The 59,714-nt window shown below is 32.5% G+C and overlaps 7 protein-coding genes and 1 long non-coding RNA gene across 15 annotated transcripts in view; 2 read left to right on the top strand and 6 right to left on the bottom strand.

Annotated features, from left to right (window-relative positions):
* Positions 1-12,196: 12,196 nt before the first annotated feature.
* On the top strand, positions 12,197-17,791 carry LOC110807732 (DNAse I-like superfamily protein). Of its 2 annotated transcripts, none has more exons than XM_022032948.2 (11): positions 12,197-12,558; positions 13,381-13,428; positions 13,515-13,599; positions 13,681-13,749; positions 14,102-14,186; positions 14,544-14,648; positions 15,125-15,491; positions 15,578-15,762; positions 15,863-15,971; positions 16,057-16,205; positions 16,965-17,791. In XM_022032948.2, the coding sequence occupies exons 2-11, from the start codon at positions 13,399-13,401 to the stop codon at positions 17,179-17,181; spliced, it is 1,401 nt and encodes a 466-aa protein (XP_021888640.2). In that variant the 5' UTR covers positions 12,197-12,558; positions 13,381-13,398; the 3' UTR covers positions 17,182-17,791. The 2 variants fall into 2 exon arrangements, with proteins under 2 accessions (XP_021888640.2, XP_021888639.2); XM_022032947.2 differs by having other exon boundaries at positions 14,099-14,186.
* Positions 17,792-20,171: 2,380 nt separating this feature from the next.
* LOC110807723 (uncharacterized) lies at positions 20,172-24,135 on the top strand. Of its 4 annotated transcripts, none has more exons than XM_022032929.2 (6): positions 20,172-20,356; positions 20,839-20,899; positions 21,730-22,971; positions 23,047-23,115; positions 23,190-23,388; positions 23,554-24,135. In XM_022032929.2, the coding sequence occupies exons 2-6, from the start codon at positions 20,897-20,899 to the stop codon at positions 23,622-23,624; spliced, it is 1,584 nt and encodes a 527-aa protein (XP_021888621.1). In that variant the 5' UTR covers positions 20,172-20,356; positions 20,839-20,896; the 3' UTR covers positions 23,625-24,135. The 4 variants fall into 4 exon arrangements, with proteins under 4 accessions (XP_021888621.1, XP_021888622.1, XP_021888620.1 ...); XM_022032930.2 differs by having other exon boundaries at positions 20,777-20,899; positions 23,050-23,115; XM_022032928.2 differs by having other exon boundaries at positions 20,777-20,899.
* A 535-nt stretch (positions 24,136-24,670) lies between these two features.
* Positions 24,671-26,403, bottom strand: LOC148240408 (uncharacterized). Its single transcript, XR_015814038.1, has 2 exons — positions 25,180-26,403; positions 24,671-25,065 (listed from the first exon to the last, which is right to left on the bottom strand). It is a non-coding gene; the product is annotated as an uncharacterized LOC148240408 (long non-coding RNA).
* Positions 26,404-26,507: 104 nt separating this feature from the next.
* LOC110807717 (WAT1-related protein At2g37460) lies at positions 26,508-28,851 on the bottom strand. The gene is made up of 7 exons (XM_022032922.2): positions 28,493-28,851; positions 28,331-28,393; positions 28,115-28,231; positions 27,627-27,867; positions 27,205-27,366; positions 26,917-27,068; positions 26,508-26,837 (listed from the first exon to the last, which is right to left on the bottom strand). The coding sequence occupies exons 1-7, from the start codon at positions 28,672-28,674 to the stop codon at positions 26,675-26,677; spliced, it is 1,080 nt and encodes a 359-aa protein (XP_021888614.1). The 5' UTR covers positions 28,675-28,851; the 3' UTR covers positions 26,508-26,674.
* Positions 28,852-31,167: 2,316 nt separating this feature from the next.
* On the bottom strand, positions 31,168-42,291 carry RAB8 (RAB GTPase homolog 8). Its single transcript, XM_022032925.2, has 9 exons — positions 42,099-42,291; positions 41,851-41,961; positions 40,358-40,430; positions 40,172-40,272; positions 34,065-34,130; positions 32,715-32,812; positions 32,573-32,635; positions 32,007-32,099; positions 31,168-31,491 (listed from the first exon to the last, which is right to left on the bottom strand). The coding sequence occupies exons 2-9, from the start codon at positions 41,921-41,923 to the stop codon at positions 31,408-31,410; spliced, it is 651 nt and encodes a 216-aa protein (XP_021888617.1). The 5' UTR covers positions 41,924-41,961; positions 42,099-42,291; the 3' UTR covers positions 31,168-31,407.
* Positions 42,292-43,398: 1,107 nt separating this feature from the next.
* On the bottom strand, positions 43,399-44,299 carry LOC110807727 (zinc finger protein ZAT11-like). Its single transcript, XM_022032936.2, has one exon. The coding sequence runs from the start codon at positions 44,145-44,147 to the stop codon at positions 43,578-43,580; it is 570 nt and encodes a 189-aa protein (XP_021888628.2). The 5' UTR covers positions 44,148-44,299; the 3' UTR covers positions 43,399-43,577.
* Positions 44,300-50,620: 6,321 nt separating this feature from the next.
* Positions 50,621-58,872, bottom strand: LOC110825515 (ATP binding microtubule motor family protein). Of its 4 annotated transcripts, none has more exons than XM_088210115.1 (24): positions 58,574-58,872; positions 58,100-58,290; positions 57,860-57,989; positions 57,608-57,763; positions 56,960-57,297; positions 56,735-56,873; positions 56,409-56,506; positions 56,148-56,304; positions 55,990-56,059; positions 55,821-55,897; positions 54,822-54,875; positions 54,664-54,744; positions 54,411-54,522; positions 54,227-54,313; positions 53,540-53,715; positions 53,293-53,454; positions 53,095-53,202; positions 52,851-53,009; positions 52,687-52,770; positions 52,387-52,592; positions 51,743-51,844; positions 51,554-51,663; positions 51,318-51,469; positions 50,621-51,116 (listed from the first exon to the last, which is right to left on the bottom strand). In XM_088210115.1, the coding sequence occupies exons 2-24, from the start codon at positions 58,267-58,269 to the stop codon at positions 50,901-50,903; spliced, it is 3,144 nt and encodes a 1,047-aa protein (XP_088066241.1). In that variant the 5' UTR covers positions 58,270-58,290; positions 58,574-58,872; the 3' UTR covers positions 50,621-50,900. The 4 variants fall into 4 exon arrangements, with proteins under 4 accessions (XP_088066241.1, XP_088066242.1, XP_088066240.1 ...); XM_088210116.1 differs by having other exon boundaries at positions 58,585-58,872; XM_088210114.1 differs by having other exon boundaries at positions 58,657-58,871.
* An 811-nt stretch (positions 58,873-59,683) lies between these two features.
* LOC110825513 (diaminopimelate epimerase family protein) overlaps positions 59,684-59,714 on the bottom strand; it is a 4,643-nt gene continuing 4,612 nt past the window's right edge. Inside the window, exon 9 of the mRNA XM_088210118.1 lies at positions 59,684-59,714. This exon is cut by the window's right edge and continues 442 nt beyond it. The gene's annotated coding sequence lies outside the window, so the exon portion shown is untranslated.

The raw sequence follows: 59,714 nt of genomic DNA, 5'->3' as shown, positions 1-59,714 counted from the left end.
TTTTTCAAAAAACAATTCGGGCATAGGTTTGAATCCTATACAGTGTATCTTGTGTGCCTAAAATTAACAAGTATGTTAATTAATTAATAAAATATGTAAGTTTTTATTAAAAAATGATTAATTTATGCAAACATATACTCTATATATATATATATATTGTATTGTATTTAATGTTAAAATATGGTTTGTTGAAGTAGTAGTTCACCAATGATGTATTGACATTCGTAAATAATTAAAGTGATTAGTGCTTAATCAGGAGTTAGTTAATAATTGAATCAACTTAATTAGTCACACGGTACTGCTGCGTGAATCATGTGGTGCAATTGCAAAAATGCGGACAAGGGTGAATCGTCATTGCTTACCAAATAATCATGTAATCGACTTTACAACCACTCAAAGAAAAGAAAGTTAGGAAGAAAATTATTGGAAAGAATTTTGGCAGTTTAATTAATGTAGTTGGCCCATATAATACTTAGCGAAACTTTAAATATAGATGCAAGTGATTAATCCAAATATCTCGAGATATCTTGATAACAATTTTTGAGAATCTCATTCGAAGTCAAACATAACATAAATCTACCAACATACAATGATTTTTAAATTATTCTTAAACTAGTAAGATAATTAAATGAATATAGTGGTTATGGAATAGTTATACAAGATCAGATCAAGTACTGTCTGCATTCTATGGTCGGATTATAAGGTATAGATCGCCGTATCTGCTCGAACTGTTGGGGTGCCGTCGAGCTCTGCAACTTATAGTGCAAAACTTTCAAAGACCAGAAATTGTAAAAGTTGATGCCCAGTAAAGTCTAGAGAGCGTTGACAGCTAGAGAGCAGAATCGTTCAGAATTCGATTTCATTGTTACAGATTATCGTATTTTGTTAGAAGAGAAACAAGATATATCAATTAAATGGGTTAGGAGACAATGTAATGTAATGACTCGTAAAATAGAGAAACATCACTTTTTTCAAACTTTGTAGATATCACTTTTATCGACAAAATTTTATTATGAAGAACAATAACATTTCTTGGTAGACTCAAGATCCTTTACTTTCTTTTACTATTGTTGACAGGAGCAAGCAAATAAATCTTTCATCTTATTAAAATTCACTTCAAACACATGTTAAAAATGTATTACTTTTATCTATTTATTTATTATATATATATATATATATATTGACTTCTTAAAGAAGTAAAGATAGTAGTTTGATAATGGAAGATGTAACCACTCCAATAACAAGTGAAGCTACGTAGGACTGTATGCATGGCCATGGCCATCACAAGTTCACATTCTTTAGCTTCTCTTATGTTTTTCAATTAGTTATACGTATATGTTCTTCAAATACCATAATTTTGTCCGAATAATTTTTTTTAATTTTTGAACAATTTCTTGAGACTAGATTATTATTACTATTAGTAAAACAAAGAGAGATTATATAAATATTATTGTGTTAATTAGATGAATAATTTAAATCCCAATCATAGAGTCATTAAGGGATCTTTTATTAAATCCCAAATACAGAAAGTTCAAGCTTTAACCAAACATCCACTTACGGGTCCTATATATATATATGTGTGTGTGTGTATATATATATATTATATAATGATCACTTGCCTTTTTGTATAGGCCCAAATACTCTGAATGTTGTATAAAATCTGGAGTAACATGGAAAAAAAAAAGAAGCACACTATCCACATGATATGCAGGTGGTGTTCATCATGTGCTACATTAGTACATACATCAATATATATAATATGTAGATATACTAAAAGCATGATTACATATTTAGATTATACCAGTAAACAAACCAAATTTAATTAACAGAGCAGAAAATTATTAATTTGTGAGGAAGTAAATTGCAGCAATTATTAAGTTGTCATCAGCACTAATCATCACTAAAAAATAAATTAAGCTTTAAACTAAGTCATATTGGAACTCAGGATCCATTTATATGTAATTGTGTGTGTGTGTGTATATATATATATTAGTGGCAGCAAAAGTGCTTATGAGATTCATGATTAGGACACCTCATTCTAATCATAACGCATATATATATATATATATATATATATATATATATATATATACACACACGTAAAGGCTGGCTAGTGAACTTGTGCTTTCTTTAGGTTGTGGATATTCATAAGGAGAGTTATTATCTTTAATTAAGTTGAGGAATCAGGCAGGTGCTTGTCCTGAGCTACGAAAAATGTTATTATAGAAATAGTTTTGAAGATGAAATTCATATAGTATTTAATAAAATTTATTTTAAAAAATAATTTTCATATAAATAATGAGATTATCTTAAATAATAATTATAGAATTAATGATAAAATCTGGAATAATAAAAAATTTCATGAAATAATAATTATTTAAACAATATTATCATTTTTAATTTATTTTAAGAATTCAATTATTTTATTGAATATAAATATTTTAATTTTAGAAAAAAAAATTATGTAATGACTCAATCTTAGTTTAATTTTTACAGAAATTTTAAATTTTCATATTGTGATCAGGTTTTTATTCTTTAACAATAAAAGTAAAAATTTAGTTATATGAAATTAAGATTTTAGCAATTTTTTAGAGAAATTTTAAAATATTTTACTTAAATTAAATGTAAATCCACAGCAAATTTACTCAAAATCTTGCTAATAAAATTTTAGAACATAAGGATTGGTTAAAACAAAGAATTACAAAATTTTATGTTCATTATTGTCAAGAGCATTAACAAAATAATGTCAAAAAATACACGTCTTGATAAGATGAAAATGGTAACCTGAAGTAGTAAGAAATATAACACATATAATAACTACATAACTATGATATAAAAATAATCTATCTTAAAGATAAATCAGACAGAATCATCCGAAACTATTAAAGTTATAAGAAGTCTAACGGACGAAAAAAAAAGTCAAGTATTATTCTCGATAAACAACCAAGAAAAATATATAAATTAATCTTGTAAAAGAGTTAGTTTAAAAACATAAAAATCATACATGTAAGTTAAAAGATTGGACTGAAAGCTCACTTGAAACCTCCGAAATTATTACATTACAAAATATGTGAAAGAAAAAAAAGATTATGCATTAAGTCATACAACATGCAAAAAGGAGTACTAGATGATAAATAGTAACTCCATGTCATATTACCCATGCAAGTAATTCAAACATCTTTTGCACCCTCGTATGAGTAGAAGAATTAACCATTAGATTTATTCCCGTTCACACGAGCCTAAATTGTAAATACTCATTTTAATTCATTAAAATATTTGAATGTCTTACTAAGTGATTACACCGAATTATATTCAAACAATCATGCACTTAAACTAATTTAGTTTTGTTATATTCTATATTTAAGACTTCATCCTTCAAGTTGGAATTGATTTGAATAAGACTTAGAAATATTTTATTTTGAATAATGTATTAAAAAATAAATTCTTCTTAATAAAATTATGTCATGATTTTTTCTAATACATATTTACACACACATACGCAAGTCACCTATATAATTCAATTCCTTAACAGGGCACTGCCGCATGTTTTCATTTGTAGGTTCGAGTAATTCAATATTTTGACATGTCTTTTATTATTATTGAATGATGCTTATTTTTTAAATGTTTTTCAAAATTTATAGGATGATCATATACCTTCCCTCCCCCTACTATTCTATATGGTGAATCAAGTAATGAATGGTACAATTGAAGATTAAGATCATAAACAACTTATTCTCAAGGATAAAATGGTGGAAGACATGAACCTATAAGGTAGTTCATGTACTTTCTAGCGCTTTTTCTAATCTTAGCTAGTAACTAGTCTGCGTTGCAGCATAGAGGTGCGCCAAGCTGCGTAATAAAATTATATCTCTTGTACTCGAGTTTTCTTGTTGTGTCTTCTCATGGGCACTTCAAGTCTTCTTTAACTTAAAAAAGTTGATTATTCGAATTTTTATTGTGTTCTACTTTATTCACTTATATATAAATTGTTTAACTATCTAAATTTTTTAGAATTAACAATTTGTCCGACGATAATATTTATATATATTTCATCATAATTTTTTTTTGTTCAGACAATATGTACGACAAAATTATTATTATCTTTTGATTCAAAGATCATTTTTTTTTAAATATGAACATCCCTTCTTAAAATGAGATATAAGGTGTAGCAAAAATCGTAACAGATTGACATAAACAATCTATTTATATAGAAATCACAACTACTTGGAGAGTTGGTTAAGCTGGAATCCAACTTCGGTTGATTATATTGGACAAACACAAATCATGAATACAAGGCATTAAGCTGGAATCCTCCAAGTTATGGTGACGACTGGATAAACTCAATAATATCATGGTTGAAAGAGACTGGAATTTTAGCCCCCTAATCCGCTGTAAAAGTTTGCCTTACCAAGTGACGCAACCTATATGTACACATATACACATACGTATACATAATACATATATATGTATATGTATATGTATATCTAATTAAGCTTGATAAGTCAAGCATGTCTCTGGTTAGGTTGTTGTAGGCTTGATTCTGAAATATTTGCTTGACAGATTAACACGACACTTCTCTTATGCTCATTGGCTTTCAATACTAAAACACCCACCAGAATTATAAAGTTAATAACCCTTGTTTTAGGCAAAGGTTACCTACTAATCTTTTTATTCCCTTTCAGTCGTATATAATATAATACAAACACTATCATATTGATTACCAAAAAGGTATATAATATAATAATAGTGTATTAATATGGTTGTAATATTTTTTAACATTAAAAGTTACCCTTTACCAAATAGCCAATCTTTGACCGTATATCCACTAACACAAGAAGGTGGCACGTGTTCAAAATGATTGAGGTTATGAATTTGGACTTTTCAAAGAGGGTTTATATATATATATATATATATGTGTATATATTAGATTAGTTAATAATCATTAGAGTACATTTTAATTTTATATTTTGGAAGTAATTTTAATAATACATTGCACTAAACTTTCATATTAATTTGTTTCAAGCATTTTAACTAAATTATAATTGTTTTAAAATTTAATTATATTGTAATTTATTATAATTTTATATACTAATTGCGAGCCAAAGAGGTGACTAAAGGTCACACAACCTGTATACAAAATTTATATATATATATATATATTTCATTTAAATTATAACATCTCAAAATTAATAAATCTAATTCTAACAAAACCCAAAATTGAAGAAGTTCTATATATCTATCCCCTATTTTATATACAAATTATTAGCCAAAAAGGTGGCAAAAGGTCATAACCTTATCAAACATGCATGGATATTGCATTATTTTATACTGTAATTTTTTCTTTTCTGCTAGTTTATTTAATTGACTGTGACTTTGAGTCCACTTGGCAAAATTAGAAGTAGCCAAGTGTGCGATGAACGCGTGGAACCCTCCATATTTTTGAGTGTGTGCTGTAAGTTTCGTGTAGGTTAAGGTAAAGATGTTCTAGAAGTCATTTTATCTACCCCTATACGGTGTGTCTGCACATATAGATACACACATCATATGCCTACGTTGTATATTGTATATATTTTTTTTAAAAAAAGGGTTTTCACTTTATGAATATATAATTATCATTATGTATTTGTCATGGTCTTGGACAGACTTGTAAAATGCAATCTAGCTGTAACACAAAAGTAATCTTTCAATTTTCTAATTGTTTATCCAATTGAGATTTTATTTTCTTTCTCACAGAAATATTCTATGTTTACAGAAATTTTTTGGGAATTTTCCAATTATCTATCTAATTTACCACAAGATATCTGATCTAAAATATTGCTCTAAGTTATATTGTGCTGGCCTGGAAGTACAAATTCAAGTTTGTGTATCTATATGTACAAATTTTCAGAATAAGGTTTATTAATGACTTTAGTCGTACAATCTTATATATATATATATATACACACACACACCATAATCAGAAGAAATAGTAATTTCTTTGGATAACAAAATATTTTTTCAAATGTTCTCAAAATAAAATTTCATTGAGAATCAATTAATACCTTCTAATTTTAAGTATATACCGTGTCATTATACTACATTTAAATATTATAAGCAAAATATCAATAACAAATATTCTTATTAGTAGTGTTATTTTTTCTTTCGGAGAAAAAAAATTCATTTGTTACTCTTTTTGAATCTCCGCATCACCAAAAATGTTACCCAAGACAATAGCATATAAATAAATAAATAAAAAAACTAGTTTTAGGTAACCAAATTACTTCATTAGACAAAGCCCGGGCACTTGTTTACAAAATAAGTGATCTAATTGTTAATGCAAGAAGCAAAATTTTATCAAAACAAAAATTCATCAATACTAATATAACTTTAGGAGATACAACGTCAAAAGATTAGTGATGTACAATGTTCAAGTCTAGTTCTGTAATCGCATTGAGCCAAGCAAAATTTTGAATAAACTATGTCTCAAATTCATTGACCATCCATGTTTGTGCTTATCGACTCACATATGCCCTTTACATAAGTAGATACTAAGGAATAATAAACTCACATTATTTAGTAAATCGATATTACAGAATACTAAATTCAAATTTTAGAAAACTGATAATCTAGAATAATTATCTATTTCTTTTATAACTCAAATTTATAGTTATATTTTTTAAAAAAAAAATAAAATTATAAAATAATACTCTAATAATTTTTGTGTGTGCTTAATAAATTATATGTCTGTATTTTTTTATAGTAGTCAAATAGAAAAATTCGTAATAGTTACTTATATATATATGTATCAAACTTTTCAACCTTTTAATTTTCTACTTTCTATTTAAAATGTAGTATAATATTAATCAATTTTGTTATTATACGACATATAGTTTATCATTCTTTGAACTTAACCATTAATGCACACGATATAGATATAGAAAGATATTAATCCTATCCACAAATATTAAGGTGAAGATTATATATTTGTACATGTTAATTTTTTTTTTAGGGTGTCTTCAACTTTGTTTGTTAAATGCTCACATATTATTTGTGTGTGAGCGGTGGGAAATATTAATAATAATATTCGGAAACAAACTTAAAAAAATTAAAATAAACTTTAGCAAATAAGTAATGATTTTCTACGTGAAAAATGCATGGTCTAATAGGGTGTGTGTGTGTGTGTGTCTGAATGTGTGCGCATTCGATCGATGCATTATGCAATTAATTCAAAACTTTATCAAATAGAATAAATTAAATCATAAGAAATTATTGAAATTTTAGACTCTTGTTACAAAGTTGACAAATTGATTATTTATATGACTTTATTTGATAAATACGTACATAAAATTAAAAAAAAGTATTATGGGTTATGACTTTGAAAAGTAAAAAATTTATAAAAGAATAATTGCATAATTCATAATTCTAAAAAATACAATTTTTATAAAGTTAAGTAAATTTTAATTTCTTTATTATAAAAAAATAAAATAAAAATTAGTGGCAAAGCTGCTTTCCACGTGTACTAATTGATTCGATATTTGAACAAATTCCATGGCTGAGACGAAGTAACAAGGACTTTGGTGATCTTACACTTGGCGGATTAAGGATGAATTTCTATCCCTTCTAACAGAAGAGGAAAAAAACATATTCAAGAAAATTACAAAAAGTCAACTCATGTAATAATTACCTGGAATTAATCTGGGGGCTGACCTAATTAATCACTTAATTATGAAATTAACTGTATAAAATATGATGATTAAGTTTGGGTTTTTTTTTTTTCTCTTAGCATTCTTAAATTGTTTTACTACCAAAAAATAAAAAAATAAAAATGCTAAATGTATTAATTATAAAAAAAAAATTCGAGTTTTTATGGGGTTTTTCTTTTTTTTTTTTCTTTCTCTCTTTTGAGAAATCTTAACAATTTTAAACTACAAAAATAGTTGTTTTTTTTTTTTGGTTCTTTAATTGAAAAATTAACATAAAATTTATAATTTATCCTATGCTTTACAGTTTTATAAACTTAAAAATTTTAAAATAAAATTAATCCAAATATTTCTGGACAAAATGTTTGTGTAAGTAATTATAGAAGATTGAAAATATATCTTTTTATTCTTATCTTCCTCTGTCTCTTTTTCTTTTTTTTTTTTTTATAAAACTTATTTTTCTAATATGAGATTCATTTCATGAGTAATATTTTTGCGTCAATTTTTAAGTTGACATTAGTTAAAAGATGTTCTCGAGTTGAGTGGTTTGCGGTTGCGTTGTTCATGTAGATGTGAAAATCCAATGTTGATGGCTACCTTTTAGGCAAGTTTAAGGAAGTTGATATTAGTAGTGTATTAAAGGACTAGATAGAGAGTGTTAGGTGATTCTTAACCAACAAGATTAGACTTGCAATTTTGGACATGATATAACTACTTGCTATCAGGGAAATATTGAAAATCTTTTCGACAATCTCTTTAAAGGAGTTGAGAAAGTGTTGGTGGGAAGTGATTTGTTGCTGTGTCTTGATTCGTAAATGAGTCATTCCTTTAGCATTGGATGTTGAAGAAGATGATACTAAAAGTAAGAGTTGTAAATATTAATAGATAAAAGAATAAAATAACGAGTAATGTGACAAAAAATGGGGATAAGTAGGGAGCAACAACTCTTTATGTGAGTTCCATGTGACAATAGGATCCATAAGAGATTGACATTAAAGTACATTGAATTTATTTTAATGAATATGCGCCTCTATTCTTCCTTTTGAGATTCTATGAGTGTAATATATCACATGTGTAATTATTTTTTAAAATATAATACCCGAACTCAAAATTTGATTCGAGATTAATTTTAAAATTAATAAAATTTAATTTAATGTGAAATTATAAAAAAAATAAGATGATGACGAAATTGAAAATAATTTTGAAAAAAATAGGTGAAAATTTGGGTTCGGAATGTGTTTTTTAAAGAAAAATTGAAAACTAAAGATCAGAACGCAATTAAGAAAAATTGTGCCACGTAGGATTGCCCGGTCAGCAGTCTCGACGAACTGGAGCGCGCGCTGTGACAAAGCACGCTGACTTGGTGCCATGCGAGAGGCTATGCTGACGATTTGCGTGCCCTGTGATCGGATGACCTGGAAGTATTCCTGCGCGCGTGGACGGTCCAGGTCCGCTCCCTCCTCAGGCGCGATCAAACGGTCGTGATTAAACACGATGAACGGTTCAAATTCGTTCTTTCTTTAAATATAATCGGACGGTCGAGATCAAATCACAATAAACGATCTCCTACTGACGTTCATTGGATTTCTTGAATTTTCTTACGAAAATTAAAACACGCTTTACGTATATAAAAATATGCCAAAAACCCAAAATTGGTGTAAAAAATCTTTTTTTCGGCCAATTTTAGGATTCTAGCACTGCGACACCACCGTGCTCCAGCGATGGCACTGCCGCCCACCGCGGTGATTTATCTCGGTCTGGCTGTTTTCTGCTAGTTTTGGCTTATTTTATAACCATCTCTGCGAGAAAACACATTAGGGGGTCTAGTTGGCCAAAAAAGGTCAAAAAATAGAAACCTATCGGTGGCGTGATTTTTTGGTGCGGCGGCTCCGCCGGCTCACTTTCTCAGCTGGGTATTTTTCTTCAGTCAACCTGTAAAAAAATAAAACAGTGAATTCAACGGTGAAAAAATCGCATGAAACAGAAAACGGAAAAAGACTCATCAGAGGTGGTTGTGGGTTTTGCCCACGGCGACACCGCCAGGTTTTGATCGCGATTTCTGGCTCACCCACCGTTCTTTTTTATCAAATTTAGCCATCGAGTTGCTTGGAATCAAATTTTGAGCTGATATGAGAATTTTTATCTTTTTTGGTGGTCAGAGGTGGCTCCGTTGCGGTGGTGGGCGGCGGTCGACTCTCTTCTCTGGTGACTAGTTCTTCTTCTCTAGCAGGAGGCTAGCGGCTAGGGTTTGAGTTCGGTGTGATGCAAAATATTTATACCCGTCTTGCGTTAATCTAAGCATTTTCATCGCGTTTGATCTCGACCGTCCGATCGCATTTAAAGAAGGCAAACTGCCGTCGCAGGCGGCGGTGCTGTCACTGGAGCATGATTGTACAACCATGTCGGAATCCTAAAATTGGCCGTAAAAAGATTTTTGACACTGATTTTAGAGTTTTGGGGGTATTTTTAGGTACGTGAAGTGTGTTTTTATCTCTGCAGGAAAATTCAGAAAATTCGGGGACTGTCAGTAGGTGCAATAGAAAGTTCGGTATTTCGGACACCGATTTAGGTAAGAATCCCTCACCTGATTCTTTGTTATGCAATTAAAACTTAATAATCGATCATATGGTATTTTGTGTAATTTAAAAAACTTTGAGAATAATTACAGGTTACTAATGGAGACAGAACCAGTTACTTCTTTATTTGTTCTGTTTAACTGATTGTTGAATTTATAGCTTTAAATACATGATGAGATACTGAAATGGTTGAATGATTTAGTTGTGTTTTCTTGATATATATATATTACTTGTCTTGTGTGATTTACGGTTGATTTGTGAAAATAGTAATTAATATGCAAACGAAAAATTATTTGGTCATGTGAATTAATGAATGGTAGTCTTACTAGATATCCTGAAAGATAGTGGACGAACTTGGAATATAGAGAACCCTACCATGAATGTTGCATCATATCGGACGGGATATCGAGGAATGGTAATTTTGGCACTCATACCGGACGAGGTATGGGGATGACCTAATTCACCATCACGTCGGATGGGGTAATGAGGGATGATATTTTTGGCACTCATACTGAACGAGGTATGGGGACAGTCCGATTTACTCTTATATCGGATAGGGTATGAGGACGGCCGGTTAATTGATAATGTTATATATTGGTTCACGTATAGTTGAACATTTCTATGGACCTTCAGATATATCAGTAGGTAAATAAAAATAAAAAAAGTTATTTTTCTTACTCGCTTGAATATAAGATTAGAATGTTATTTGAGTCATTGTCTCATAGACCGATTTCGAAAATCTCGCAACAGTAAATATATGCAATAAATGATTTTTCTTATGATAAATAAATTTACTTAAATCAAGAGTTTCATTGGTTGTTTTAATGATTTTTTTTACCAACATTTAGTTTCTGTATCAATGAGTAGTGTGATATTATTACGGGGTTAGTGTAACTCACCCTTTCATTAAGTATTTTAGATCAAGAGGATCAAGATCTAGATCTCGATCAATAAGAGGGTTGTGAATAGTTCATCTCCCGAATCCCTTTAAAAGTTAGTAAAGGTCGTCATAGGATTGCTTAATTATTTGTTTTTTGTTTATTTCTTTAATTTTCGTTTATTCTTTTAGAATGGACATTCTCGTAGCCATATTAGGTATTCTAAAGTATTGTGTAAGGATTGTAAACTCTAACTCTATTATTTTACTTCCGTATTTCATTTATAATTTTATTTCTATTTAAGTTCCGGACTTTTACATAAATAAAAAGAACTTACTCATTAGTGATCGAGAAATAATTCAATTTTTTTATTAGCATATGCACCGAGGACTCTCAATTATATTTTGTGCAATCAAATTTCTTTTTTACGAATGATTCAGTGAATTCTAAAAGTTTATAAAAGTTTTAATTTGTAAAATACAAATATAGTGAAAAGTAGGAGAATATATTTCAAAAAGAATAATCATGAGAAAGGTTAACAAAACGATTAAAAATGTCTTAATATGTATATAAATGTAAGTAAAAGTTCTGTCATTTTGATGAATGTTTGAAGCAAAAACTAATATAACTTAGAATTTACTTAAACAAACTATAGAACCTTGAAAGAACAAAATTAATCCAAACTAAGTGGATGTTTGAAGCAATTGCACTTAATATTATGAAGTAAAAAAGTTCTATAAAATAGATTGTCACTAAAAATATTTTAGTGTCTAGTAGAAATAATTGTAAAAATTATTATTATTTTTTTAAAATTAAAAATTATATTTTCAGTAAAAATCATTTTTTTTAAAGATTTTAAATATAAATATTTATTAGAAAATTATTGTTTAAAATTTACAAATGGTAATTTGTGTATTTAAATATATCAAAAGGATATTTTGATTTTAAGTTTTGTGAGAATTACCTTTTATTTTATCCCTTTCATTAAAAAATAATTTGGAGAAGCCCAAGCCAAAATCAAAGGTTGACTGATATAGAGCTTAAATGAAAACAGTTTAGCCAATGGGATGCATCCTGGTTGCCCTCAACAAGAACGCCTTTGACGATCCCCCAAATTTATATAACCCACTGCACTTGCGATTTGGATTTCAAATTTCTCCCTCAAGCTTTCTTCCTATAAATTGAGAACCAACCAACTCTCTTCTTCTCCTTGTACGAGGAACACCCACGAAATAAATTCTTCTGCATTTTTCCTTTCTCCTCTTCCTCCTCCTCCTCCTAAATCAACCAGTGAGCAAGCAAAACGACCATCCTACTCTGCGGTTCTTTCCATCTTTGTCTTCATACGACGATAAAAGATGAGCTTAACGAGAGAATATTAAAAGAGATCTTCTTGTTCTGATTCCTCCTCTGTTTATATTTCTTGTAAGTGTCGCTTTCTCCTTCTCTCTAACTCTTATCATTCATTGTTGCTTTATTTACTCTAGGCTTTTTTTTTTTCTCTCTTTTTGCTCTGTAATTTAGCAATGCTTCTCATCTTTCTCAATACCGCATGTTGTTTGTGATTTTTGAACTCTGTTTCTGTTTTTTTAACTAGACAAATGTTCAAGATCTGGGGTATCTTCTTCTCTTCAATCCCATTTAAATAGTTATTGTGGGAAATTAATTGGGTCTTTAATTGATTTCTTTCATCTGTTTTATTTTCTTCTATTTTTTACTGACCTCTAGGTTCATGGAGACTTAAAAGTGGGTTTTATGTGGGAAAGAACTTAAAAAGGCAAATATTTTTTCAGATGGGTTGATGAAGATTTCTCTTTTTTGATATAATCTTTTGTAATTGTTTAATATCTATTCTTCCACTCTGTCCTCCTCTCTGTAAAGGCCTAAACCTAAACTTGTAAAACAAATACACTTCACCAAAAAGGATGTACTCAGTTCTCTCTCTCTCTCTCTCTTGTTTTTCATTTTTCACTTCTTTCGTCAATGGTCCTTCTCGGGAAGCTGTCTCCATTTCCCCTGCAACTAGCTCTTTTATATTCTCCTTTTAATACTCCCATGTCAAAATCCTAAACAAATACAAAATTACATAATTTGACAAATGGGTATTTTTCTTCTCAATATTTTATTTGATTAAACGCCTATTTGACAGACTTTCACTATTTTAATAATTGGGTAAACGAGAAATCTCCGCATATAACACTAACTGATTCTCCTTCTGATTCATGATATTGTGGGTTTGATTCCCAGAAACCAGACGGCGGAACAATGAGAACAAAACAGCGAAGCATCTCAAAGGTAAGCGACCCGAACCATAATAACCCGATTTTTTGCCGATTTATTAAACAACTTTCTTATACCTCGAAACTTTCTCTCTGTTTCAGTCTTCTTGGCCTAAAATAGTCGTGAGAAAATGGTTAAATATCCGGAGCGGAACCGATGAATATCATTCCGATTATGGAACCCGAGGTCGAATTTCTTATCGGGTTTGGTAAAAGAATTTTGTTTGGTATCGGGTTTTGAATCGGGTCTGTTGTTTTTTTGTTACAGGCAGAACCGAGAGGAGGAGGAGCTGTTCGGACCAGGATTACTACGTCGTTGTACCAGACGATTTTTCAGGTAATTATTGTGAGGCGACGCCCCACTGGTAGTTCGTACTGATTTGGCTGTTATCCGTCCGTTTTGGTACAAAAATGTGTGGGTCCCACACGGAGGCCGTTAGATCGACGGCTATGATTGGACTTTCAAACAAAAGAAGAGATCTTCTCTGTTGGGTCTTTTTTTGGGTTAGCGTAGTTCAACTATACAAACTGCTTAAAATCGTGCCACGTGTACGGACGAGATGGTCTGTGCACGAATTGGTGCAAGGAATTTGTTATAGCAGATAAATGGGTGTGTACTATTTTCTAAAAAAAGTAATTTAATTGCTTTATTTAATTTTGAGTTTATTTATTTATTTTTTGAATAGAAGGTTGGTTGATGGAAGCTACTAATGGGGTTAAGCAGTCGGCAATAATGCCGGAGGTGGAAGCTGTCACCGATTCTCTCAACCTCAGGTAACTCTAACATGGCTTCTGCTTCAATTTCATTTTTGGCTTTTGTGGGTCGATTATTAAAGTTTCTTTTTTACATTATCAGCTCAGCAAGACTAAATATTATTGTTTATTTAATTATTTTATTCTTATTAAAGTTAGATGAGAGTTTAATATCGATAAGCAAAGGTTTAGCCACTTAATTAAATATGTTATTAATTTTATTTATCACAAAAAAAGATTAAAAAAATATTTACATAATTTAAAACATTATTCTCTTGATTTATTACGGGACTAAGAAGTAATTTAGTCTTAATTTTCGGAAAAGTTTAAAATGTTGAATATGAATTGATAAGTGGTTTGTTTGTTTAAAATGTGTAGGATGTTCGTGGGAACATGGAATGTAGGAGGAAAGTCACCCCATGAAGGTTTGAACCTAAAGGATTGGCTAAGGTCCCCTGCTCCTGCTGACATTTACGTTCTCGGGTATTGTATTTTATATTTTCACCTCCGGCGAATACTTGATTTAGTCCATCATAAAATATTAATTACTAGTTAGATGAATGGTTGATATGTCACTCTTTATGAAAAATTATGAATTTTAATATGGTATATTTTCACGAGTGTTTTTATTTAAAAATTATTTTTATTTTGTTATGATTATCGATATTTATATCACTTAATTATTGAATTTATAAATTTACTCAAAAAAGTAAGTTAATCGTAAATGACGTCTTTACTTACACCAAATTTCTTCTTCGACGAAGATGTTAAGAGTCACTATAAGGTTTTCCTAATCATTAATCTTCTTTGATTGGACCACTTGTCATTTTCTTCAGTGTAAAATCTTCATTTACAACGTGTTTTGATTCTTGAAGCACTTGATAATTATACATTATCCTTCAAAAGAGAGAATAGTTTCATCATAAATTTTATTAAACGCGTTTGTTTAATAAATTCAGGTTCCAGGAAATTGTCCCTCTAAATGCTGGGAATGTACTAGGAGCAGAGGACATTGGTCCAGCTGCCAAATGGCTGTCCCTGATTCGTCAAGCTTTGAACAGTGATACCAAGGAAGTGGATTTATCAAAACCCAGACTCAGCTTCTCTGACTTGCTTTCCCTAGAGGATGAACTCGGCAAACAAGAGTTTGAAAGATTGATAACAATGAATTCAAGTCAAGAGTCTCACAGATTCTGCCTTGCAGCCAGTAAGCAGATGGTGGGCATTTTCTTGTGTGTCTGGGTTAGAGATGACCTATATAAACACATCCGTAATATAAAAGTCTCTTGCGTAGGCCGTGGCCTTATGGGATACCTTGGGAACAAGGTGACTAACTTACCCCATACTTAGAATTGCTTTCTCACCCTACAAAAGTTGATAATAATTAATTATACCCATGTCTTTACTTACAGGGTTCTATATCAGTCAGCATGACTTTACACCACACAAGTTTCTGTTTTGTTTGCACTCATTTGACTTCTGGTGAGAAAGAAGGTGATGAGCTGAGAAGAAACTCAGATGTTTCTGAAATTTTGAAGAGAACAAGATTTTCTTACCCATCTACACGTTCAGGACCTCAAAACATTTTGAGTCATGAGTAAGTTATTCTCACATTCAACTTTAACTCTATAGATGAAAAACCCTACTGTGGTTTGGTTCCATAATGAGTTTCTTTTCTTTTCTCTTGTTTAATTCAGCAAGATAGTCTGGCTCGGCGATTTAAATTATAGGCTTGCTGCTTGCCGGAGTGACATGCATGAGTTGTTAATGAGAAATGATTGGGACGCTCTTCTGGAGAAGGATCAAGTGAGTCACTCATAACAAATTTTCTTAAGAGTATTTGAAGAAATGTTTGGAAGATCTAATGGTTAGATGATTTGATTATGTGTAGTTAAGGATAGAGCAGAGAGCTGGTAGGGTGTTTAAAGGGTGGGAAGAAGGGAGGATATATTTTGCACCAACTTACAAATACCTCACGGATTCTGATTATTATGTCGTACAAACCTCTAAATCCAAAGAAAAGCGGCGTACTCCTGCCTGGTAACGTTCTAACTTGGTAACAATTATATATATGTATATATATATTCACTAAAAAAGATTATCAACAGTAGATTTGGATTAAGTTATGCATTCATTGAATTTAGAGACAAAAAGCTGTTTGTTTGCTTTATCATTTGTTTTTATTATGGATAGGTTTTCTAAGTTCTTGTATTACGTGTATGTGTATGTATATATATAATAAATGAGAGGATTGTTTACTAAATCTATATTGTGAAAGACAAATTCTAATTACGCAGCCATCATTGATTGAGTAAAAAAATCTTATTCTCCCTCGCTGCTAGGGAGACAATAATTTCAGATCTTTAATTTCTTAGTTGACTTGTGGCTTCAAATCTTTTAATAATTCCACATGCTTTTTGGATTTTTCCATGATGTTAAAATTGTCAACCATAATCAACAGTGATGAGAACAATTTAAAAAATCCTGTTGAAAATTATGATCTAATGGAGTCTCTACATTGCTATCTCCTCTGTTTAAGTTAATTAAATTATAACTAAAATAATCAGAAGATATGATCTCACTTCCCCTTGTAAAATAATTGCTATATGTAATATGACAAACCGGCCATCGCCTTTTTTTTTTCTTCGTGTTTGCTAAGATTCAGATTGAAATTAAATTACAACTTGCATGCCATTTTCTACTTTAATCAAACATCTGGTGACTCATGTGCATCATTCCCTATGTTCTAAATTTTTTTTTTTTTTTTTCTCTTTTTCTTGTGGGTGAATTCAATTGCAGGTGTGATAGAATACTGTGGAAAGGAGAAGGGCTGAAACAAATGTGGTATGTGAGAGGAGAATCCAGATTCTCAGACCACAGGCCAGTCTATTCCTTATTCTCAGTCCAAGTCAATTTAGCCACCACCAAATCCTGTCCAAGAATTTCAACAAATGCTGCCTTGTCTTCGACTTGCATGTCCAAGGTCCAAGCTGAAGAACTGCTATTGACTGCTTGAGCTGCAGAATGCAGAATCTGCGTATGGAACATTATAAATTGCAAGTCATACTGTCAGCAAACCAAGCTTGCTGTGTCCTAAAACATACTTGCAAGGACAGAAGAAAAGTAACCAAGGAGCAGTGAAGTTGCTGCTGGCCTATAGCATATACTCGGAAAAACGAAATAAGATAGACTTCCCCTCTGCCAAAACCCAAGTGTCCCCCTGCAATTTTTTAACCGAGGGACAGCGTGCAGAGAGGATTATGGTGTTAATAACTAAAAGTCATGAAACTGGTTTTCGTTTTAAATGAAAACAGTGTGGTGGCTGTGGTGCGCTTGTGGTTGTCGTATGCCTGCTCTTGACACCGGAATGATCGATGGGTTACTGTAAATATGCTAATATGGTGAGATGGTAGTGGTGGAGCGCAAGAAGATGAAATTGTGGGTTTAACCAGAAGAGAAGATGCTTCAACTTTCTATGGAGCAGTGGTTTCTCTTCTCCTTTTGTTGTCGGTATTAATTTTTTTATATAAATTTTGTTAATGGGTATTTACAGATTTTATGTAAAAATCAAGAGAAAGTTTCATATTTTTGTAAATCAATACAAGATGAGAAAAAGATGTTCTTAACATTTGTGCCTCAGCTGAACATGTATTTTGTTTTACAAATTAGGAATGACAACTGATCAGGTTTGGAGCCTGAGTTTACAAAACACTAGTTCTGACTGAGTTATAAAATTAAAAAAAAAAAAAAAAAATTCAAACTCACTCTGATTTGGCCTGAATTCAAATATATGTACATTAATATTATATATTAAATGTATTAAACATATTAGTATTGGCATTAAAAAGTATAGATTACTCCTTTCAGAATATATATATATATATAGTACTGTATATAGTTGCATACAGAGTTTGGACTAGTTTTTCTCCACCAAACCTAAAACCAATCTGTACTAGTTTAAATTTGGGTCAAAATTAGGATACAGTTAAGCTGTTCAGTTCAATTCTATTACATAATAAATTTTTAAGCACTCCTATTAAAGACTTTCCAATTTTTGTGAAATAAGATTGATATTATTAACAAGAAATCACACTTTTAGACTTTTATTTTTGATTTATGAGATTTACACAATAAAACTAAGTTGAGTATGTACTGTGAGGGATGTGGGGGAGAAGGTCCCTTGCCCTTCATCTCACTAATGTGTTAGGAAATAATTTTTTCTAACCGGTAGTAAAGACACAAGGTCAAAATTATTTTTAATTTTTTCTATCTCTATCTCTCGTTAAAAAAGATTACCACATATATGTAGTTGTTGTTATCGTCATCGTAACCCTTAGTTGACGCACTACTATTATTCATAATATCACTATTATTATTATTACTACTGATATGTTTGTGTTGTTATCGCCATAATAACAATTTAGTGACTTATTTATGACATTGAGTCAATTTGGTGATGGTAATAAATTATAATTTAATTTTAAAAAAAAATAATATATAGTAAAATAAATCTTCTATTAATTTCACAATCCCAATCCTAGTGGTTTGTAATTGTGCTCCATCAGCATTTCGCACGTACCACCTTTCTTTACATGCATTACAGATAGTAAATAACAACAAATCTTTAATTATATGATTAGAGGCACATGAGTCAATAACTCAAAGAACGTATTTTTTTTTCTTTTTGACATTAAAAGCATCGTGTGATATTACTTTTGTAAGCCACTTATCTTGAAGCTATAGAAGTGGCAAGTAAATTGATTTGCTACACAAATAATTGTTGGAGCAATTTTAGTTGTCCTTTACTAAAGAAAAATGTTCCAGTACTTTGTGGTCGAGCTACTTCAACTCTCCATCCAATTATTGAGTTTTGAATCTTTAGGTATGACTTGCGAATTCTAACATTTATCCTATATGTGACCAAGTTTGTGACAATAATCACATTTTGAACTATGAGTTCCCATTATCAATTTCCTACAACTTTCTTTATATCTAACGTCAGCAAATATTTCACACAAGAAGTTGGGAATTAGTCATCTGAAGAGGACCCTTCCACGCAAATCACCCAAGTTTTTATTTAGCTTTATTAGGAATTGGTATAATCCCTTTCATTTTACAAGTTTCTTATGACACAAAGTATCATCTAAATATTTATATTTGTGATCTTTGAACACATCAAATTATTATTTAAAACGGTTGAACACTGTAAAATAAAGTGACAATAAGTTCTCCTTGTTGTTAATCATGAAGAAAACATTTGATATGGAAGATTTTTGTCATATTCTCCATGTGAGTATGCAACATCATATTTGAAAAAAAAAATTTATTTAATTCGTCATAAAATTAAGTAGTCATAACATTTGGTTATTTTTCATTTTTCATATTCGATAAATTATGTTTTAGTTAGTCAGTTTTACCATTAAAGTATTTATTATTTTTTTTTCTCGAATATAAAGATGGAGACTGATTATGAACATTACAAGTAATTCTAACTATTAATTTATGGCTACTGATAGTAAAGTGTTATCTTTCACAATTTTAAAGGTCGACTGTTTTTAAAGTTGAGTTTTGAACTAAAAAATATTTAATTTGGGATTTAAAATTTTAAAAGGTTGGATTCTTGTCAATAAAAAGTTAAATTGGTCAAAGTCTAATATCTATGGAGTTAAATAATTTTAAACAATTTTCAATTGTTGAAAAATGATTTTTATATGTTTTAAAATTAAATATTTAAATTAATTTAAAAATATTTGAAAGAATTAGAAATACAAGTAAGCAAGTTTATGGAGTTAAGTAAATGATCCAGTGGAAGCGCTTACACGATTAAAAACAGAGTACTTATTTACAGACAAATCACAATGCTCTGATTTAATGGTTCACAGCGCGAAAAACTTCAACGGCTCGGATGATATTCAAGAATCTCCACGTGTACGGTTAAGATAACCCCCCAAGAATTGGATCGTGCAGCCCACCATCTTTTATCATCTCCTCAGCCCACTTAAGGCATAAGCAACAGTCAAAAGAAAAAAAATTTAAAAAAAATGAAAAAACAAAAACTCTTCAAATTCTTCGAAGGAAATTCTACTTTCATTTAGCCTAATCTTGGATCTTGTCACGGACGCTGTCCGTTCAATCTCCGGCGTTGTTTCTGGTCTTGGAAAACCGAAGAGTTAACCGACCCCTGATTATTGGTGAGTACTTTAAGTGGTATACTCTTTGTTGATTTGAACTTCGAAAAATTTTAGGGTTCGGGTGTTTAATCATGTATCACATACCTGATCGGTCGCCGAAAAAATTGAAGGAATTAGTAGAAACAGTAGAATGAATACATGGTATTGAGTAACTTAGGTTGCATGTTTTTCTTAAAGAAAATGTCGAATCGTTATAGTTGCATGAAGTTCGTTCTTAGCTATTCTGCTAAAATGGTAATTTGAATTTGATTGAAATAATTGAACTATTCGTCTGATTAGTTAGTGGGACGAAACAAAATTTTCATTAAATACTCCTTGCATTTTAGCATATAAAATTTTAGTTGCGAGTTCGATTTTTCAAGATGTGTTTCTTTAGCTACGGTTAAATGTTTTCGCTAACTGTAATTTGAACAATCGAAGGCTTATACTCAGAGACAAGCATTGCATCTTGAGTGGCTTATGTACTTCACTGAATTTGACAGAGTTACGAGCCTGGAGAAAAAAAAAAATTGATCCAGAATTTGAAGGATAACAAAGAAAATGGTAAGTATAGTGACTTTTTCACTGGAATTTTTACTTTATGCTACATTTGTAACAAGTCTAGAAATTTTTGTAAAATCCATCTGCAACTTTGCACTTATTTGAAGTAGAGAAAGTTGTTTATTTTACAATACACTAAGCCCAATTAGAATTAGGAGATAGTGAAAAATTACTCTAAATTTGACCTTATGTGGAATTCATAGCATGAATTAGAACAATAGAGTTCAAATTCCGTCAAAGCCAATGGAATTTTAGAATGCATTTTTATGATCTGGCTTTGAATTGTTTATACGACTTTCGAGAAAGTTATGGATTCACTAGCGGACTCCATAAGGTTTCGAGATGTTTTCTAAACATAGCCTTAAGTTGAAGTGTGTGTATGATTTATTAATGTGAGCTTGCTTTGCATGGGCTTAGTTGACTAGATTCGTTATGTTTCAGTCTTCTATGTTTGATTTATTTGTTGACATCTAGTTTGTGTTGCGCGCTGGCTCTTTCTGGTTCTGTTGAAGTGAAGACTATGGTCTTCTATTATAGTTCTTCGATGAAAGTATTGAAAACTTGACTGTTGAATGACTTTCCATGTTGAGAGGGAAGTGTTAATTATCTGCAGCACTTGAATGCTGAAGACTGAAGATATGATTTGAGCTAACTGTACAATGATGGTTATCATATGGAAACCTATTCTCATGTTGCATTTTTGTTGTATAATGATAAAAGCAGATTAGTGATGTGGTTTTGGTGGGGTAAAGGGGATATCAAGTACTGTAATTATTATCGCTTATTTTATATCCGGTGATAACTTCAAAGTATTTGTTTAACACTCTTTCCAGAATCAGGGCTTCTGGACAGCTAAAGGTTCTGGCTGTTTAAATGATGGTGAAATGGCTTACGATAGTTCTTCCAAAATTGAGCCCAAACGTTCTCATCAGTGGTTTATGGATGGTCCTGAGGCAGATCTATTCCCCAATAAGAAACAGGCAGTGGAAGCTTCAAGCAACAATTTATTTTCTGGAATGTTAAATCCATGGGCTAATGCTTCTAGTTTTAATTCAATATCCGGAAATTTCACTGAACGATTATTCGATTCTGAAACAGCCAGGACTGTTAATTTTGATGACCGAAACATTCTGTCAGCCGGAACCGATAAAGTTAATGCGGCTAGAAAGCTTAACGAGGATCCATTTGGAAGTGACTCTTTATTTGGTTTATCCATGTCTCACACACTGGAAGATCCTAGATCAGGACTTAATTTTGGGGGAATCAGAAAAGTGAAAGTGAGCCAGGTAAAGGACTCTGAGAATCTAATGCCTGTACCAATTGGACATAGCTTTGACAGGATGGACAATAACTCGATTTCAGCAGTTGATGCTTATGACAAGTTGGACAGCAATTCCATGTCTACAGGTCTTGCTTTTAACAAAGGAGATGACAACATCTTGACAATGAGTGAGTCTTATGATAGGGAGAATAACATTTTCATATCTATGGGACAACCCTATAGCAAAGGGGATGATACCATAGCAATGGGCACATATAAAGGAAGTAACAGTACTCTACCAGTAAGCCATGCATTCAGCAAGGATGACAGCAATATCATCTCTATGGGTCAAACATACAACAAGACTGATGACAATTCAATGGTTGTAGGTCATGTTTACAGTAAGGAAGATGATAGTACTGTATCATTAGGTCACACATATAGCAGGGGTGAAAACAATACTTTATCAATAGGTCAGTCTTATAGTAAAGGTGAGAGCACAATAATATCATTTGGTGGCTATGAAGATGATGGTCCAAATTCCTCTAGTAGACTTTTACCTAATTATGAGTTTTTGACTGGCCAGTCTTCTGTTCAGAAATCAGAAGTACTCAACCAGCAAACTTTGGGTAAATCAAATGCTGATGCACTTACTGCCCCAATAGCTGTTTCCAGCACTGTTTGTAAGAAAAAAGAAGACGCCAAGGTCTCTAAGAAGATTCCTCCCAACAATTTTCCTTCAAATGTTAGAAGTTTGCTATCAACTGGCATGCTGGATGGAGTTCCTGTGAAATACATTGCTTGGTCACGGGAGGTAATCATTTATTCTTCTGGATCTGTATTATGGATTTGCACACTGTTTCCTGACATCTATGGTTCTTATATTTAGAAGGAACTCTGTGGTGTTATAAAGGGTTCTGGATATCAATGTGGTTGCCAGTCATGTAATTTTTCTAAGGTCAGTTTCTTCTATTATAACTTATTTAACAGGGTAAGTTCTCAGTACTGATATGCTGTTTCTTTTCTTTGTAGGTGATTAATGCATATGAATTTGAGCGACATGCTGGGTGCAAAACAAAACACCCCAACAATCACATATATTTTGAAAATGGGAAGACCATTTATGGGATTGTCCAAGAGCTCCGAAGCACACCTCAGAATATGTTGTTTGAAATTATTCAAACAATAACTGGTTCACCTATCAATCAGAAGTCCTTCCGCCTTTGGAAAGGTGTGCTAATGTACCAGGTTTAATTGTCTTACTGTTGAAATTATAATGTCCAAATGCTTCAGCATCTATATCTGGAGTTCTGAATAGAACAGTTTTTTACAGATCATATTCTGGGTGCTCTGTACTTCCTTCTAACTTGCCCCTTTTTCCCCCTCTATTAACCAGAGTCTTTTCTAGCTGCAACTCGTGAGCTTCAGCGTATATATGGGAACGATGAAGGAAAACAATTGCAATAAACTACCCTTGTTGAAATTTTGAGATGCAATCGTCTTTGTTTTGCACATACATGGCTTTTTAGCAAAACACTGTCATCATAGTGGGTGCAACTAACTTCAGGGTTTGAATCTCTTCCTGTTTGACATCAAGGGATAATGAAGTGAATGTAGGAGATCAACTTTACACACAGAATAGAAGCATTTTGATCCTTTTATTACATGTAACCTCTTGGTTCATAACATTTTTGAGGGAAAAAGGTTGAAATTTGAAATCTGTTTTCTTTTAGAAGGAAAATGTCTGTATTCTTTTTAGCACTCTCATCCTCTCTGTTTTCAATCTTCATTGTACATATGATGCATTGTTACTAGAAGTTGCTTTGATCATGGCAGCAGAGAATCTTTGTTGGATGTTTCTTTTGTTTCTTTATTTCATAAAAGATTTTTGTAATTCGGTATCACCACGTGGAACTAATTGTTGAGAGAGGTAGTCCTATGGAATTCAGAATCACCAAGAAATTTTGGATGGGTTTCAGATTTTTTTTCTTGGGAATGTTTTTTTATCCTCTCTCTACCATCTACTTGATTTCCTTTTCCCAATGGCTTTAGATTCTCCTTTAATGTAACAAAACATATTGGAAGTTCTATTATTTTTTAGTCTGTTATGATTTTGAAAATATTTGTTCTTGCAGAAAGGGTTATACACTGGGAAACCAAACCCACCGATTTGTAGCATCTAATCATGTATTTATTAGTTGTTGGGGATGTTCTTTTGACCTATGTTGGGGGGGTTACACCTCTTAACTTGGCATATAGTATTAACTATTTTTTGTGTGTATGTTCGTTACACGGCACTGAATAATGCATATGTGACTCTCAATCTTTTCTTACCAGCAAATTTCATAGTCTGCAAGTATATATGGTATGGTTATCTTCTGGAATCACTCAATGAAATTTTGGTGGATTTTTGTATGTTGCAGGGAGGGTATGGATCAATTTTTGATCCATATATGCATAAATACATAGAATTAAAGATATGATTATCAGTAAATTTAATTTAATCATATGTGTATAAATATGTAAACCATTACTAATTTTTTATATATCAATCAGATGTAGAGATTAGACTGATTTTGTTTTTTGTTTTTTTTCTAAAAAAGAAAAGGGTATAAAATTTAATGCATTCAAATGAAATAAATAAATGATGTGGAGCCCATCTGAGACGTGTGAGAAGCATAGCTAAGATAGTAGGGACTGGAGCCACAGTTCGCAGAAGCCATGATCGTGACACTCTTAAATGGTCCAGTTATTTTGGACTAAAGAAAGTGGTAAAGCATGAAGAGGCAACAGATCACTTGATCTTCCCCAGGTTGACTGCAGCCTTCGTTAAAATGTCCATCCCTGCAAGCCTAAGTTGCAAGAAAATCACAGCCAAAAAGGGCTTTGCTCTCTCTGCGCAACCCATCTGTAAAAAGAACCGGTCACGGTATAATCTTACTATTTACTAAGCCCTATCGACAAAAATAGGAAGAAAAGGGAGAATTTAGATCAGATTTTTTGGAGAGAGAGAATGCCGAACCACCCGGGAGAGAAAAACACTATCAGGGTTTGCTAACAAGCCGTCAAATGAAAATTTTTGCAGACCTCGTCTCTGCACATTTAATGAAACGCCGTGTTTTGGGTACCCTTTCGCTGTGAGTTTGGGTACGCAGCTCATTATCCTTCGCCCAACCTCCATTAGCACTTAGGGTACATATATCAACCAACCATACGAGTTAGACCTTCTCTTCCCTTAAGGGCCTCGAGAAGATAGTCCAAACATTCTTCCTCTATCTTGTTTACGGGATCTCCTTCTTCTAGGCCTCTAGTTGATGATACTTTCTCAATCTCATCTCGACTGCAGTACCGGACATGAGACTGTCTTCTCTCTCGTCCAGCTCATGGCGAATGAAAGGCTTTATAAAATAAATAAGATTATAGATACAGGTATATTTTCAAAATACTTCAATGAATTCACCAAGTGAAAGAGCTGCTATCCTTTCTTGAACCCAGAAAGCTTGTTGGCAAACCTAGAGTCGCCGGTGAAGCAAGTAGCCGGGTTGCAGATCAAGCGAGAAAAGAAAACGTTCTTTGCTGGTCGAGAAAAGGGTCAGTCTAAGCCCACCTCGAAAAGGCAAGAAAAGGGTTTGCAGAATGGAGAGCACTATCCCTAATCACAGATATTTTAGAATGGAGAGTATATTTTAGACAGGGGATAGACATTCTATCCCTAATCACAAGGAAGGATTGATCTTTCACTTAAGCTAGTTATAGGTACTTTGGAATTCTGGATTGATTGACGTCCAAAGAACGCTCGATGCGAGTACCAAGGAGAAGTGGAAGCTGATACGAATCTGGCTATTTGTCTTCCCGGGAAAGTTTCACGCAATTCAATCCATATATATGTATATTATTTTATGGCCTTCCTTCTCTCCTGATCTTCTTGTTAAAAGGTGAGATAATGAGAGTTATAAGATGGAAAGATTGAGTTTCCATGGAAGAAAGGTGGAAAAAGGTTCGCTATATATGTTACCTAAATATATTCTGATATAAAATGAAGAAATTTAGATGACTTGAGTGGGTCTTTTTGTAGAATACATATACATATATATATAAATGTTGCAGACATCTTCAGGAAGGAGGCTTTAGGTAAGCGGCAAGTTGGGCATTGAGATCCTCCTAATCCAACTTGAGGGAGATTTTAGGTATAATCATGGTGATTAAGAGATTTCAAACATCGTTATAGTTATGATATTTTCCTTAATTTTAGGCATAAACAAATGTTATTTTATTACTTGTTAAGTATTTTCTTGATATTTTGACACACAAGTGTGTGTTAATGTGATATTAATGGAAAATTTTATACGATTAAGACAAAAAATAAAAATAATATTGAATTAAATATTTTAGAGAAACTCTTTGACATACAAAATTTTAATTCAGTAGTATGAGAAAATAAATCATGATACATTAAGATTAAAAAAAAAATATGTAATTCATATTAAAATATATAGTCTGATATTAATAATTTTAGATTAAACCCTATCACCGCCTAATTCTTCATTTGTGGCGATCATTATCTCTTTTCCATGTTGATCTTGATCTTGGATTAATGTGGATGGAGAGTCATAATAATCCTTGCTCTTACCCCAGACAACCAGGTATAAACCTGCAACTACAACCACTGCTCCCATAACCCTGTAAAGGAGAGTATTCCATCAATACGTACGCAAACACATGGGATTTAATTATATGTAATATGTTCATAGATATGTACCTTCCAAGGAACATTTGTTCGGCAAATATGAAGGATGACATGATAGCTACGATAACCATGCAGAGCGGATTAAAAGCTGTTACGAAGACAGGGCCTCGGTATTTCATTACAATTCCTTGAATATAGTACGTGAGTCCGGAGCAAATAATACCCTACGTAAATAATAGAAATAGAAATAAATAAACGAATATGATAAAAACTTTAATTTCATCATTCATTTATTAATATACTAAATTTAATTTAATCATATATATATAAGTTATTACTGATTTTTATGTAAATTATTACACTGTATGCCGCCGTGAGTAGTTTAGTATCCCAGCCGATGGACCAGGCAACAAAATTTCCTCTTTCCATCACAAGAGCTACTACAGCACCTTCAATTGTACCCATCAGGCATATCCAGGCCGTAAGAGACAGCTCCGCCGGGTATGTTCTCAGTGTAATTGCCTGCATATTTCAATCCGATGAAGACGATGTTTGGATTGATTTCTTCTTTTTTCAATGAGCAAATGCGCAGGAAAGCATATGTTGATATCAAGTTTAGGTTAAAGTTCATAATTTGACCAAAAATTTGTATGGTTTCATAGTTTTTGAAGTCTACTGATCTAAACACTATTCGAGCTTAAACCCAGTTAAGACTAAAGGCTATACAGACTTAAAAAGCATCAAAAAAACTAATCAACAGTGATTTAAGAAGCTTAGCTTACTTGCAGAACCACGAAACAAGAATAGCAGAGGCAGCCAATGGTGATCATTACAGCGCCCTTAATTAAATCTTGAAGATCAAGATCGCCTGTTGCTTTTTTATGTTTACCACTTTCTTTAGTCCAAAATAACTCAATAACTGGACCATTTACGAGTGTCATAATCATGGCTCCTGCTACTGTGGCTCCAGTACCTATCACTTTAGCTATGCTCCTCACGCACCTCAGATTCACTTTCTCAAGTCTGCCGACAAATATATATCATGTGTACTTAAGTATATACGCAATCAACAGAAATTCTTTGTGCCACACACACACACACACGCACACACACACATATATAGATATGTCTATTTCAGGACACAATCCAATTCCAGTAAAATTAAAATTGCGTTGAATTTTTGCTGAGTGTATCCCTTATAGTTTACTCATACGAAACTAAAATTAAAATGAGTTTACTGTATCATATTTCTCGGAGTGCGGGTAATTACTTGCAGAAGAAGGCGAGTATGAATGTAGTGGCGGGAAGAATATTGTACATAGCGGATGCAAAGGTTGCTGTGGTGCATTTCATACCCAAATAATACAGGTTCTGGTCAATTACTGGCCTGCAAAATTGTCACCCAATAAATATATATAGAATCAACATTTATATTGTATAATCTGTAAACAAAAAGAAATTATTTTTATAAAATCAAGAAAATTACTCTAGTAAGCCCAGTGCCAATATCTTGATAAAGATTGACAAGGTCATCTTCGGCCGTATTTTCCTGTTTAACATGAAAGTCAACCAGTCTAATCAGTCCTCTTACTTCTCCTCCACAAATTTCTGTAACAAAAGAGAGAGAAATATGTACGTATATACGTACTTGTCTACGAAGAATGCAAAAGGTGCTATGACAACTGTGGCAATAACATGACGATAGACGACTAATACATAGTTGCTCATTCCTTGGTTGAGTGCAGCTTTGGATAGAATATCCATCCCTGCAAGCCCAACCTGCAGGAAGATCACAGCGATGAATGGCCTTGCTGTGTCTAACCAACCCATCTCTTAGATATATATATGTATATATATGTATGTATATATTTGTATATTGTCTTTTGGCCTTCCCTCTGTTCTGATTTTCTTGTTAAGAGGTGAGACAATGAGAGTTATAAGAGGGAAAGATTGAGTTTATATAGAAGAATGATTGAAAAAGGTTCACTATATACGTCACAAAAAGATATTCTGATATAAAATGAAGTATTTTAGATGATCTGAGTGGGTTTTGTTGTAGAATACTTATACATGTGTATATATATGTATTATCCAACAAACCAATCTGTTTACAATTGAATGTCACTGGCTCGGTGGATTTGCTTTTAAGTGATTGTCTTAAAAAAAAGTTGCTCTATCATTTGCACATTTTTTGAGCACTGGAAAGTTGATTCCCCTGTTAGTGCTTCGTCTTATTCAATCAAAATTAAAACTGTATGATTAAGGTGGTAATCTTTCTAGACTTCCTTCCAGTCCTCATATATAATAAATAAATATATATATATATATATGGGTGGTTATTTTATATTGCGTAGGGAGGAGAGTTTGTGTATATCTTTCAATTTTGCATTATTAAAGGGTATGGCAAAACTTTTTCCTGACATTGATTTTTGTTTGGTCCTTCAGGAGTTGTCTTCCATGGTCAAAAGCATCAACAATGGGGCTAATTTTTTTTTTTTTTCAAAAGTAAAATTTTTGAATGGCATAATTTACACACTTTACTAAATTTGTTTCTTTGTTTGTTCGTATACTTTATATATATATATATATATAATATTATGCATGAAACAATGGCAAGCATTAGAGAATACTTTTGAGAATGTGGGTTTTGAGTCAACATGGACACTTATGTCTTACTAGTGCTTTCTTTAATGGAAATAACTACACACAGAGAAAGAAAAATGGAAGACGAATCATTCATTCATAATTAGCTAAATGGGTTGCTACTTCTATTTCTCTCCATTAGAATGTTGGTTGGTTCAATTATATATATATATATATTTTTTTGGGTTAAAAAATTAAAAAATTATTATTAATTTAAATGCATTCTAAATTTTTTATTTTCAAGAAACTTAAAACAAAAAAGATATTATGTAAAGATTATAAAATTATTATTTATTTTATTACCAATGTGCATATGTTAATTAATTATTAAAAAATAAAAGTTGAAAAAGAAATTATGAAGATATCATATACTTTTATGTTGAAAAGGGCATCCTAGTTAAAATCATGGAGCATCATGATTTCTTTTTCCTATTTGCAAATCAACATGTGATGTATTACAGGAAAACTTGAATCTACTTTGGGGATAAAATAATTACTACATACATACATACATACACACTATACGTACATAATACAAACATTTGTAGGAGAAGGGTAATCATCAATCACGAATATCATCATATATAACAACATGTTATCTATTATACATATACGCACAGGTCGTCGTGTCAGGCAAATTATTCGATGGAAGCATAAAATCACAAGTTCAAATTCTTGCTTGGCACACTGAATCATACTAAAATTAATACCAAAATATTCCATCCACCATTATTTTGCATCTGCCACTTGCCAACGCTTTCTGCTTTTAAACCTAACAAACCAAAAACAACGATATGGGCAATAAAAATAAAGTCTCTCTCTTATTTCTTTCACATATATATATATATATATATGTATGTTATATCTATGCACACTCAAACACATACACAAATATATTATATATATACAGCACCTCGGCCTAATTTGATTCCCCTGTTGTTGTAAATACACTTCCATCTAGAACACGTCTCTGTTCTCTAATTAACTAATTTTAGCATACAATTCCATCTGGTTCTCCCTTTCAACAACCTAATCCAGTTTCTTTCTACAAAAAAGAAAACACTTGCATAAAACTTTTATTACAATTGCACTTCTTTCACTAGTTTTACATTGCTAATGAACTTTAAACAGATTATTTTATGGTGATATTAGCTGAGGCATCTAAACATTGCCTGGGTGATGTGCTCCATGACTTCATCAGAAAAACTGCATCTTTTTACGAGTGTTGGAACTGTTTGGGGAAACGGATTTTCTCATGGAAACAACAAAACAAGCTAAGATAAGAAATTAATATTCTACAACCATATATACATAGCTTTATACATTTTGTATCACAGCACACATTCCGCAAAAATACAATCAAGTAGTGGATGAACAGAGAGAGAGAGAGAGAGAGAGAGAGAGGACTAATGGATTTTCAGATCATAAGAGTATTTATCCATTACTTTTTCTTTTTTCTTTTTTTTTTTTTGAGAGATAGAGAGAGTGAGAGAGGAGGGAAAAAAAAAAAAAAAGTATTTATCCATTACAAGAGATGAAATTTCAATGTCTAAATCATTCTCAAACGTATTCCCCCACTATAAAATGAACTCAACAGAAGAAGAGGTGGGGGCAGCCAAAAGTGGATGGGCAACTTTACCAGATTCGAACAAATCAAATGATAATAAATTAAGTGGAAGATGGAGAAACTAAATAAATTTTCATCAACAATAATAATCTAACTCATAATTGAATTCACAAATTTTTCAGGAAAAATATTCTAATATAATTGATTTCACAAAATACGAAAATCTTTCATACCAAAAAGTGTAAAATAATGATAGGAGAATACAAACGCCAACGATATAAGTCGTAAAAAAATCAGTTTCTGGTTGCCTTGAGACATACCCTTCCATCCCATCTTCAAAACACCTGGCTCCTTTAAGAACCGCAGCATGCTGATTTTTGAGCAGCTTGAGCAGCCCCAGCCCCTTGGTCCGGCTGGTTAATTTTGATCGTCTGGGGCTGCACAGATTCAAACAAAATGCATCCTTTATTCCCTCAAAAAAGTTTCAAATTTAAGACAACTATTTTTTAAGTTTAATTTTAAACTTTGTATATATTTTATTTCTAAAGCCATACAAATTAATTAATAATACAAAGAGAACCATGAATCAGAACATTGTAAGTATTGTTCTTAGTATTAAATTCTAAAATGTGAAATGTACTTTCATAAGTAGGGTACATGCATAAACAAATAAATTTAGAAAACAAAAATCTTTTAAAAAATATTCTAATGTATCAAACAGAATCTACAACTCCCCAAAAAGAAGAGTTAAATACTAGGCGTACTTATCAAACCAAGGTAAACAGAGTAACCATTATCATATATAAAGTTATATTCGCAGGATTTTAGTATAATCAATCACATTGTTATGGACATGGCATCTCAAATAGTTATGAGTCCAAATCCATATATACATAAAATAAATGGCAAGGACACTGGTTATGTTTGACATCAAAGTAAAAACAATTAATACCTCAGCTCTGGCGTCAGTATCTGCAAGTCTTTGCTTGATATCCCTAGCAATTGAAAAGAACACTTCCTCCACATTCAAGTTTGTCTTTGCACTCTGTAATCCACATTTGCTTTATCAAACACATAATAATCGTTTTTTAAAAACTCTGTAAAGTATTATATATTTTCATCGGCATCTCAAAGTAGAACCTATAGTTTTGAACTTATCCTTTTAAGATTTGCAGTTTTTAAATACCTCAAGGTTAAGACCTGAAAGTTACTGAATATTAATTGACTTCATACATCTAGCTAAAATAATTTAATTAATTTACTAACTTCTTATAAACAGTAATTTAATCAACATATAACACATGTATGAAGTATCTGAAAGTCAATTTTCAGAATAATTTGTTCAAAATAAGTGACTCGTTAATGCTAATTTCATACATTTAAAAGTGCAAATCTTAAGTTGACTGACTTAAAATTATGGATTTTAATCTGAGACACCAAGCATAGTGGGGTATTAATATGTAATTTATCCCTTCTTTTCCAAAAGTAACTTCAATGCACAGAACAAGAATCACATACAGTCTCAAAGAATTTGATCCCGTATTCATCAGCAAGAGCCTGGCCCCTTGAGGTAGGAACAGCCTGGAAAAGGAGTTACCTGACACGTTAAGAACCAAACTTACAGGGAGAAGAGGGAGGATAATCGAGAGAGAGCACAGACCCTTTTGCTTTCATCCATATCAGCCTTGTTTCCCACCAGAATCTTGTTGACATTGTCAGAAGCATGCTGTTCAATGTTACGAATCCAATTCCTAATATCTAAATATAGGAGAAATCAGTATACCATGTAAAGAATACTGCAAGAAAATAATGGCACTTCATCCAAGTAAAAAGAAAATATTTGGCAGCATTCAGTTTGAGAAAATGCTTTCTCTTCTCTGTTCTTGGAAGACATAATAAACATGTGTTCAGTTGCTAGAATTGAAAGTTGCTTTATTTTTAAAATAGAAAACTAGATGGAATGTTTAAAGCAGCATGTTTTCCCTACTAGTAACAAAAACAACCCAAAAAAAGAACTGACACCAATTGTATGAGGTAAGTCTCATTATTATTTTTCATGATATCAGAAATTAGGCCTTTTTTTAAGATAAATCAGAAATTAGAAATCAGGCCATGTTTGGAATAAATCTATGAATTTTGCATAATTTATTGACAAATTCACATTTAGTTCAACTAGAAAACAATGAAAATCTTGTCTAAACTGCACAAAAGAACAACACCCCATAAATTCCACATAGAATTAGAACAATACATACCAAATTCCATCAACTTTGGTGGAGTTTGTAATACATTATTTTAATTCCATGTAGGATTTCATATGAGTTCATTTTTGTCATCTTACTAGATTTACAACATCTCATACTTGAACTATGTATATATTTACAAATGAGTTCCACAATTTTTGAATTTATTCCAAACATAGCCTTTTCAACAGTTATTGTCTTAACTACTTATGCTTATAAATTTCGTTTCATTAACTGATATAACAACCTCATATTAATGTGCCGCTATTAGTAAAAATAGCAAGAAAAAAAAAACAGAATAAAGGTAGAAAGTACAGGAGAATATTTAGGAGAAAGGATGTAAAGAGATCGATTCCTTGTAAAATGGTGATTTAAAATCTCATGTTTCTGCAATTTTTTATTTATGGGAAAATAGTATTATAGTTAAAAGCAGGAGACAATTTTCCTTTTTATATTTGATGCTGTGGAGAAACATTTGTTTCATAAAATTAAGTTTTCCCTTTTTCTAGGAAGCAAAATTCAGTTTTTACATTGCAGCAACTCAGCAGTTTTTTCTATTATATTTGTGTTTTCTTGGAATATATATATATATATATAAAAGACTCAAATTTTCACAATTAGGAACAGCCTTAAAATTGCTGAAAAAGAATAAGAAAGAATACCAAAAATTTCCAAACTAAAAAGAATATTTTTATATATCCAACAAAAAACATCAGATGATTAGATGTGACACTTTGTACTTCAAAAAACAAAAGGGAAGAAATTACTGTTGAAAGACGACTCATCAGTGACATCATATACAAGCAAAATACCCATCGCTCCACGGTAGTAAGCTGCAGAAAGAGTAAAAAACTTGAATAAGGTTCAGTTTAACTTACTATGAGGCAACAATTCATTAAAGGAGAAAAATTCATCAATCAAAATTACTCGTATAGACTCAGTTCAGAAGGAAAGATTCTTTTAAGAAGATAAAATCACCAATAGCATCTTGAAAAGATGTCCTAAACATCTTTAAAAAGGGCGAACAGACTTAAAAATTATTCAACTACAAGCAATGGGAAACTAGAGCATGAAGAAGGAAAAAGATTTAGCGTTGGGACAACATAATCTATTGATTGTGAAAGAAAGAGACCCAAACCCCCAACTGAAAATGTGATTGGAGAGGCAAAGATAGGATATGTTTGAAAATTTATTCCAAAATAATATCTTATTGTTCTTCATCATTCTTTCCCATTTGGTGAAAATTCGAACTTGATTTCTGAAGAGACAAAGGATCAAGAAAAGAAAAGCTCAGACATGCAGTTCAAAATCTTCAAAAAGGCTGTTTGGGCTAAAGGGGGGAGTCCTGAAAGACAAATTCCCGCAGATTTTTTTCATCGCAAGATACAAGAATATATCAGTTAAAGAGACTTATAGAGATAGAGAATGAGAAGCAGATTGTCACGCAGAGGTCATGATGAACCTCAATGAATAGGAAATTAATGAATACGAATCACTCTTGCACTCATTGTGTTCGATATCTCTCGATAAAAATGATGATCAATAGATTTGGTTCCTTAGCTCAACAGGGAACTTCACAGTTGGTTCCTTTTATAGACATTTGACCAAGAACGAGCCCACAAGAACAGTTACCCACCCAGGCAAATTTCAAAAGGCGAAATGCACCTCCCAGGGTTGTTTCTTTGCGTGGGAAGCAGATTGAAGTGGCAAATTTCAAAAGGCGAAATGCACCTCCCAGGGTTGTTTCTTTGCGTGGGAAGCAGATTGAAGATGTATTCTGATCATTGATAAGTTGATGACAAGAGGAAAGATCATTGTTAACTGGTGCTGCTAACGTAAGAGAGTGGGAGAGACATGCAACCATATTCTACTTCAACGCTCCATAGCGTACAGTTTATGGACAATGGCTTATGGGATCTTGGGATACAGTTGGATTATAACTGGTAGTGTAAGGGATGAAATTTAGACATAGAATGGCATCACCAGTAAGAAAAAACAACTGGGGCTCATTCCATTCAAACCCTAGGATTTTTTGTAATGTGTCAATCTTTGCGTTCCATGGAAGATCTTGGTGATTTGATAAATAGCATGATTGATTTGTAAATGTTTTTATACATGGGTTTGCACCCCCTTGGTGCTTGTAGTTAATGATACTTTATACTTTTTATTTCAAAAAGAAAAAGAAAAAAAAAATCTTCAAAAAGGCAAGACTCTTGATAATATCCATAGAAAAATTGAAAGTTAACCAAAATTATAGGTTCTTTAGGATCACAAAACCAATGAGGCAAAATAAAATTATCTAAAAAATTGATTTGATGTTGCTCAACATTTTAAATATCCAATTCCAAGAAATATTGAGTTTCTGGTTACGGAATCTACTCCTTAAGACACCTCTGAATCAAAAGGTGAGTTGAAGAATGAATCAACATCTATCTCCAAGACTCCTTATAAAGGTGATGAAATCATTTTTCAAGTTGCAGACAGAGTGAACATATGGGTTACCAATGCCCATAGATTAATAAAGGATGAGATGCAAGGAAAACATGTTGGCTACATATTCCGTGAGAGGATGATGATGTAATTCCTAGCAGATAAGTAAATACCTCCCATCATCTGCAGTTAGGTGCATATCCACAGACCTAAAGTGGAGGAGCAGAAAGAATCACTACTGAGTCCCCATCGCCCAAGATCTTTCCCTAAAAGACAACTCTATGGAAGGCCAATGCAAGGAGGAACATGTACCAATAATTGGATCTGTTGATGTTCCACTTAAGAATGAAATTGAAGTGCAAATTTATCACTATGAGGATTTCAACTTACCAACAGGATTTCACAATTCTAAACAATTATGTGTTCACATTATGTTTTACTACTGAAGAGAATGACCGATCACAGAATTTGTTAAATTTTCTTGAAGTAGCCACATACATCAATATTTTAAATCATTCAGTACTTCAGAACTTGTGGACGGGGTAAAATTATGACTAATGCTTGCTACATGTGCATGAAGGCAGCAGAATCTTGTAACCACATCCTTCTTTGGTGTCCAGTGGCTTATAATATTTGGACTATGGATTTATGGTCTTTTGGTTATCAATTGGGAGATTGCGGAAACGGTTAGGGATGGACTTAGGACTTGGGGAGGGATTTGTAAGAAATAAAAAATTGTAAAGCTTATACCTTTAACCATTTTTTGAGTGGTGTGAAAAGATAGGAACAACAGAGTTTTAATAGATATGTAGAGGATTTGTCCAGAATTAAATATAGGTGGATTCATACTTTTGGGCTCTAATGCTGGGTAATGATCTCTCTGAGTGGGATGATTTGGGAAGATTATTGATATTCTAACTAAGCTGTAAATACTTTGTACATGGGTGGCACCCCTTTGGTGCCTTATAGATAATACACATTGTTTTTTATCTCAAAAAAAAAAAAAAACTCAAGGACAAATTCTTTTCCAACAAAGGGAGAGAAATACAAAATAGGTTAACCCTAGATTTCATAAACAGATTAAAAATCATAGTTGTGTCAAATATAAAACTCTATACTATTTAGAAGCCTATAATTACATAGAAACTTCAGAATTTTATTTATTTTAGTATTTGGTTTTCCTATTTGTATAGTAGTATTATTTTCCAATTTTATTAATATTAGTATTATTTAGAAAAAGTTAGTTAAGAAGCACGACAGAAAAGGTCAGATGCCTATTACTTTGCTTCCAAGCTGTCTCAGGTCTTAAGATAAACCTAAGCAAATCTGAACTCGTGGTGCTGGGGGATTCGGTCAGGAATACCCTTGTAAATGCTCTAGGCTGCAAGCTTACACAACTCCCCATCACTTATCTCGGGATCCCACTGGGGGCCAAATACAAAGACAAAAAATGTTGGGACTCCATCATTGATATGTTCCAAAACAGGCTCTCAAATTGGAGAAGAAGACATCTATCTAAGGAAGGTAGGCCAACCCTCATTAAGAGCACTCTCTCCAACCTCCTAATCTATTACTTATCTGTTCTCAACATCCCTTCCAGCATTGCCAACAAGTTAGAATCCATCCAACACAATTTCTTATGAGGGGATGATGACTCAAATGAGAAAATGCACCTTGTTAACTGGAATGAAATCAAAAGACCGATCAAAGTCAGTGATTTGGGCTTGAGATCACTCACACCACTCAACAAAGCCTTGCTGGGTAAATGGATTTGGAAATTTTGAAATGAATGCAACAGTTTATGGGGATCTATCATTGTGAGCAAATGGTTCATCAACGGGGACTTTCAAGGGATCAGAAATGGGAAATATGGTTTCAGTCTATGGAAAGCCATTTGGCAGCTGAATAACCCCATCCTGGAGAACTCTAAGTGGCGAGTTGGCAACGGTCTCAAAGTGCATTTTTGGTCTGACAACTGGCTTGGCTCAGACACTCTCAGCCAGATTCCATCTCATACATGATATCTCACAGGACAAAAAAATGCTTGTCAAAGATGCCACCGAGCCTAACCTCCCCGGCCACTGGAACATCATGGTTACAAGAAATTTACACGATTGGGAGATAGAGGAATATGAGAGACTCTTGCAAACTTAAACTCTATCCATCTTACCGAGCAAGAGGACACGTTGTGGTGGAATTCTTCCAAGATCGGTAAGTTCACAATAAGATCTTTCTACAACTTTCTTGAGGGCATCTACACATCTGGACCCGCCCATTTCCCTCTAACATCATTTGGAGGGTGGGTGCATCCCCTAGAATTGCTTTCTTCGCCTGGGAAGCAGCAAAAGGCTGCATCCTCACCTTGGATAACTTAATGAAGAGGGGCATCATCACTGTCAATAGATGTTTCCTTTGTAAAAACAGCTTGGAATCTGTTAATCATCTTCTCCTTGATTGCCCCACAACTCAAATGCTGTGGTCCACTGCGCTCGGCCTGATTGGCCAGTCTTGGGTCAGGAACGAATATATTTCTTCTGAACTTTTTACTTGGGAATGGTTTGGCAGCAATAGGAAAAAGTTCAGAATCATTCCTCTCACCATACTTTGGGTCATCTAGAAAGAAAGGAAAAACGGGCTTTTGAAGGAATTGAAGTAAAATTCAGAGTCATCCTAGAAGATTGGTTTCACTATTTTGGTTCTACAGTCTTGGGGCATACAATTGATTGCCATGAAGACATAGGCTTCATTGTTGATACTCTAACCGATTTGTAAATCTTTTGTATACGCACGGTGCCCCCTTGGCACCATTAATCAATACAAATCTTATACTTTTATTTTAAAAAAAAAAAAGAAGCACGATAAATATCTTTGTAAATTTAATTTTGGGATAATCTTCAACTTTTCAATAAAATATTTGAGCCAATTTTTTAGTTGTTTAATGCAATCAAACCTTTAAATGTGATACTTAAAATTTCTTAATAAAATATCTAAGAAACCCTAAGTGTGATATCTATGTTTTTATCCTAAATTCCTACGTACGGAAACTGATCCTGATTTTTCCTCATAACCTATGCTTCCTAATTTTTGAGTATACTATGGATGTAGCTGAATACTCTTTATGAATTCATGAGAACCAAATACTCTTTATGAATTGTAACTAAAAATTTGTTGGACTCCATGTTGAGTAGCCACCTTTACAGAGATTTAGTCTGAAAGTGACTGTAACATGAAATCTAAGTAGTGACGAAGGATAGAACATATTGAAAAACCTAGGGAACTGATCAAAAACTAGTGAGGAAGGATCTGAACCAGTGTAGACAAATCAGACTGGCAATCTGTGTGAACTGGACATTGAAAAAATTCCTACTCATAATCGCACGTGCAGGACGTACATCTTCAATAAGGGTCATTCTTCCTACCATGAGTTTGTCTCATTACGATGGCTCTATTTCATGTGGTTGATATAACCTGTGGTAGTGGCCATAGGCCTTCATCTCGCGTTCTCCGACAAAATCACCAGTTGCAAATCAACAAAGAGGTCAGCCAAAGCCCTCTGGTTCCAGTTGGAATGGCAGTGTAGGCTACTCCCTGCTGATTATTGACGATCGAAGATAAGGTAAAATATTTTGGCTTCTCTTTTTTTCAGAACAAACTTTCTTGGATGGACATGGTGGGAAATTCTCCTTTTTTTTGTGTTCCTTTATGCAGTTTAAAAGTGCAGGAAAGTTGAGTCTGATGACAATTGAAACAAGAGATGTAGCGGTTAAACTAGCTTGTTATAGGGATAGCATAGAAATCTAGAAACTTTAGGCAAGAAACCGAAGAATAGATAAAACTGGAGGGAATTGGAGATCAAGGTGCAGAAGTATAACGAGAACTAGATCGAACGAGAAAGGTTAGAATAATGACTCGAAGAACAAATACAGAGAGATAAAAAATAATAAAACCCTAGCAAAGAAATTTCTAATTCACTATCATCTATTAATCTTCTTTGTTGATAGCTACTAGCTTTTATAGGTATTAGCCACAACTAATAAGCAAAATATAAAAGAGCAACTCTAAATATTTTAATTCCTATAGTACTTTAAATCGACCAAATAGGAAATTATAATGCCAAAACCTAAGTAGGCTAAATAAATTAAAATTACAAATAATTATAACTATCACAAAAAAAATCTTTAATTGAAAATTTGTTCCAAAATAATATCTTCTTGTCTACATCCATATTCTTCAAAAACTTGAACTAAATTTTCAGTTGATTTCAATATTCTCAAAAATAAGAAAAGATCCTAGATTTCTAGTCATATCTTTTCTTTTTCGCTGAGGAAAATATGAACTAAATATACTTCATATACTCTAATTAATCATGGGTTTAAGGATTAAGGATTAAGAAGTGGGGAAGAAGAGAAAAGAAAGTCATTGATTTTCCCTATGGAAGACTAACCAGTTGTAATTGTTCGAAATCTCTCCTGACCAGCAGTATCCCAAATTTGCAGTTTGATTCGTTTCCCATCAAGCTCTATGGTCCTTATCTTAAAATCAATGCTGCAATAAAAGATTTAAACAAGTGACAGAGTTAGTGAATGGGAAAAGAGGGAAAAACAACATCCTACTAATGGAGACCACATACCCAATGGTAGTAATGAAACTGGTAGTAAATGAACCATCTGAGAATCGCAGAAGAAGGCAACTCTTACCCACACCTATCAAGTATGGAACATTAGGAGAAAGAAATATACCTAAAACAAGTAAAGATAAAGTCCATAAAACAATTTTTTAAAAAATAAAAAGTGTTAAAAGTATATTTTTTGAAATAAAAGAAGATAGTGTTATTAACAAAAGTACCAAGTAGGTACACACATATAAAATTAAAAAGTGTTAAAAGTATATTTTTTGAGATAAAAGAAGATAGTGTTATTAACAAAAGTACCAAGTAGGTACACCCATATACAAAAAGTGTTAAAAGTATATTACTATGAGCACCAAGGGGGTGCAACCCATTTACAAATATTTACAGATCAGACATAGCAACAAAAAGGTTTCTGATGGCCTCCATTAACAATGGAGGATAACTCATCAACAAAAAACCTGGGTCCGAAACCATCTATTCTTAAGAGCATCAAACCCCTTCACATCATCTATCCCGTCAAAAGTCCTGTTATTCCTTTCCTTCCACACAATCCACATAATGGTAAGTGGAATCAAATCAGCAAACATACACCTACTCCTCAGACTCTCCCAAGCCCACAACTCTTCCCTAACCGAACCAACCATCACCCAGTTGATCCCAAGCAAACCATAAACCATGATCCATAGCTCATACACCATAGGGTACTACAACAACAAATGGTTGCAACTCGCCTCATCATAAAGGAAGGATGACTATTTTAAACGCACAAACTTCAGGATCTTTTGAATCAACATAAAGAAAAACAAAAAGTCCAACACTCGTAGCAGATTAAATAACCATTCAGGTAAACCAGGCAACAAGTCGAACTACAGTAAGTAGAAAAATAGAAAGGATAAATTCAAATAAAACAATAAATGCAACGATTCAAAGTTCCACTGTGAATTTCCTGGGTGCATTCGGTAATCTCTCAATTCAGTGAAATATCCATGAACTTAAAAACCTCAAGTCTAGCACATTTTGCTTATCACAAAATGTCACAAACTGCATTAGGTGTTAAGTGTCTAACATTCATGAGAAGCTATCTTCTAAATGGTAGCAGTTCTACCCGTTGCTTGGTTCTATAATAGTCTTATACATCCTCTAAACTAAAACTCCCCCAAACTCACATCAAGAAAGCACATTTTTATAAGAAATCACAATTGTAAATTGAAATGATATGTTCCAACAGAATCTTGCATGTCAATTTCCCTCGTTAATAATAGATCAAAATGCTAAACCAGGTCGGAAGCACTAACTCCAAAAGAATCTAGAGAACAATTAGAAAAAGAACAAGAAAAGAGAAGAGATCTACGAAGATAACATGCATTAATGAAAACATAAAACAAATCTTATTTCAACAAAACGGGATAAATTGACAACAACCAAACAAAAAATACATAGTATAAGAAAAAAAAAAACGAGATTTGAAAGAGACAGAAATGTTAAAAGCATACCACTGTCGCCGATCAGGAGAAGCTTTATGAGGTAATCGTAATCGGCTCGAGCTCTTGCAGGTGGAGCAGCCATTGAAAATCAAAAGATCACCAAAAAAATAATAGTAAACCCTAGACAACGAATGATTCTACGTAAATAATCAGCCGAAAAAGGAAAAGTAAAAATATGTCTCAAAAATAGAAACCTAAAAAAGTTAATCAATAAATTTCAAAAACAAAATACAGAAGAATTGAAGAGGAAGAAATACAAGATCAGGAAAGAGGAGTGAGATCTGATTCAAGGAGATGAGAGAAATGAGGAAGGAAGCGTCTCTGATACGTCAGCACCGGTCGGCCGTTGAAATTTTTTTTTTTGGAGAGGAAATTTTGAAGAGATGGCCAGATTAAAAGTGCAAGTACGTGAGAGGATATTCAAATGAAGCACAGAAATGTGCCTCTCCTCCCAACGGTTGGATTCTATGGGTATGGATATCCAAGTTAATCGAACGGCTTAATCGTAAACTTATCAGTAGCAAACACGTACGGTTATCTTTACCGGATCAGTGAGTTGATATCCAAAAGATTTACGGCAAAGCAACTTGTATTTGGTCAGTCCAAACTACGACGTTTTCACTGGTTCCTGTAATTCATCAAACGTTGTCGTTTGCTTTTGTCTTTCTGAACTGATTTATATGGTTTTTTAATGTTTACAAGTAACTTAAAAGCATTATATTTCTAGAGTATTTAACTTAGGTAACATAATATTTTTATTATATAGTTAAAATTTAAGTTCAAATTTTATCTTCCACATAGTCTAAAAAAAGTATTTTATTAATATACACTTCGAAATAATAATACATAATAAAATAAATTATAAATTAATACAAATTATTAATATAATTTCTCAATTTTTTTTTATAGTACAATTTCGTTTTAAAATTTTCTGATTCTAATTTAATCTTTAAATGTACAAGGCTATTTTAAAAAATATTTTTTTTACAAAAAAAAAAAGAAGAATTCTTATTATATTAATTGAATAATATAAAAAATTTACTTAAAAGTACATCATTTTTATATAAGATTAGGAATTTAAACAAATTAAAACAGTTATTACAGATCCCTTCTTTTTTATACTTTATTATTCTTACATCATTATCATAATTTTCAAACTGCATCAAAAAAATAAAATTTGCTGTCAAAATTTTCAAAGTTATATAAGCATATAATGAGTCGTAATAATATTATAATTTTAAGGAGAACATTGTAATAAAAAAAATTAAGACCTAACTATAACTATAATATGATGAATAATTCAGAGAATAAAATAATAATTTTTATATGACAAAAATATATTCACTAATTTTATAATAATAATTTTTTTGCGGTCTTCATCTTACATAAACATATTTGTTTATTTTTAGTATAAAAATTTGGATATTTTAAATAAACTGAAGAATATTACTATTTTAAATATATATATTGAAGCAGTATATTACGACCTAGTCCCATATATGTTCATCATTCTAAGAAACATGTTATTCTCGGTTTTGTGAACCAAATAAAAAGAACTAATAACAAATATAACATTATTTATTCAGTAAAAAGAATTTAAATGATATATATTAATTAAAATTTAAAGATTGAAAAGGAATATATATGTATGTATATATATAACTAATTAATTCTTGTACACAAAACAAATGAAAGAATTCCAAAAAGAAAAAGAGAAAAGATGAATCATTATATGATTAAATGATCAACCTATGATCAACTTTGGGAGCCATATTTTTCCCAAATATGAACTCCAAGTCATTCTCCAATGGTGTCAAGTTCAAGTCCAACCAAACATGAACCCTCTTGCTGCTATTAGACCTCTTCAACACTGCCGGCCCGCCCGTCAAAACAGGAAACACCGAAACGGCTGAAGTATCGCCATTGATGGCCGCTCTGTGTCGCCTCATATGACCTCCCAGAGCTTGTCCCAAGGAAAACTCTTGGCCGCAAATGGAGCATTCATGGATCTTGCGCTTGACGTGGTTTGTAGAAGTTGTGGCAAGTCCTAAGCTTAGAGACTCGGCTTGGTCGGAGATCGGTTTGTCTCCCATCGATATCTTGGGTCGCTTATGGCTTGCCCTGTGGCCTCCTAGCGCTTGAAACGATGAGAACTTGCGGTTGCATGTTTTGCATGCAAACTCATTAACGTCGCTGAGCTTTTGATCTATCTTGGGCTTGTAGTGTAGTCTCTGAGACATGAGTATCAAAAGTTTTGCCATGTCTATACTCTCCATTTCTTCACTTTCTCTGCCTCTTTTCATCATTATAAATGCAAAATAAGCTTATCTTCTGAGGATTGGGTTACTAATATATATATATATATATATGTATGTATGTATGTATGTATTGGTTTTGTAATGAAAGGTGAGGAAGTATAAAAAAGCAAACTGGAGACTTGCTGATGGAGAAACTAAACCGCAGGTGAGAGCATTTATATAGGCTTCTCAAGTTGAGAATTTTGACTGAATGTTTGACTTTATTAAATTACAAAACTACCCACTTCTTTTAAGTAACACTTGCTGAAATGACCAAAATGTCCTCCCGTTTTACTACTTAAAGGAGGGGTAGTTTAGTAAACGCATAAAAGTTTCCCCCACGTGCTTGGAACGTTCGGCTGGTGGGCCAGTATAATTAATTAGTAAATTGTGAAAGAAAGTCGCGAGAGGCGAGCTTTATGGTGCGGTGGACTTTCTATGAAAAATTCTAATTAGAAGATTCTCAATCAAAAATTCTAATTAGTCAGCAAATACGTCATGATACCACAGGCAATAATGTACAAGTATCATCTATTATATAATATATAGTATTTCATGTTAAATTAAAACCTTGTATTTAAAAATTTCATGCAATTTACAGTCAATATAATTTCGGTTTCACATAAAAATATATATTTTTTTGTTTTTTAATACGAGCAACATATGTTTCTGATTAAATTAAATATAAATTTATAAGTTACACAATATTTTTGAAGTTATTTCAAACATAACTCTAATCAAAGAGAAAAACTTATATTAATGAATGAATAATATTTTTGTCTAATAAATTTAAATAACTTTTCAAGAGCATATTTTATTTGTACATTATTGATTTAAATATTCAAAACAAAAATGTTCAAGGTCTAAGTTTAAATAAATTAAATTTTCAAAATTTCAATTTATATGTCAAAGCTAAATTTTGAATGGAACATGTTTATCATAGTTATTAAATAATCAAATCATTTACTAGATCAATTGTTTAAAAAACATGCACATAAAATAATGAAAATTTTAAATAAATTTTAAATTATTTAAAGTTTATTGCAAAAATCTTTAATATCAATAAACATGAACTACAAATATTCCGTTAAATACTTAAGCTTTTTCGAAATAAAAAATTATAACACTAATTAAATTTTATTATATTATAAATAAAAATTTAGATATTTCATTGATCAACTGTCATTTATACATAAATAATAGTACAACTTTCTAAAGAAGATATGCATAACATATCGATGACAAACCGAACACATTCAACAAACGACTCAAACTCATTTACTCGTACAAATGGATAGATGTATTCATCGCTTAATCAAAAAATAATTAGTAAAATCTTATCATTTCAATTAATTGATATTTACTTAATTCGTCACTGGTTACAAGGTTTTATGGGTTCGATTAATAATAATATTTGATGTTATTTATTAAACCAAATTAAAAATAAATTAATTATTTATTAATTGAATAATTATTTTAATATAAGATGATTAATACTTTTATTATTTTTTTATGAGAATGTAAATTTTGATCAATTTATATATTATGATTAAAAATATAATCTTATTACTTAAATGTATAAAAAAATGAATATAATCAAATAAGTGAAATTCATATATTCATTCAATTTTAATAACTGAAAAAAACCCACACATTTGATTCAAACTTTGATAACTATAATTTCGGAGTTTGTATGTGTGTGTATATATATATATATATATGTACATAGGAAGAGTGTTGTTATTAAGACAATACATTCGTGTGATTAAGCAATGTTGTGGTGAACGAATCTATTGAGAGTGAGGTAAGGCACACATCATGATGACGCAGGCACCACACGCCAAGACTGCGTTCAGAAAAGGGAGAGAGCAAGGGACAGGAAGGTGTTGAAAAGAAGAAAGTCAAAAAAAAAGGGAAGGCTGAGTCAATATTCAGCACAAACAGATTAAGACGTTAATAAATGGTGTCCATATTATTATTATTATAACGCTAACAACTAATTACTTGAGTGGGTGTGTGTATATATATATATATATATATCTCTCTCTCTATATATATATATATATATATGTAAGTAAATATTGTATGAAATAATTACAATTTCAACGCTTAACCAGCTGTATGTAGGTAGATGCAGGTGACTGCATATTCAGAGTCCACGTGAATTGAATTATTCAAAAAAAGGAATATTTAAGTATTATTACTGTATGTATATGTATATATATATAATGTATGTACGTGTATTATAATTAGTAGTTAGAGACAATTACAAGCTTTTTAAGACTGCAAGCTACCAGGAGAAAACTGGAAACATGAAGTGTACAACTATTTCTAAATTGTATTAAGTTTATATTTACTTAAACTAGAAGGTGGTCAAGTAATTAAAATATAACTCCTTACAGAATTATAGAATAGTAATAAAATACTGCATTAATTATAAATTTTCTCAATTTTTAATTTTATATAAAATTGTGTTATAAGAAACAAGATTAATTGTAGTAAATGAAATTATTTGAGATTTAATTATTCAGAAATAGCTTTTTAAGTAAATAAATATCAGTATTAATTTAATTCTCAAAAACTATAACATTAGTTAATGATTCTTAGTAAAATATGTGAGATGAGACTTTTATTCAAAATCGTGTTATACTTTTGATGATACTTCGAGATACTTGTGTTAAAGAGTAGTTTTTGATTATTCGGATAAAGATTTAGGTGAAAGAAGTCTCGTTGAGTAAGATTTGGTGGAGATTCACATCTATCACGTATCTTTTTTTTTTTTATTATTACAGTATTTCTCACGTTATATAAATTAGTTTGATAAAGTATTTTATAAAATAATTTTTTTATCTTTATTATTTTTTACTCAATAAAAATTACAAAAACCATATGGTTATGCGAGTCATGAAACTTTTTAATATTCGTATAGTGAGACACTTTCCTTATAACATCAGCTAGCAATATAACTCAATCCACATCAATAAGTTTGAGAAATTTCTTTGGTACTCAATGGATCACGCACAACTTTGTTTTTAATTTTCATAACTAAGAGTGTAACAACATCGGAAATACAAAAAAGAAATATATAATAATTTAAATACGGAAACGAAATAAAATGTTAAGGTTTACATTCTTTACACAATAACTTAAAAGTACTAAACAAATATTACGGAATGAATTCCTTGAAAGGAACACGAGAAATAAGAAAAGTAATGAAAAATAGAAAGTATCTAGTATCTACTCGCAATCTTCCTTTAGATCGGGCTCTGGAACCAGATCCTCTTGATCTGAAATGGTTAAATAAAGGATCAGGTACACTAGTCCACTAAGGATATCACACTATATCACTTGCACAGAAGTAAAGGTTGGTATAAAATCAAAATAACTAATGGAACATTAAATTTAACAAATTTATTTATTAATAATAAAATTATTTACCGTTCACTTAGCATAATAGAATTTATGAAAACAACCCATAGAGACAATAATACCATACCAATCATAACTTTATGAATAATCAGCAACATAGAACGTATCATAGATTCATATCAATTATAGTAAATCAAATCATAACCGTTTATCATTTAACCAGCCTACTAGTATACATGAGGGTTCATAGGGATGTCCCCGCTACATGTGAACCTTTTTCTTTAACAATTTTAATTACAGGACCGTTCCCATACTCTTTCTAATATGAGCATCAAGACATTAAACCTCAATACCCCATCCGGTATGAGGGTGAAGTGGGCCGTTCCCATACCCCGTCTGGTATGAGCGCCAAATTACCAAGTCTTCATACCCCATCCGGTATGAGACAACATTCATGGTAGGGTTCCCTATGTACCCGGTCCGTCCACTATCTCTCAAGATATCTAGTAACGCTGTCATTCCATCTGTTACTTAATCACACCAATTTCTTGTTTTCCTTTAGTCTCCATTACCAAATCAACATAATCATATAAACAAATAAACATGCATCCGATAATACAATCATGTCTCAAATTCCAAATCAAACAATGGTCCGGTAAGATAGTAATACATGCATTTAAACCATAAAATAGATAAATCAGATACTATTATACTTTTAAACTGTTAAATAAATCAATAGAGAACAATGTTCGGTTCGGGTTCCATTAGCAATCCGTAATTAATTATGCACATCTATTTAATTTGTACAAAATACTGTATTATTATTTATTTAAATTTTAATTATATGATAGAAAATAAGGTGAGGGGTCCTTACTCGATTTAACACCGAAAAATTAAACGATTTACCGCGCTTACGGACGGTACTTGGGTTCCCTGATTTTTTTTTTCGGAAATTGAAATGCGTTTATAGTACCTACACATATTCTAAATAAACCCAAATCAGTCCTAGGGCCCGTTTGGTCAATTTCAGAAATCTGGCACGGCAGCTTCGTCGTGCTTTGGCGACAGTGCAGCCATCCGCGGTGGCGATCCACCTCGGGTCGGCCGTTTTCTACTGTTTTTGGCCGAATTTGGTCGATTTTGTATCGATTCTTGCGAGCACACACACTAAAGGGCATTGATAGGCCGAAAAAATATGAAAAACTGAAACTCACCGACGGCGGGACTCTCCAGTGTGACGGCTCCTCTGGCTCACGTTGCGGTTGAGTGTTTCGCTTCGGTCAACCTGTAGAGAAGAAAACAGTGATCACAACGGTAACAAAATTACGCGAAACGGGAATTGGGAAGGGCCTCATTGGAGGTGGTTTGTGGAATTTCCCGCGGCGACATCGTCGGTGTTTTCCGGCCAATTAGTTGGTTCTTTTACTCTGATTTGGTCATGGGTGGGTTTAAAATTGAATTTCGTGCAAATTTTTTTTTTTTTTACCTTTTTTGGCGGTCATAAAGGGTTTCGGTACAGTAGCGGGTGGCGGCGGTCGGTTCCCCGGGGGTTGGGTTGTCTTCTCCAACGAAGGGTTCTAGCGGTTAGGGTTTGGGTTTGGGTGCGGATGAGGTTATTTATACCCATACGCTTTTGATATGAGTCATCCATCGCGTTTGATCTGTACCGTCTGATTGTGATTAAATAGAGAGTGAATCTGAACCGTTCATCGTGATCCAATCTGGGCCGTCCGTGCGCGATTCATTCTGGGCTGTCCGTGCGCGCAGGAACGAACTTCAGCCATTCGATCGCGCGCACGCGGATCGACCACGTGGCTCCCCTCGCATGGCCTCCCGTTTTAGCACCTCTACCACTTGGCGCGTCCTAGTTGGTCGGGGCTGCTGACCGGGCGTATGACATGGCGCAATTTGTTTAAATTATTTTTGACCTCCGGTTTCTAATTTTTCTTTTAAAAATACCATCTGAACCTCACCCATTTTTTTCAAAATTATTTTTAATTTAATCCTTAAAAATTTTTACCTATTTTTTCATTAAATTAAAATAAAATAAAATATAGTAAAATAAAATAAATAAATAAATAATTATATTTATTAAAAAAAAATAAAAAAAAAAGGTTTTGGTGGGTGTTACAAAGAGAATGTTGTACTTTGACTTCAGGACTATAGGATCAACACACATGAGGTTGACGGAGGATTTACATGATTTAACTATTTGACTTAAGGGATAGCCATTTAAGACAACGAGTGTAATTGGTTGGAAGTTCGTTGCTCATGCTGAGTTAATTGTAAGTATGAGCAATCTCCGTTCATGATTAATTTTATGAAGAAAAATTTAAAATAATATTGTAGATTACAGAACAATATTGAATATAAATTATTATTTAAAGAATAATTTGAGAATTTAAAATAAAATTAAGTTATATAATTTGAGATAAAACTGATGCGATTTAAGATTTCTGATACTAGTAAAATTTTTTATTTTTTTTCAACTTCTTTTTTCTTTTGAAAGGAAAAAAAAATCAAATGATAAAATAAATTATCTCGTTATTTCTATTTTAAATAAAATAAAATAAAAAGTCCAACTTTCATTCAAAACTAAAATTTCATCATTTTTTTTTTTAAAGTCAAAATTTGTCATCGTACAATGATTACGACTTTTCTAAATCATTTTGAGGTTAATTTTACAAACTCACTTATTTCATTCATTAGATATATATATATTTTTTGAAATAATTGTTTTTCTTTCTCTTTTTTTTTTTTTGAGATCTCGAATTTAAACGTGATACTACTCATTTTTAATGTATATTGATACTTCTTCTTAATATCTTAATTTACTGATTTTTCTATAGTTCCAATACAAATATTTTTTCAGCAAAGGTGCAAAAGGAGACACCATGCAAGTTAAGATCTTATGATTACTCTGATCAACTATATTTTTTGCGCTCTGTTTAAGTTTTTTTAACTTCTTTACTTATGCACTTTCATACATTCCAGAATACCCAATGACATTTTTAATTATTATAAGTATTCTGAAATATTTACTAAAGTTTTAGACATTGAAGGGCTCTTTTGAGTTTTTAAAGTATCTGGAAGCATTTAAAACTTTTATAAACTACAGAAAAGGCAAGATTGAATTGTGCTGGTGAGGCAAAACTATTCCTGCCTCTTTCCAAGACTTTCTGCAAAAGTATAGAAGTTTCTAAGCTGCTATATAATAATATCAGCAAATACTAGAAAAATCACTCCAAAAACAAAATATGGTGCGGCCTTCTTAAATCCATCTAAGATTTTCTATTCTAATATAGCCTAGAGGACGAATTTTACACTCATCAGTAAATGAGCATTTCTGCACAACAGCATAAGAGAAGGAAGCATAATTGTCCTAAATCATTGTCAGTTAACATCTGAAAATGGTGTTCTGTGGGGTGAGGCTGCCGTATGCAAAACTTGTTGTGTCTTTACGTCATTGGTGGCCCATTTTGATCTGTTGATTGAACTATTCTCTTCTTTTAGACTTTCGAAGATAGGCGTTCTCATCTTGTCAATGGAGGCCAAGCTCGGCACAGATATAACTCGTTTCTTGGGAGTTGTATCCTTATGCAGATCAACCTGTTTTGACAAAACCTCCAGTTCAATACGTTGACATAAAATAATTTCTGCAAGTTGTTAGAATGTGGTTGTCGTGTTGAGAACAGCAGCTTAAAACAAGTTCTGAGCAACTATTCATTTGTCTAACCATATTCCATAACTTTCTGAGCTTGCAACGAAATCCCAAATAAGCAATATAAACATTTTAATGAGGCAACTTACCAAGTAATTTTTAACGAGGCACCTTTCTGCGTGGGTTCTGATGCTTGCTACATTTTCACCATGATTCTCTTGCAAATACTTGAGCTGATCCGAACATGATGTAGTCATGCAATCTGCTTGTTTCTTACTTTCATGGTCCAGCGTTAGACAATCTGTCAAATGCAATACCTCCCAGTTACTAACACAATATTCCATCAAAGAGAGGAAGGAAATTATATGTAACCAAATTAAACTACCATTGACAGCTGCCTGCAGATCACAGATGCTAGCATCAAACTCTGCATCCATTGAGGAGAATGCAGATACAAATTGTTCATTTATGGTCTGATTTGCACCAATTTTTTCCCTGTTGAAGCAACAAGAATCAGCATATTACTTGCAAAGTCGAAAGCGATCCCAATCACAAGAAACACAAGAAAACTCACTCTACGGTTGCTAATAGCTCTCTGGTGCAGCTTTTATTGAGAATATTAATATGTGATTGGGCATTTTGCCACTGCTGCCTAGAATGATCAACATTACTTGAACTGCAAACATGAAGAAGAGAACAGTTATACACAATTTTTTCCACCACAATGGAATTCTTCTGCACCATTTAGGAGGGGAGAATTCAACCACAAATGACAGGAACAGGAAAAGAATTATGGCCAATATACTTTCATTATAGGAAAAGAAAATTAGGGGAATGTCAATTCATTGGTTAATACTTTGTCTAATGACATGAAGATTTTTATCTCAACTTCCTACAAATATGTAATACATTTAGTTAGGGATACAACAATCAAACAATAAAAACATAGTAGATCCACATAATGTTCTACATTTGTTTTGGTGCTATGCTTTAAACCTGGAATTTTCAAAAAAAAAAAAAAAAAAATTACCACTAACTCAGTACCTCCAATAATGAGAGAAAATATTTAGGAATTTCAATTGATTGATAATTTTTCAACGGCATGGATATTTTTATGCTACTTCATTTTAGGGCTATGTATCAAGAAAGGAATTTTTAATAGAAAAAACAAACAGAAAAGAAAAGAATTCTCAATTGAAAAACCAAGCAAAAGCTTACCATTCTTGGAGGCAATTTTCAATCATAGCCCTAGATTCAGCCACCGAAAATGTATTTTTCATGAAACAGTTTTCCATCTTTGCTACGTAGTTATTTAGCTCCTCCTTGGCATCAGTTGAAATCTGTTGCATGCTCAACATCTGTTGCTGCAATTTCTTATTCTCTTGTATATCCAAGTCATAAACATTCTTTGAAGCCTCCACGACCTAATATATAATTTTGTCAAGCACAAGGTACTTACAACTTTACCCAACATCAACAAACAATTAGAGGAATTAATTTTATCAGATAAGAACTCACCATAGCAGTTTTCTTAGATGTTAGATTCGCTAGTATTACTGCTATACTTTCCAATGCTTGCTTTTCCTCTCTAGCAGCCTCTTCCTATGCCACAAAAGTGGAGATCTTAGCAGCCTTGCTTAACATTTATTACAGAAGTAAATGGTGCATCTTGCCTAATTTACCTTAAACAACTTCTCAAAAGCAGCTAGTCTCCGAGATTTTTCAGTTCGACTGTCCTCAAATGTTGTCATGACTTGATGAGCCTGATGATGGATATGGTTGAAGAAGTCTATTGTTGCCGCAGAAATTTCTTGTGCAGACATCAAGCTTTGATGGAATCCCTGCCATTATAAAACAGAGAGTAAATGTTTTATTATAACTGAGTATATTATTAAAACAAGCTTAAATTTATAGATACACCAATACCTCTTCTTGTTGTTGAGCAGTGAAAGCTAATAGCTCCTTTTGCTCATTCAGGGAATCCTTGATCTCTCCAATAACCTCCCTGGCCTCCAAGACAGCAGTGTCAAGAAACTGCAAAGATCAATGTTTTATATCAGTGGTCCTATATGTCCTAAATAAGCAATCAAAAGAGAGAGAAAGGATTATATATTTTGTCCATACTTGCTCAACCGTTTTTACTTGAGATGATATTATAGAATTTATTTGCCCCAAGTCAGAGGAAGCTTTATTTTCTGCTGTCTTTGCAAGTTCCTTCAAGGTTTCTACTCCTGACGTATATCTATCAGTCATTTTCTTAAGTCTTGATTCCAGGAATTGGGTGGCCTAGAAATAACAATTGAGATTACTCACAAGCTAACAGTAAACAAATGAGTAAGCCAAGTTATATGAAAGCATTTAGCACTCTTACATCACATTTACTAGCAAGAAATGAGCGCGTGCTTTCTTCAATGCACTTTAGTTGTTGCTGTTGCTGTGTAATTGAACCCAAGATCATCTTGTGCAGGTCTTTTAGACTCTGATCAAGCTGAGAACCAAAAGTCAATAACATACTCCGATTTTCTACTTCCATCTTGTCTTTTATATCTGCAGGGAGTTAAAGAGATTCAACTTAACAATAAGTTCCTCCTTTCAGAACAAGAACATATTTGACGCAAGAACTTGTATTTCATGTTCCATTTTGTAAGATAAATATCTCATAAAAAATTAAATCAGGAGTTATCTTTCAACATCTTGAAATATGTGGGGAATTAAGTGTTATATGCATGGCAGACCATGTAAAAAACCTTCTTTTCTTTTTTTTCCAAATATGTTTTGATAGTGTTGAAGCCTCTTATAATTGATGATTTGATACGGTTGATTTGTTGATTTACAGGTGAAACATTATAAAAAATGTTTCTTATCATAAATATAGAAGGAAAGCCACTTATATACCTAATTTTGCAAACACTAAATCCATATTGTCTTATACATGTTTAGATTAAAGCTCTACTCTTTTGCCAGTGTGCAAGCCACCTAAAATTTTCGTGTCGATTTACAGATGAACGTTGTAATGAAAACATGTTTCTACTCCTATGTAAAGAAGAAATAGAAATACCTAATTTTGCAAACAGCAAATTTATATCCTCTGATGCGTGTTGTAGATCAGAGCTCAACTCTTTTGCCCGTTCAACTAAAGAATTTTCTGCTCATGACATGATTGTTAACATAAATAATAATGATAATAATAAACTGCCAAGATTAAGAAGAGTGATCCAGATTTTCAGGGAATATCCTCTGACCTGAGCATTGCATTTTAGAGATAATGAACTCCTTCTCCTTTAGTGTTGATAATAGTATCTGGTAGTTTTCTTGAAGATCAAGCAATGCCTTGTTACTGTTATCCAGGTTTATCTAGATGAAAATGTAATAAACTTTGATCAGGAAAATGTTCAGGAACACCTTAACTGACTTTGAATCTCCAGTTTTTCTCAACAAGTGCATAGACCTTGAGCTCATTTTCCAGGTTTATCTAAATGGAAGTGTGATAATTACCTTGCAATCCTTGAGCTCACTTTCTGCGTCCAGTTTCTGCTCTTGCTCAGTTAGGTAAAGCTCACGGAACTTCTCAACTTGCTGCATAAAAGAAAAGGTAATCATTTTTATTTTTATAACCAATAAGAGGCAGGAAAAGAAATGTGGGCCTTTTGTACCTTCTCATAAAGGTTTAGATCATTCTCCAGCTGCTCTATTTTCTCAATCCTCACCTGCAGGTAAAAATTTCTCTAAGTAAAGCCAGGCAAAAAACGCACTTGAAAGCTTATTGGCAGTTTCAAGTGTGACAATTGCTTGATCAATTTGGATTAAGCCTAATTACGTAGTTTACGTAATATGGAAAAGCATTAGCCAGAAAATGAAAATTTCATCTAATTTAACATTTATTAAATGAAGTGGTACATCTATGGGAGTATCCATTATACTCCATCAAAACAATTAATACAATGAAAAGAAAACTATAAAACTAATTTTTGCCAAAAATTGACTGGTTCATCTAGTTTTACATTAACAAAATATTAGGAGTAAATCCATTTAGATTAATACCTTCTTAAAAGATTTCATGGTTAGTGTTAGTGATTGTGCAAAACTAAATAGAAAAAGGTACCCAAAATAAAGTTGTTTTGTTTCACTTGACTTGCAGCCATAATAAGAAAAGCTATAGGAACTCTCTCCCACCCTTGAACCCAGTACATCTAAGTTCTCTGGGTTATGAGAAGTTATTAGTTTCTCACCCCTAATTCTATTATGCATACTATCTTAATCAAAATTAGTGGACACTACCTAATTTCAAAAGATAGCTTTTTATTTATCCTAAAATGTCAAACTGCTAGTTTATGTAGTCTTCAAAAAATCTCTGTTTATTTGGGATTAGTCTTCTGAATTCTATTAGGGTTGATGTCACAGTTGCAAAGAAAAGGGTCATACAGTGTCAAAGTTGGTGGACACTACCTAATTTCAAAAGATAGCTTTTTATTTATCCTAACATGACAACTGTTAGTTTATGTAGTCTTCAAAAAATCTCTGTTTATTTGGGATTAGTCTTACTGAATTCTATTAGGTTTGATGTCACAGTTGCAAAGAAAAGGGTCATACAGTGTCAGATACAGATGTAGGTGAGAGCATACAGAATGTTCAAACAGCATCATAAAATTTACCTTCTTCTCAGCTTCTTCCTGTGAAAATCTTTCATGTGGAATGTAAACACCATTTTTATCTCTTGCCGCTCGAACATCTGCTCAATTTTTTCGTGAGTAAAGAATCTAAATTCTTAACTCGTTAACATTTAAAACAAAATAGTCTAAGAAGGTAAATTCATGGTAACACCTTCTTTCATTCTCTCAATTTCTAAGTACAGATCCTTAAGCAACACAGCCTTGGATATTTTCTGGTTTGCCTGCAGAGGCGAGGTGGTATTATCAGTGTCAAAGAAAAATTATACAAAGAAAAATTATCAGAAAAACAAAGGAAATAGCAAAACAAACCTCTGGTTTGTTTCTAATGTTCTTAGCACGGTAGGCATAATCTAGCGTACTCAGAGTTTCTTCTAAAGAATGAGCAGATGGAGAAATTGTAGCAATGATGCAGGTTTTCGTTTTACCTCCAAGAGAATCTCTTAAGAGCCTAGTCAACTTACTATCCCTGCACAGAATGCCAGCACATAACTATTTCAGATATAAAAGAAAAAAAAAAAGAAAAGAAAACCAATGAATTGAGAACTAATTAATTAATCTACTGATATGAACCTATAAGGTACATGGGCAGAATGTTCCACCAATGCATTTATGACACGGCCGAGGGTCAGTAAGCTCTTGTTGATCTCTCCCGCTTCTCTTGCACGACCCTGCATTATTTTAATTTTTAACTTTAAACTCTGATGGTTTCAGAAATATGTAAAAGTAATCTTTTCCCAGTACCTACCATCCTTTGTTGTTGTTAGTGTTATTACTTCTTTTATATTCATTAAATACAAAACACTTGCCATATTTTCCATCTGCTGCATCATACTTCAAATTGTTTGGCTAATTAACATCCAAGCAAATTCTGTAAAACAAGCTGCAATTTTGCATACCTCTCGTGCACCTGAGCGGGAAATATTCTCTGATCCAGCCAAATCAACAAGATTAAGCTTCCCACATTTAATCAGTTCCTCATCTCCAACAACTGCTTCTTTCACATGCACAGTGATAGAAAATACAGAATGAGAACGGCTGCAAAAGAAACAAACTGAATTCAGCATAAAAAGAGATCATGGTAGATTGAATTATCAGCAAATAAATCTAGAAAAGGTTCTAACCTGCTGCGCTTGTTTAACAATGTATCTGCAGTGCGCCTTTTGGCTGTTCCTCGTTCCAGAAGAGTATAAATATCATTGGCGCTGTACACAGCCTCTTCTTCGAGGCCTCTTACTACCACACAGCCTTTCCCATCCTCCATCAAAGAAATTGGTTTCTTTTGTTTATCTTCGGTAGATCTTGAATAGTCGTCAGGAGCAAGCAAATCAGTTATTTCTTCGTTATACAGCTCCAAAAAAGTTACTTTCATGCTATAGTCAGCATTTTGAGCCTCCAGTGTATCAAAAATATGCCGGACAGCTCTTGGGATAACACCGGCCTCAGCAGGCAAATCACCGCCCTATATTTCACAAGATTTAGTATATATTTACTCAACCAGAAAGAAAATGGATTCCCATCTAGTAATGTTAGTAAGAATGTAACAGGCCCACCATTGAACAGGGTTTCTAAATTGGGCAAAGATATGTCCCTAGATCCACAACCAGATACAGCAATACTAGTAGCCATTAAAGAACTCTTTTGTTATCCTGTTGGTTACTCCTGCTAGGTTTTTGGGAAAGACATAGCCGTGTTCATGTAAAGAAAATCTCTCTAGAAGTGGAAAAATGGATTACAATACATAGAAGTATTTTGTAACATAACAAAGGTACCTTATTTCTCATCCCACCCTCCATGGTATAAGTTTTTCCTGTGCCTGTCTGACCATATGCAAAGACAGTACAGTTGAAACCATCAAGAACTTCATTAACTATAGGAGCGATGGCTTGGTCGTATATCGATCTTTGCTGAGCTTTGGGCCCAAAAACCTACGATTCAAAATAATAATCATAATTATTATAAATAATAATAACCCATCATCAAATGGAATTTAAGGTGAAGATAGAAGAGAGGCGAAGGCTTACCTTATCAAAGTTGAAAACTTTATCTACTTGTTTGTTAGCCACACTTTGCAGAACAGCGACTTCTCTTTTATGTTCATTACATGATATTACTCTTGGAACATTCAACCTTTGTTCCTCATCATTTAGTGGCCTGGCAGTGAAACGAGTATATATCAACTCAAATTGTGATCCTGGAATTCAAAATTTTCGTGTCTAAAACGATTAGAAGCTAACAAAAAGATAATAAAAAGAAAAACCCACCTGCATCTTAGAAGCACTTGTACATTAACTTCTCTATCTCTATCTCTATCCTGACGATTAGAATTGGAATCCATGCGACGCCGTTCAGGCCTAGGTGTGAAGAAGGGATGTGGAGATGGCGTCATCCCCAACCCAACTTTCCTGAATTGATCTGGAGTGAGTGACATCATTTTCCTTTACTTTCTCGGAACCTACAGAATAATTTTTTAAAGAAAAAAGGAAATTAATAATTTCGCAAGGCATCATACGATAAATTTACCCAAATCAAATCTCTGATAAAAGAAAAAGACATTTGCGTTGAATCCTAGCAACGAAATCCAATATCAGAAGATCGAGACTCTTAACTTCCATTTTTTCAGTTCTCTTTTTCCAAGATTTCTTAGAAACCAAACAGGAAATCCAAATAGTTTATTAAATATGGAATTGAAAGTTTCAACAGTGAATTGAAAAGGGATAATAATAATAAAAACAAACCTTTCACTTACGAGTAGAAGGTGTTGGGTGGGATGGAAGAATCTAAAGAAGGAAAACAAAAGGAGTCTTTTAATTTCTCTCACCTTTTCTCTCCCTTCTCTTTCTGCGATAAAATTTCTGGATCTTTCAGGTCTTAGCAGGTAGCAGCAGCAGTGTTTTTCAAAATGCGTAACGAAGGATTATTTGATTATCCAACGGCTAGTTGGCCTGCATTGTATTTTGTAGTCGTTGGGAGGCAAGGGGTACACCTTTTGAAAAAGTGGGCCCACACTGGAAAAAATTCAAACGGGCGCGTTTAAGTGAGGGGAGCAAAACTTGGAAAATATATTTCTACATGGAGAGAGATCTGCGTTTTATTAATTTATGATTTAAAAAATAATATAACCAAAAATCAAAATACGTATTTTATGGATTATTTTTCCACGAATAGGGTGAATATATAATATAAATTATTAATATTCATGAGTCTCATACAATATATTTAGTAAATAAATTATAATTTCTAAAATAATATAATAATATAACATATTCCATCAGTCAAAACGAGCTTTCATAAATTAATTTTCTTACTGGTATGTTTTGGATAGGTGAGTAAAATAGAGAATGAACATCCAAGGTATGAGGCAACCAGACATATGGAGGATTATTAGAAGAGAAAAAAAAAAAGTGAGTCTATGATTTGTTGATTATGAGTTTTTTCCTCCTGCAGAGGCCAATACCATTACCAATTGAATGGTTTTATGCATTATGTGGAGAGATGATGCTGGCCTGTGATAATCATAACAAAAAAAGGGTCTGATGTATGGAAGATGCTCATTATATATATATATATATATATGCAAATGTCACGCTGTATAGTGGGTAATTAGAGTCAGAGATACAAATAAAAAATTTAAGCTTCCATGAGAGAAATGTAGAGAGCAGATTTCACTGTAAAAAGAAGTTAATATATATAGGAGCAGAATAAAGAGAAAAGGGAATCGAGATAAGGAAAGTAGAAGACTTGAAGCTGATCTAGCAAGAATAGAGAGATCCACAACTTCTTTCTACTTATAAGGCGCGCTGGGAAAAAAGAAAATGGCTCCTCAGGGGCATCACCAAGAAAGAAAGTTTAAAAGATAATAATAATAGTAGTTTATTT

The sequence above is a fragment of the Carica papaya genome, chromosome 8 (genome assembly GCF_054855325.1).
Source record: "Carica papaya isolate Zhongbai chromosome 8, ASM5485532v1, whole genome shotgun sequence".
Lineage (NCBI taxonomy): Eukaryota > Viridiplantae > Streptophyta > Magnoliopsida > Brassicales > Caricaceae > Carica > Carica papaya.
Note: the sequence above shows the minus strand (reverse complement) of the source record. Positions and strands in the feature narration are given on the sequence as shown.

What these genes read in the sequence shown, in the direction of transcription:
- LOC110807732 (XM_022032947.2), top strand. Translation starts at nt 13,399, where the DNA reads ATGAGAACAAAACAGCGAAGCATCTCAAAG. An exon ending in TGTACCAGACGATTTTTCAG is followed by an intron (nt 13,750 to 14,098) that starts GTAATTATTGTG and finishes TTTTTTGAATAG; the next exon opens with AAGGTTGGTTGATGGAAGCT. An exon ending in ACCGATTCTCTCAACCTCAG is followed by an intron (nt 14,187 to 14,543) that starts GTAACTCTAACA and finishes TAAAATGTGTAG; the next exon opens with GATGTTCGTGGGAACATGGA.
- LOC110807723 (XM_022032929.2), top strand. An exon ending in ACATTGCTTGGTCACGGGAG is followed by an intron (nt 22,972 to 23,046) that starts GTAATCATTTAT and finishes TCTTATATTTAG; the next exon opens with AAGGAACTCTGTGGTGTTAT. An exon ending in GTCCTTCCGCCTTTGGAAAG is followed by an intron (nt 23,389 to 23,553) that starts GTGTGCTAATGT and finishes TCTATTAACCAG; the next exon opens with AGTCTTTTCTAGCTGCAACT.
- LOC110807717 (XM_022032922.2), bottom strand. Translation starts at nt 28,674, where the DNA reads ATGGGTTGGTTAGACACAGCAAGGCCATTCATCGCTGTGATCTTCCTG. An exon ending in TTTGCATTCTTCGTAGACAA is followed by an intron (nt 28,394 to 28,492) that starts GTACGTATATAC and finishes CATGTTAAACAG; the next exon opens with GAAAATACGGCCGAAGATGA. An exon ending in ATACTCGCCTTCTTCTGCAA is followed by an intron (nt 27,868 to 28,114) that starts GTAATTACCCGC and finishes ATTTGTCGGCAG; the next exon opens with ACTTGAGAAAGTGAATCTGA.
- RAB8 (XM_022032925.2), bottom strand. Translation starts at nt 41,923, where the DNA reads ATGGCTGCTCCACCTGCAAGAGCTCGAGCCGATTACGATTACCTCATA. An exon ending in AGTTTCATTACTACCATTGG is followed by an intron (nt 40,273 to 40,357) that starts GTATGTGGTCTC and finishes CTTTTATTGCAG; the next exon opens with CATTGATTTTAAGATAAGGA. An exon ending in ATATGGATGAAAGCAAAAGG is followed by an intron (nt 32,636 to 32,714) that starts GTCTGTGCTCTC and finishes CTCCTTTTCCAG; the next exon opens with GCTGTTCCTACCTCAAGGGG.
- LOC110807727 (XM_022032936.2), bottom strand. Translation starts at nt 44,147, where the DNA reads ATGATGAAAAGAGGCAGAGAAAGTGAAGAAATGGAGAGTATAGACATG.
- LOC110825515 (XM_088210115.1), bottom strand. Translation starts at nt 58,269, where the DNA reads ATGATGTCACTCACTCCAGATCAATTCAGGAAAGTTGGGTTGGGGATG. An exon ending in TTGTTAAACAAGCGCAGCAG is followed by an intron (nt 56,874 to 56,959) that starts GTTAGAACCTTT and finishes TTTCTTTTGCAG; the next exon opens with CCGTTCTCATTCTGTATTTT. An exon ending in CCCGCTCAGGTGCACGAGAG is followed by an intron (nt 56,507 to 56,734) that starts GTATGCAAAATT and finishes AAAATAATGCAG; the next exon opens with GGTCGTGCAAGAGAAGCGGG.